General features: G+C 38.1%; 1 protein-coding gene and 1 long non-coding RNA gene across 2 annotated transcripts; both read right to left on the reverse strand.

The window, feature by feature from the left end:
* Positions 1-28,559: 28,559 nt before the first annotated feature.
* Positions 28,560-33,230, reverse strand: LOC147488235 (uncharacterized). The gene is made up of 4 exons (XR_015202156.1): positions 32,993-33,230; positions 31,990-32,444; positions 28,673-29,153; positions 28,560-28,591 (listed from the first exon to the last, which is right to left on the reverse strand). It is a non-coding gene; the product is annotated as an uncharacterized LOC147488235 (long non-coding RNA).
* A 1,218-nt stretch (positions 33,231-34,448) lies between these two features.
* LOC147488236 (uncharacterized) lies at positions 34,449-42,754 on the reverse strand. The gene is given in 4 exon segments (XM_086574315.1): positions 34,449-34,550; positions 39,649-40,389; positions 40,391-41,259; positions 41,292-42,754. Coding segments are annotated over 4 exon segments (2,898 nt in total). The 5' UTR covers positions 42,478-42,754.
* Positions 42,755-72,089: the final 29,335 nt, after the last annotated feature.

Here is a 72,089-nt window from a genome sequence, read left to right on the forward strand (position 1 = left end):
AGACATTAAGGTTTGGGGAATATCATAGAGTGTACGTCCCCTAACTAAAGCAAGGAAAATATCACAAGTTTCATCATTCACAGAAGAATAACGCCATTCCCCTCTAATGTTTAGCATAATCGAAAACATAACAGTGCCCACATTCATAGACAGGCTACCAAGGGCGACCTTATAATCCCCTTGGTCCTCTATCCTAAAGATTCCTGCCCCGTAATGCTCATGCAAATTATCATAGTTATACATGTACATATTATCTACCAAATAGGCCCATGAGTCTTGTATTTCAGCCGACATAGGAAGTCCAAGCACAAAGGCTATCAAGAACCTGGAAATTTCCATTGGTTCATCCCCGATGGTGATGGAGAACATTTGTTCGGGAGTGTTCTCCATCTGGTCTATCAAAGAACTTACAATTATCATAAAACTAAGATGTAAGTGCGGGAGAATAAAGTTTATCAGGACTTACTAATAGTGGCTCCCATCCTGCTAGAATGATCACTTCGCAAAACCACACACCATAGGTGTCACTTTGGAATAAGTCTTCAAAAGACTGTTCCGGTATGATACGAGGGAAAGTCATCCTCAATAAACTTGGTGGAATAGTTGCGAAAGATCCTGGAACAATCCTCGGAAAATTGGAAATTTTGGGTGCCCACAGGGGTCAGGGCGTAGGTGCGCTCAAGGTATGCTTGGGATGGGCGCGGGTTGCGCTCTATTAGATTTCGAGTTCGTGCACTTGGGCAATGTGGTGCACTCACTTTTTAGCCTGGATGGGCGGGTCATAGCTCGGATGAAAACCGGAATTCTAGTGTTTTTAGCACGGTGGCGTGATAAGAGCCCAAAACTGTAGTTTTAACCCCCTTAATAATCATCTTGTTAGACCAATTATGTGAATAATAAGTAAAGAGTTAATACTGATTAAGTGTTTTTATGCATTTCGGGCTTCAAAGTCCATTATGTGCAGAAATGTGCCACTTTAGCGAGATAAAGGAGCAAAAGTCAGCAGAACTTCCGAATGCCATATCTTTGGACTCAGACCTCGGATTGAGGCCTACCTTATGTCAAAACGACCGGCTCGGAAAGAGCTTTGCAATGGTCCAGACCTTGACCCAATCAGAGGAGCAGAAGTGGACGAAAAGTCTGTGGAAGCCAACTGCAGTTGAAGAGGCCTTTTGAATTTCGAAGAATTGGGTTTTGGGCCTGATTCTCTGGCCCAAACCATGGCTCCAAGCCCATGCATGATTTTTGGATCTGAATGTATAAAAACAAAAGCTTAATTCTTTGTTAAGGGTAGATTAAATAGTAGAGAATTAGGGTAGATAGCTTAGAATAGAAAGTAGCCATTAAAATAGCTTCTAGATCTAGATTTAATTGTTTTCTTTAATTAGTTTCAAATCCCTTTATTAGATTAAACCTTTGGATCTTGTTCTTCAAATTAATTAGATCAATAAAGTAGTATTTTTATCAATTTCGATTTTTGTCAAATCCAATTCTAGATCTAATTTCAATTCATGTCCTTATTTCAATTTAGTCATTAAATTAGATTTCATTATTGTTAAATTAAGTAAATTTCAATGCTTTATATTATGTTTAGTTTTAATCTAAATGGAAATGATTATGAATGATTCAAGGCTAAACCTCCATTAGAGGGGTTGTGAAACCTTGATGAAAGCTTGAGTCCGATTATCGTAGAGTCGCCAGATTTTCTATTCCACTCTAGAAATGATTAGTTCACCATGAGAATGGGTTTAATTGTTCACATGCTAGTTATGATTGGTAGAAATGCCATGTATAATTAGGGATTAGGAATAACCAATTGTTCTCACATGGGCGTTCAATTCGGATTACGATTAATTCGTCGTTAGTGGATTAAGTTGAGTTAAGGTGGAATCAATCCCCTCTAACTCCTTATCATAGAATCAACGTAGCCTTCCCATAATTATTTAGATAATCGACTAGTTGCATCTTGTGGGTAGTTGCATTGTAGTATAATTCCCTTCGTAAAACTCTCATAGACTTAAAACGACTAGTTAGATTAGAAAACATCCATGCTAGAGCACTAGGAGTGGAACTAACTTATCTACTCCACTATATCTCATAGGATTGAGAGTAGAAATCTTTGATAACTCAAACGTAAAAGTATAAGTTTAGTTTACTTACGTTGTGAATTCATAGTTCATTTCGTAGGTAGACTATTCATTTTATATTTATCAAATGTTATCAAAATGCCGCTGCCATCTTAGTTGCACTTTAGCATTGTTTTCATAATAGAATTAGTAATTTTAAGTCCCATTTCACCCACCCACCCTTGTTTGATTCATACCGTGGTTGCCGCTTTCAGTTTTGAAAAAATTCGAGAAAATACACCGAAGGCGCCAAGGCTTCAAAAGAGCCGACCCGCCGCTTATGTTACCGGAATTTGATCAATACACCGAAGCCGCCGCTTCAAAGAGAGCCGACCAGCTTAAGTTACTGGACTTTCGAATTTACATAGAGCGGCAGGCTACAAAAGATAGAAGAGCCACGCCTCGCCTTTAGCTGAAATTTCCGGATTTCCACAGCGGTTTGCTTCAACTTCGAAGTTGTCAAGTTTTTCAGTGTTTTATTCTCTTATATACACCGAACACGCTGCACACAAGACGCTATTCATAAGTTTAAGCAAGGGGATTAATCGTATTCCTTTCTTCCACACCTCGCATCTCCTCGTTAGAGGTTTATACTAGTACATCGAATTGTTTGGAGTGTTGCATGTTTAGTTAAGCTCGACTTAGCCTTGCATGAGATTAAGGTCCGGGCCGAACAAAACACCTAACGAAATACACAACAACATCAACAAACAAGTCTATCTAGTATACCACAAACTACACCTCTAGCTACTATATCACACACACCACCGATATAATGGGGAAGAAAGAGAGACTCCTCTCGGACTTCTACAAAGCCTTGAGCGATAGCCCCAAATCTTGCATCGTTTCTAGCAGATCCACCGGGATTTTCAGAATCCCTCCAAATATTTTAATTTGTTACCCGTGTTTCATGGTTTAGACCATGAAAACCTTACCAAAGACACGCGTAGGATTGAACAAGTCCTAACAACATTCCACCATCCTACGGTTGGTTCGAACAAATTAAATTAAGTGGTATTCCCTTTCACCTTAGCCGATAAGGCGCTCTTGGTTAACCGCCTGTTTCTTATTTCGTGGACTCGTGGGCTAAACTTGTTCAAATTGTTTATGGAACATTTTACCCACCCCTAAAGACGGATGAGATGCTTTCCAAGATTCATTTTTTCGACAAAATCCTCATGAATCATTTTCGAGGCTTGGAATCGCTTCACCGACCGCTTATAGAGTGTCCACACCATAACTTAGCAAAAGACACGTTAGTTCGTGCCTTTTTCAAAGGACTTCAACATCACCATAAAGAAGTCCTTGACATAATGAATGGGGGTAGTTTCTTAATAAAGGAGCCTCTGAGGCTTATAAATTTTAGAGGATCAAACTAAGTTTAAATAACAACTGGTGGGGTAGTGATGATATCCCCGCCCGCTTAGTTCTTCTTCCACGCTTAAGGCTACCAAGATGTTTGAGGTTAAATCAGATCCCGAGCTTAAAACTCGATTGAATCCCTCACTAAAAAGGTAGATGCCATTTTGTACAACAAAAGCCAATCCCCGTTATGAATGTAAATTCAAATCCATGTAGTTTCGGTTGAGTCCCGAAAGCATCCCGATTCCCATCGGGCCCTATAGCCTATGAACATGCTTGTTCCATTAATAGTGAACCTAACGCCTTGGAGACAAAATCCCAACTTCGGTTGGAGAAATAACCAACAAGTCACACCTCGCGGTACAATAATCAATATGTTAGGCCTACTTAAAGCTTTAACCAAGCCCCACCAAGACAAGGATGGTGGGGGTAATTTTAATAATTATAACAACCAAGTGCAACCTCGACAAGGTCAAGTACAAGGTCAAGGTAATTATAATAATTATAATGCTAATAGAGGTATCGTTCCGTAAATAATAACTATCAAAATCCATAATAAATAATTCACGGAAATAGTTCCAAAGAATAACACCGTGCGGAACACTACACCCACCCAACCGGATCGCCTTGACACCTTCATACAAGTGAGCCAAAAACTTTTCCAAACCATGGCTCAATCTAACCAACCAACAGCCTTCTACAATCCGCTAATAATTTAACCCAACAAAGTTGGCTCAAGATAAAGCCCAACCCAAAGGTGTGTTTCCAGTGTAACGCAATACCTAATCCTAAAACAACAAACACAGCCTTTGAGGTCACCGATAATACTAGTAATGAATATGAAAATGTAGGTGAGATAAATGCCATCACCACTCTCCGCTTCGGGCAGAAAGTGGTTGATAACAAGGTAACTATGCCTATAGTTACCCCACCAAGAGTCCCCTACACCGCTTCTTTTACTAGATATCAAATAGAAACCAAGAGCCTACCACCGTAGAGGTACCGGTTACAACACAACCTAAGAAACATAAAGCCACGCTTAAACATCCAGGTGATACCATTGCTAAATATAGACGTAAACCACCGTTTCCACAAAAATTAGCCATGTTAACTAGAGATACAACTTTACGAGGAGATTAGAGGACGTTTTCAAGAATCTAACTATAAACCTTCCTTTCCTCAAGCTATAAAAAGCTACCACACCATGCTAAGTTTCTTAAGGAATTGTGGTACTACTAGGCGTAAGACAAATATACTAAAAGACGCTTTTTAACGTAACAATTCCCAACCTTATCCGAACATAATGGAATTGTTAAGTACAAGGACTGGTCGCCCCATCGCATAATGCACCTTAGAGATTCCTATACCACCACCACGTTATTAGACACGGGGGCTAGTGTTAACTTACTCCCATTTTATTTGTATAGACAAATAGGTCTAGACAAGATGCAACCCACTAAAATGACGCTGCAATTAGTCGATCGGTCTATTAAGTATCCTAAGGGTGTAGTCGAAAATGTGTTGGTAAAAGTTCAGGATTTCTACTATCCGGGTTGATTTTTGTAGTCCTCGATACGTAAGTCGCTAACGACTGTGTCCGATTATTTTAGGGCGCCCTTTTCCCGGCAACCGCCAACGCTTCATTAATTGCCGCGGATGGTTCAATGTCCATGTCTTTTGGCCATCTTGTTGAAGTCAATGTTTTTAAAACAAGGACACAGCCATCCGATTCGATCTATGGATGGAGAGGTTAGCATGATCGAGCTTTGCTCGATTATTATTTCAACAACACGCTCCCCGATAGTCATATGTCCAAAATTCTTTTCCTTTGGAAAGTCGACTCCAATATTTCCATTCCTACACTAGTCGATACACATATTATTGATGAGGATCGGGATAGATGACTTTCTCAAAGATGTAGAGGACTACCATAGTAATGTGGATATGACCAATCTAGATGAGGAATTTGATGAGTTTTTTTCGAAAGTAGGTGAAATTTCACCCTATCAAGAACTAACTTGCACAACATCCACCTCGATTCCCCTCCTTCCACCCTTTCAAAGGAATCTCGAAGTTTGCACTCGATCCTTTTGTTTCTCCCCGTGCTTCATAATTTTTAAATCCTCCTAGCAAACAGATACTTCGAAGGACAAACTATTTGACACCTTCATTTTCAGAATTGAGACAGTCCCCTACACACACACAATGAATGAGTTCGCCAAAACCACATCCTCATTGTAATGTGTCTGTCTTTCTAAAACTTATCCATATCCACCATATCCTCCACAACCATTCACTTTTCCACACTTATTTACTAAAACACCCACGATTCAAAAATGAAAAAGAAGGTGCATGATAGGTTACACAATAGGGTTATCCGACTTCGTTTGGATTCCACTAGGGTCGGTCGTAGGAAATCTTGGTGCTTCATTGTGTTTGGATATGTTTTCTCGTGATATTTATTTATGGAATGATCCACAACTATTTCGGTTGTTGATATATGATCAACCGCATGTTCATACATATGTTTTAGATAAAGTCTTGAGTATCCGACTATAAACGACTCAAATTTCTGTGTTGGTGCATTTCCTTTCATTCCAATATATTGGTGAGTGCACCATTAAGGTAACCGGCCCTCCCTATGGAGTGTGTGGTGTGAAAGTACCGGATCCTAAGTCCACGGTTCACATAGTTCACGTTTTCCACTCTTGCATGTTTTTCTCGGATTTTGAGTCATGTTTTTCTATGGTGTGAATTATGTCTTTATTGCTTATTGTTTTTCCTTCTAAAACTAAAATAAAAAAAAAAAAATAAAATAAACATAGTAATCTATGAAGTCTCGAATCGACTTTAAAAGACCATCGCTAAAAACAAATTTTCTAAGCTTGTAAAAAATTTGTTTGGGGGGGGTGTTCGTGGTTTCCCATACTAAAATGTTTTATGTCCCATTAGAGTTGCTTAGGCCGCTTTTGTTGTATACGATTCGGATTGACATGATCTATTCATTTAGATTTCATTCGCTCGCGATAACTTACGCCATGCACGACTTCGAGGCGTTTTTCCACTATCTCGTATGTCATCCGAAGTCGGAATAGAGTGTTTTATGGATCATTGATAGGAAATTCTCTCCTGATCATTTCCATATCTCATTCGCAAAAATCGGACATGTAACGGTAAGGGAATTTTGATTTGAAATTCGAAAAAAAAAAAAAAAAAAAATAAAAATTTCGATTTTGGGCTTGGGTCAACCCAACCCGCCCATGGAGAGAAGGCCAAGGCGCCTTACCTTCTCACGAACAGTTCATCGCGTTCTTCATCTTCCACCGCCATTAACGCCAAGCTTAAAGTTCAAAACCCTAGCAAAAAATAAAATTTAAAAAGAAAATCCAATAACCCAATATCAAATCCTAACCCAAATCTTCTACAACCAAACCACCACAACCCCCACCGATTTTAAGCACTAAAACCACCGAAATTTATAAAATTGGTGCCGCTACCGCCACCACTCCATCACCACCATCTGTTCTTTAGGTCGGTCAAGCTTAATCCACCACCACCACATCATATTTAGACCCTCACTCCATTCCAAACACTAGATGGCTCAACACCGAATCATACCGAGCAAGTTTTTCGCCGACCATTTCGCTACCGCTTTTACGGTGACGAATGGCTAGTAGAGACGGAATAGTCTCGGTATTTCGACCAAGACTTCTACCACGAAGACTTGGTCCGACGATTCTACAACACTAGGGAGTTGGAGGGGAGTAGATTTTTGTGATGGTCGAGGAAGAAGAGAAGCGGAGTTGACTACGGGCCTGTTGGTCGAGATTCTAGGCATTCCGCCTAGAATCAATCTCGATGCCACTTTACAGATCCTCGGTTTGACGGGTAGAGCCGCTTGATGGGCGCATCGGCCATCAATGGGAGTTACAATCCAAACTCCCATCAGGTTCGCCAGCATCCTCGGGACCAACCAACCGCTTCCGGTGGATTGGTCGGAATGTCCTAGGCAAGGACAAGGTCATTGACATCGGTCCGACTCGCCTCCATCGCCCTATGGGTACTCCAGAGCAGAAGTATGATTTCTGCATCCCGAGTTTTTGGTGAACATTATTAGGGGTTCGGAAGGTCTTTGGCACCTCTCCCTCGGCTTATTACTAAGATCATGTCAAGATGAAAGCAACTCCCCGTGATCCGAGAGGATTTACATTACCCCGCACCGTGAACCCGCGTGATCTATAGGGAGTGTGCCCAACAAGTATGGAGGAGGGCTGAGGATAGAGAGGAAGAAGAAGAGGAGGCCGGGGACAGCCAGGATGATTCGGAGGAGGAGGATGAGGAGGATGGGACTTGCTTTGATACTGGATGCCTTCCAGAGGTGTTGGTTCGATGTCGAGCATGACTATGCTTCATAGGGGCACGCTGTTCACTCAACACTCTCAGTGCAGACCTCCGGACTCGGCTGGCCACCATTCATCACAACTTCGAGATCCGCACCCGCAGGGAGGATGAGAGATGGGGAGGGAGAGGGCTGAGATGGAAGCCCCCGCCAGTTTAGAGTGGATATACTAGCACGCTTCCCACCTCATACGACTCGGGGCCTCGAGGACACACAAATTTAGGCATGGCGCCGCCGATTTAAGGATCCATCGGCTCACTGGACCTTCTCGGAGCCGTGAGGAGCCACCACTAGAGATCGCGGCCCTCAGCCACCACCACCGGGCGAGGAGTTTAGAGAGGATGAGGAGTGATAGTGGTAGTTATTTTTGTTTTATAAGTTGTTGTTTTATTTATTTTGTTGTTTTTATTGTAATGTAATTTTTATTCTCGTAATTTGAATTTTGTAAGTGAAAGGACCTCCGAATGAAAATTTTAATATAAGGGGTTATTTTCAGTTTGTGTGCTTGTTTCATTTTGACCCCACCTTCCCAACTTGTTTTGGGGTGGTTTTATCATTTCAATTTTGTATTTTTTTTAAAAAAACCCTAGTGTTAGAATTTATCATGCGGAGTAAGGTGAAAAATATGGAGTTTAGGCATATCTATGATTGAGAATCATTGTAGGATGAAATCTACACTAAATAGGTACATTCAATCATAAAATCCAAATAAGAGATAATTGGGTTTGAATTAGAATCCGTGATATGAGTTGTTTCCGTTTTGAAGTTTGGAAAATTTAGGATTTCGAAAACCGCCAGAATTAGTTTTGGCAACTTTCCGATCCATTCTAGCAACTTTAAACCTATATAAACTTGATACAATCTATCCTCACAACTCACACTACACCTAAAATCCATCACTCACCCTTCACACCCGATTCCCACGTTTCGCCTCCATTTTCACAAAATCGCAACTTCGATGGCCACGCTTCTAGTTGAAGCGCCGCCACTCTACACTTCGGAAAAATTTGCTCGAGCACGCCAGCGCCAAGTCAAGTTTTTAATTCCCGCTAAGTTAATGGAATTCAAAATACAAAAGAGCGCCCGCTTCTAGTTTGGCGCCAGCCGACTTCTCGGGACCAGAAAAATTCCAGTTTTTTCGCAGTCAGTCCCGGTCGTTTTGCAACTATTCCCGAACGTAGTTTTGAGATGACATCTCCCATAATAATACCGAACAGTCTTTCAAGATTTGTTCCAAAGCACTACTTACGGTGCTTGGTTTCGCGAGGTGATCACATACGTTGGCCGGGAACCTCTTATGGTAAGACCGGTGAACTTTATTCTCCAAAGACTTGCATCTTATTTTTATAATAACTGCATTTTCTTTGAGAGACCGGATGGAGAACAAGTGTTCTCCATCACCATTGACGATGAACCAATGGAAATTACCGTGTTCTTGCTAGCATTTGTTCTTGGACTTGCTATGCCCCCGAGATACAAGACCCATGGTGCTATTGGGTCGATAATATGCATGTCTATACTTATGAGTCTTTGCACGAGGCTTATGGGGCGTGCATTTTCCAGATTGAGGACCAAGGGGACTATAACGCTGCCCCTTGGTAGCCCGGGTCCATGAACATAGGAACTGTTATGTTTTGGATTATGCTAAACATTTTAGGGAATGGCGCTTTTTTCCCGTGGAATGACGCCACTTGCGCGTTTTTTCCTTGCTTTAGCCAATGGACCGGTTCTATGACCTTCCCGTGACTTTGATGTCTAGTTTAGCACGAGCCCATACCATGAGGCATAAGTACCTTCTTATGCCCGTTCTAATTTCAATGATTATGCTATGTTTCTTTCCCCGCTTTTTTGTACACGTTTCATGGATTGGATTAAGGTAGACACGGGTGCGACCCACCAATAGTATTATTCGATCTTTCCGCGTGCAATGACTTGGCATGGGTGGCGGATACAACCTCACCAGTTGCACCCTACACCCCATCAGACCAAGTGGCACTTAATAGGTTAGCAACCATAGATGATAAATGGCGGAAGCCCGCAAATTATCATAGCATGGCAGATCGCTGAAGGAACCTCACTTCTTTATAGAAGTAGAGGATGACTAAGATGACTTAATAACAACGGAGTGGAGGTAAGTTTTAGTTCTGTTAGTGTCCGCTTATGTCCCAAGCAATTTAATTATGTTAACCCCATAATGGGTAGAACTCTTTATAGAGTTGTGTCGCTTTTATTTCCTATATTAAGACGCTCTAACTTTGTTTTGCAGATGTTCCCGAATTTCACGCGCTTCAATGGTATTTTTCCTACCCTCTTTATTTAAATGCTTTGAGGACAAAGCATGCTTTTGTTTGGGGCATAGAAACACGGTAATTAAGACATCCGTTATTTATATAGATAGACATAATATGCATTTGTTTTCTAGTTAAAATTTCAAAAATTTAAAAATATAAATAAATAAGTCATGCTATACACTTAGGAATATTGGTATTGTTTCTTTCTCCATGCTTTTAACAATCTAGAAGTCTCACATAGCATTTGCATCGTAATAATTGTTAGAAACTTAGGTTAATACGTAGGTAATAATCTTTGCATCTATCTATAAATATATTACATGAGTATCTATGATTGTTAGCAAAGAAGTTTTCAAATCTAGGATAGAGTACTTATTCTACAATCTGGAGAATATAGCCTAAAGCCTTATATGAATAAACATTTGAGAAATGACACAAGGGAGAAGTAAAACCGGATAGAGAAATCACACGCCCACTTGCTTGATCACTAAACCATATCCTAAGTGAGAATTTAGGCCGCTTCTTTGGATCGATATAGCCGTAAATTCAAACCTATGAATTATTTTCCGCTAGTCGCCACTCGAGCCTTTCATTAGCCCTTCCATAAACCACAATTCCTTTTACCCCTGCAAAACAAAAAAACAAAAAAAAAAAAAAAAAGAATAAATCAACCTACCCAATTTAGAATAAGTCCGAGAATAGAATGAGTGAAGAAAGAAGAAGAGAAAAACCCCGTAAACAAAAAAATTGTTAGTTGCTTCGTAAAATAAAGAAAAGAAGTTTCCATCCAAAGAAAAAGAAAAATAGAAATAAAATAAAAACTCCAAAAAATAGAATAAAAGGGAGTCAAAAGCCAAAGAAAAAAAAAAAAAAAATATGGCTAAGGATGGAAACAAAGTATAGAAGCAAAAAGAAAATAACAAGGTTTTTTCTAAGTTACATAATCTGAAGACTCTATTATCTCAGACTTGTCCTTTTGAATATCCATTTCCTTCTTCTTAAACCACCTCCTAATCCCGTGAACACCTAATAAAAGACTCTAGCTCAATTAGGAATAGGTTAGTGTGATAGTAAAGTGGCAGATGTGTTTGATCGACCCGGCTTCCTTGTTGTCATTGAGATTGTAAGGTAAAGTGTACCCAATCGCATTAATCGGAGTAGCTTAAACTTGAGTGGAAAAAATCGAGTGTTGTTTCTTGACTATTATTGTGAGAACCTACTTAAGGACGCTTATTCGAAGTTCTCTAAACAAACCCCGCTAAACATTTGATAGTACTACTCATTGTATATATGTTTATTGTAGATGATTGATTATTATGCATATATTAACTTAGGGTTTTGACTGGTTATTCTTATGTAATTGCTAGAGAGATGTATAGATAGTTGAGCATGAATAAGGAAACAATAGTTTTATTTTCTTAGTCGCCAGAATATAGATGAAGTTTGTGAGAGTACCTTCATCGAAAACTCTCACGAGGTTATAACTCGCCCACTAGGGAATTCCTAGTGGTTTAAGGCCTTGTTGCATATGGTCAATGCAATCGCGACTCAAATAAACGAGATTAGGTAGAACTCCATTTTTGGTCACTTATTCTAATTTCTCATCTTTGCTTGAGGACAAACAAAATGTCGTTTGGGGGTGGTTTGATAAGAGCCCAAAACTGTAGTTTTAACCCCTTAATAATCATACTTGTTAGACCAATTATGTGAATAATAAGTAAGAGTTAATACTGATTAAGTGTTTTTATGCATTTCGGGCTTCAAAGTCCATTATGTGCGTAAATGTGCCACTTTAGCGAGATAAAGGAGCAAAAGTCGCCAGAACTTCCGAATGCCATATCTTTGGACTCAGACCTCGGATTGAGGCCTACCTTATGTCAAAACGACCGGCTCGGAAAGAGTTTTGCAATGGTCCAAGCCTTGACCCAATCAGAGGAGCAAAAGTGGACTAAAAGTCTGTGGAAGCCAACTGCAGCTGAAGAGGCCTTTTGGATTTGAAAGATTGGGTTTGGGCCCGATTTCTCGGCCCAAACCATGGCTCCAAGCCCATGCACGATTTTGGATCTGAATGTATAAAACAAAAGCTTAATTCTTTGTTAAGGGTAGATTAAATAGTAGAGAATTAGGGTAGATAGCTTAGAATAGAAAGTAGCCATTAAAATAGCTTCTAGATCTAGATTTAATTGTTTTCTTTAATTAGTTTCAAATCCCTTTTATTAGATTAAACCTTTGGATCTTGTTCTTCAAATTAATTAGATCAATAAAGTAGTATTTCTTATCAATTTCGATTTTTGTCAAATCCAATTCTAGATCTAATTTCAATTCATGTCCTTATTTCAATTTAGTCATTAAATTAGATTTCATTATTGTTAAATTAAGTAAATTTCAATGCTTTATATTATGTTTAGTTTTAATCTAAATGGAAATGATTGGAATGATTCAAGGCTAAACCTCCATTAGAGGGGGTTGTGAAACCTTGATGAAAGCTTGAGTCCGATTATCGTAGAGTCGCCGATTTTCTATTCCACTCTAGAAATGATTAGTTCACCATGAGAATGGGTTTAATTGTTCACATGCTAGTTATGATTGGTAGAAATGCCATGTATAATTAGGGATTAGGAATAACCAATTTTCTCTGGGCAGTTCAATTCGGATTACTTACGATGCATTCGTCGTTAGTGGATTAAGTTGAGTTAAGGTGGAATCAATCCCCCTCTAACTCCTTATCATAGAATCAACGTAGCCTTCCCATAATTATTTAGATAATCGACTAGTTGCATCTTGTGGGTAGTTGCATCGTAGTATAATTCCCTTCGTAAAAACTCTCATAGACTTAAAACCACTAGTTAGATTAGAAAACATCCATGCTAGAGCACTAGGAGTGGAACGAACTTATCTACTCCACTATATCTCATAGGATTGAGAGTAGAAATCTTTGATAACTCAAGCACGTAAAAGTAGAAGTTTAGTTTACTTACGTTGTGAATTCATAGTTCATTTCGTAGGTAGACTATTCATTTTATATTTATCATGGCGCTCAGGTTTTGTTTGAGAGGCGATGTCGCTTCCGGGGTAGAATTTCTCTTTTCTTGACGGCGGCAGGTGGCTCCCTTTTCGAGGTTAAATTAAGCGCGAAGGAAAAATGGGAATGAAACGTGAGAGATGAATGTGAGATGTAGTTGGGGTTGTGAGTGTAGAATGAATGCAGTTTTTATAGGTTTTAAATTGCTAAACCGAATCGGGAATTTGCCAAAAAGCTTTAAGGCAATTTCCGGAAATAATAAAATTTCCAAAATCGAAAACGGAAACAACTCATATTCTTGATTCTAAAACAACCCTAATATCTTTTAGGTTGAATTTAGGATAGAAATTGTCTAACTCATCGAGATTTCATCCTACCACAATATCTATTCATAGTGATGCCTATATAGACAATATTCTCACCCCTTACTCCAACACAACTACTAAAATGGAGGATCCTATAACAAATCATGCTAGAATAAATAATACCACCCCCAAACAATTCGGGAAGGTGGAAGTAACGATAAACAATGCACACTTTGAAAAGAACCAAAGTATATTAAAATTGAAATTCAAATACAATTAACTGACAAATTTAAATTTAACTACTGAATGTAAACAACTTAATATCCGGACTAAGAAAAACAATAAAAACAACTAAATAACATCGAAACCACATATTTTTAGAAAACCTAGCCACGTGATGAAGATGGATCCTGAGATGGAGATTGGGCCTGGGATGAAGAAGGACCTGAGCCATCCGTTCTTTGGTGATGATGCTCATGCCGCTCAGACTCATATGAAACAGAACCCTCCAAGGGTGGCATGCATCATAGAATCTCTACTCGGAACAAGCGCTGTGCTTCCATCTCAGCCTTTATTACTGTATATTGGGCCTGGTGACGCTGGTGGATAGTTTCCATGTTACACAAGATATCTTCCTGACCCTTTTCGAGCACTTCTAAACTCGTCTGAAGGTTCGTTTGTTTATTTCGAACTATAATTTGCCTATCTCGTATATCTTCACAAATAGCGTAAATGCAACGCACGCTAGTGTGCAACAATGACATACGTTCTGAATCAGATGTACACCTCTCCAAGGCATCTTCATCCAAACATGTCATGTCCTCCATTTCCTCATCCGAATCTACCACCCTATCCTCCGGCAACATCCAAGTCTTTTGGATACACTCCTTATAACTGATTTCATTTGCATGAAATTTCAACATCCTCCGCTCAATTTTTGGTTTATTCCTCCAATATAACATTATCTTCGTAATTAAAACAAAAAATGGTGCGATATTCTTCCCAACTCCTTTAATCATATTTAGCAAAAACTCGAGGATACAGAATTCATACCTCTTCTCTTGCAATATCCAGAGAACGTGCAGACATGTGAACCCGATGTCACTCACTTTCTCTTTTCCAATGACGTTCTTACCAATCCACTGAGCTACACAAGTTGGTTGGTTCGCAGAGATGACTGTCGACAATGAGAAGTCGTATTATATTGACCCTCCATGAGGGTGTCGTTCATCAATGCAGGAACTCCAGTATACTGGGATTCCTGCATGGTGGCTTCTAGGTTGCGTCTAGGCGTAATGCCTAAAATTTCAGCCAACTTCTCTCTCGATAATTCTCTCCTAGTCCCAACCACTTTCATGAAAATTTTCTGACCGTCCAACTCTCTCTTCTTATAAAACTGTTCGACCAAATCAGAGTGGTAGAAATCATCTGTCGAGTACCACAACCGATTCCAACCCCTTCTAATCATCTCGTCACCGTAAAACGGCGCGAAGCGGTAGGCCGTAAACGCTTGTTCCGGCAATAATCTTTGTCTTTGAGCCATTGATATTTTAGAACGATTTGGGGTTTAAAAGGACTGTGGGAATGGAGTTTGAGACTCCCTTACTAACAAAATAGTAGTGGTGGCGCGACAGTTCGAGTTTCTTTGAGTTTTGGGTGTTTTTCGGTGGTGAATTTTTTGGGATTGGTGAAGGAGTGTTTTGGAGAAGATTTGAAGTTTGGAATTCTATTGTGGGCATGGGTGTATTGAGGCTTATTTTTATTTTTATTTTTGGTTAGGTTTTTGAATTTGGTAATGGCGGAATTGGAAAGAAATCGCGATTCTGTTTGTTTTGGAGGAAGGAGACGCACGCGCGTGCGTTGGGCCCAAGCCCAAAATGATTTTTCGATTTTTTGTCGATTTTAGCGCAACTTCAAACTAAAATTCCCGCTTCGTTACCAGTCTGATTTTTTCGAATGAGGTATGGAAATGATCAGGAGAGAATTTCCAATCCAATGACCCATAAAATGCTCTAGTCTGACCGTTGGTGACATGTAAGGAGATGGAAAATGCCTCAAAGTGCGTGCATGATGTAAGTTATGCGAACGAATGAAATCTAATTTTATAGATAATGTCAACCCGGATCGGAATACGATTAAACGGTCTAAACAACATAAATGGAAAGTTTGAACAATCCAGGATGGAAACTGGACACCCCATCCCCAAACAAATTTTAGACAACAGAGTTTAGAAAATTTGTTTTAACAATGGGTCTTTTAAAGTTAGATTCCCGAGACCTTTAACAATTAATTGGATATATTAATATATATACCATGCAGTTTTCCATATATTAACAGCCTAAAGAGTTGTGGGTCTTTCCATAAATAATTACCATGGAATGTACCCCTAAACAGAATCAAGTACCAAGATTCTTTACAACGCAACTTATTAAAATGAAAGCGAAGTCTGATGGATCTAGAATATAACCGCGCATGCACCTTCTTTCTCGCCTTTAAACGAGAGGGTTTCCAAGTGAATGATCGTGAGAAAATAGATGTTTGTGGAAGATATGGTGGATATGGATGAATTTTAGATGTAAGGAATTGAAGAATTGAGAATGTAGGTTTAGCACAAAACTCATTCATGGTGTAGGTGGGAACTGTCTCAATTTTGAAAATGAAGGTGTCAAGTGCCTTTCCCTTCGGAATTATTTCTGTACTAAGAGGAATTAGAAAATCATTAAGTACAGAAGAAACAAAAGGGTCAAGCGCAAACTCTAGGTTTCTTTGAAAGGGTGGAAGGTGGGGAATATTAGTGAGGGAAGATGAATGAGTGTCAGCTAGAGCTCTCAGGTCTAGATCATTAAAAGCCTTGAGATATGCCTGACATTCCTCAATAGGTGGGTCAAAAGAATCACTGGGATAGAGGGTGAAAAATTCATCTTCCGTCATAGCGTCAAGGGATAAAGGGATGTTGGCAGGGTGGGACTCGCGAGGTGGCAGGGAAGAGTTGCAAAAGAGTTAAAGGAAATCTTCCTCAATTTCCTCTACGTCCAAGGAGTATTTGTTGAAGTTGGAACTTCCAAAGGAAAAGAATTTGTGCCTCTGGTCATTCGGAAATGTGGTTTTGAAATAATCATGAGTTAAGCTCTCGATCATGCTAACCTCTCCATCAATATTTGTATAAGGCAACTGTTTGAACGTCTTAAAAACGTTAACCACAACAGAAAGATGGACAAAAGACAAGGACATCGAACCATCGCGGCAGTTTATAAGTGCGTTGGTAGTTGCCAAGAAAGGGCGCCCTAAAATGATCGGAACAGAATCGTTAGCGACTTCTGTATCGAGGATAACAAAATCCGCAGGATAGTAGAAATCCTGAACCTTAACCAGCACGTTTTCCACTACACCCTTAGGATACATGATAGACCAATCAGCTAGTTGCAATGTCATTGTTGTAGGTTGCATTTCATGTAGACCTATTTGTTTATATACATAATAAGGGAGTAAATTAACACTTGCCCCGAGGTCTAATAAGGTAGTGGTCGTGTGAGTATCCCCTAAGGTGCATTGTGCGATGGGACGACCTGTGGTCCTTGTACTTAACTATTCCATTGTGTTCTGTTAAAGTTGGAAACTGTTCCGTTAAAAAGGCGTCTTTAGGAATCTTTGTCTTACGCCTAGTAGTGCACAACTTTTCAAGAAACTTAGCATGGTGAGGTAACTTTTTAATAGCTTCAGGGAAGGGTAAGTTTATCGTTAGATTTTTAAAAACTTCCCTAATCTCGTCAAAATTTGTATCTTTGTTTAACATAGCTAATTTCTGAAGAAACGATGGTTTCTCTCTATATTTAGCGTATGAATCAACTAGATGTCTAACCTTTGCTTTATGTTTCTTAGGTTGTGGTTTAATTGGTACCTCTACAGGGGTAGGATCTTCAGTTCCTGTTTCGGTATCTAGTATAATATCTAGTGTAGGGACTATTGGTGGGGTAACTATAGACATAGTTACTTTGTTATCCACCACTCTACCTGAACGGAGAGTGGTGATGGATTTATCTCCCATACGTTTGCATTTTCGTTACTAGTATTACTATTTACCTCAAAGGCTGTGTTTGGTGTTTTCGGATTAGGTATCACTTGTCCTGGAAACACACCTTTGGGTTGCACTTTCTCTTGAGCTAACTGCTGTAAGGAAAGTTGGATGGCTTGTAAAATCTGTTGTTAAGATTGTATAAATGTATCAAAATGATCCGGTTGTGGAGTGGTATTTGCTACTGGTTGTGTGACCGGAACTATGTCATGTTGATTATTAATGGGTGGATTTTGGTAGTTATTATTTACCGGAACGATACCTCTATTAGTATTATAATTATTATAATTACCTTGACCTTGTCCTTGTCGTGGTTGAGCTTGGTTGTTATAATTATAATTACCCTGACCTTGTCCTTGCCTTGGTGGACCTTGGTTGTAATTGTTTGTTGGCCTAACATTTGGGTTAAACAACCTTGGAGGTTGTTGATTATTTTGCCAACCGAAGTTGGGGTTTTGTCGCCAAGCTACGTTAGGTTCGCTATTAATGGAACAAACATTATCTTGTTGTGATTGTTGTTGTTCATAGGCGAAAGGACAATAGGAGTCGGGATGCTCTAGACTCAAACATAAATTACATGGATTGGAGTTGACATTCATGACGGGGATCAGCGTTTGTTGAACAAAATAGCCTCTACCTTTTTAGTTAGAGATTCGCTTAAATTTTTCAGTTCCGGATCGGGTTTCATCTCAAACATACCGGCGACCTTTACTGTTGTAGAAGAACTAGCGTTGTGGGAAATATCGTCACTACCCCCCCAATTATTATTACGCTTAGTCTGATCTTCTAAAAATTTATAAGCCTATGAGGCTCCTTTACTTAAGAAACTACCCCCATTAATTATGTCAAGGACTTCTTTATGGTGGTGTAGAAGTCCCTTGAAAAAGGCACGAACTAACGTGTCTTTCGCGAGGTTATGATGTGGACACTCTATAAGTAGATCGGTGAAACGATTCCAAGCCTCTGAAAATGATTCATGAGGATTCGCCGAAAGAAATGAATCTTGGAAAGCATTTCATCTGCCTTGATGGTGGGTAAAAATATTCCATGAATAGTTGAACAAGTTTAGCCCACGAGTCCACGAGAATTTTGGCCAAGGCGATTAACCAAGACGCCTTTATCGCCTAAAGTGAAAGGAAATACCCTTAGTTTAATTTGTTCAGCACCAACCGTAGGATGGTGAAATGTAGTAAGGACTTGGTCAATCCTACGCATATGCTGATAAGGCTTTTCATGGTCTAACCCATGAAAAAAGGGTAACAAATTAAATATATTCGGGGGAATTCGGAAATCCCCCACTGGGTCTGATAGAATGATGCAAAATTTAGGGCTATCATTCAAGGCTTTGTAAAAGTCAGAGAGAGGACACTCTCTTTCTTCAGCCATTGCTTCAGGTGGTGTGTGTGGTATATTAGTTAGAGGTGTAGTCGATGGTATACTAGAAAGGCGTGTTTGTTGTCGTTGTTTGTTAATTACGTTAGACGTTTTTCTTCGGCCTGACCTTAATCTTATGCAAGGCTAAGACCAATCTGAATGAAACACAACAACACTCCAAACAATCCTGATATGCTAGTATGAACCTCTAACAGAAGATGCGAGGTGTTGAAGAAAAGAGTACCTGAAAGCTTCCTTGGTTCGCTTATGAATAACGTCTTGTTTATGCGTGCTCAGTGTATAGAACAAGTTAGAACACTGAAAATCTTGAAGAAATGGAAGTTTGAATCAAACTTGTGGAAATTAGGCGGTTTATTGAGAGAGGGCACCATCGCGAATAGGCCTAGGTTAGGAGCAGTGTCGCTCGAGTCAAGGTTGAGAGCGCAGGGGTGCAGGTCGCTCCAAGTTAGCCTTGGGAGGGCATAGGTCGCACTCAGGCTTGAAGTGGAATTCAGTGTGGCGGTGGTGCGCTCCCAAGTTAGCTTGCCCAGTATGGTCGCGTTAGAGTAATTTTCCGAGGAAAATTTCAGTGCTAAAATGGACAACCACAGTGAGAATCAAACAAGGGTGGGTGGGTTATGGGACTTTGAAAAACTATCAATTCTAAAGAAAACAATACTAAAGAGTACTAAGATGGCAGCGTTGCTATTTGATAATCGTAAAAAAGATAGTTTTACTAATGAATAAAGCGATGAACTCTAAACAAAAGTAAAACTATAAACTATTGCTTATACTAGACTTATCAAATATATTTGTTTTTTACTCTCGAATCTATTGTCGTAGAGTTGGAATAGAAGATTCGTTCTACTCCTAGTCCTTTAGCATTCAAGTTTTCTATAATTGATAGTTTTTCCAAGTTCAATGAAGAGATTTACGAAGGGAATTTATACTACGATGTGAATTCAAATAATAAGATACAAATAACGGAATGACAGAATGCTAAGAGTTGAATCTAGATAAAGAATTAGGGGAATTTGATTCCACCTTGAATCCAACTTAATAAACTAGCATAGATTTGTTGTAAACCAATTCTTACGTTAAGAACGTAAGAATTGGCCGTTCTAATCCCTAATTATACATGACATTTTTACCAATTCATAACTAGCAGAGGTCGTCCACCCATTCTCATGGCGAATCAGCGACCTTCTAGAGTGGAATATATTCTTACAACGATTCTATACTACAAAATCAAGTTTTCATCAAGGCTTCATCAAACCCCTCTAATGGAGGTTTAACCTTGATTCATCAAACTATCATTTCCAATTGAATTAAAACTAGACATAATATAATGATTTGAACTTTGCTAATTTAACTACTTAAGAATTCAATTCAAAATTAAACAACTAAGGAATGAATAACAACTAAGAATTGAAATAAGATATAAACAAATGTAAATGACAAAATCGAAATGATCAAGAATAAACTATTTTATTTATCTAATGAAGGATAATGATTCAAATAATTAATCTAAAACAAGGAATGAAACTAATTAATTAACTAATTCCAATTCAAAAACTAGATCTACAAGCTATTCTAATGGCTACTTTCTATTCTAAGCTATCTAACTATATCTTTCTTAAGAGCTAAGTCTTGTTTTATGTAAAGCAGGAGACCATATCCACAATTTCGTGCATGGGCTGAGGAGCCATGTTTTGGGCCGAAAAATCAAGCACAAAGCCCACTTTCTTCAGTCCACAGAGCCCGTTTCAGCTGGCTTTGACTTCAGTAGACTTTTCGTCAACTTTTGCTCCTTTGATTGGGTCAAGTCTTGAACTATTGGAAAGCTCTTTCCGAGCTGGTCGTTTTGACATAATGTAGGCCCAAATCCGAGGCCTGAGTCCAAAGATATGGTCTTCGGAAGTTCTGCTGACTTGTGCATTGTTTCTGCCCGTGTTGACTTTTCAGCTTTTGACCGGGCTTCATAAAGGCCTTGTCTCCTTGAATCTTGGCCTTTATCACAGAACTTATTAGCAACCAACCCTTTGCTCCTTTATATCGCCAAAGTGGCATATTTCTGCACATAATTGAGTTTCATGCCTGAAATACATAAAAACACGTAATTAGGATTAACTCTTATTTATTACTCGCATAATTGGTCTAAAAGTAGTATTATTAAGGGGTTAAAACTACAGTTTTGGGCTCTTATCAAAATTCATCGTACATGGCGAGCTCCCAACAGAGGCAAAGAGTGCCTGTGCAATATAATTTTGAGCTCCCAGATACACCGTGATCAACAAACGATTGTTCTGTAAATCCGTTGGAGGACCCACCTATGATACATAACTCCACGCGAAGACCAGCTCATCTTTGAAGAAATTCACAAAGGTGAGTGTGGTAACCATGTAAGATCACTGGCTCACAAAGTAATCACCCAGGGATATTATTGGCCAAGCATGCACATCGAAGCAAAGAAGTATGTTCTCAAATGCCACCAATGTCAAACATTTGGCCATAACCATTTAAGCCCAGCACGAAAGTTGATCAACATAGCAAGCCCATGGCCTTTTCATATGTGGGGGTTAGACATCATGGGACCATTCATCCCACAAAAGAAAACAGGACTCAGATACGTCCTAGCAGCCACATATTATTTCACCAAATGGGTAGAAGCCATCCCACTGGGCCAAGTCAAGGAAGTCCACGTCATCAACTTCATATGGACCAATATCATCACAAGATTTGGTCTACCACACACCCTTTGTCATGGACAACGGGACACAATTTACTGGCATACAAGTTAAGGCATTTCTACAAAAATGGCGCATCACTCAAGCATTTTCTACACCTAGATATGCACAAAGCAATGGCTAAGCAGAGGCCACGAACAAATCCATCAAAGAAAATCTCCAAAAGAAGTTGGGGAGCAAGAAAAGCCAATGGTCAGAACAACTCGAGAACATTTTATGGGCATACAGAACAACAGCCAGAGCCAGCACCAATGAATCTCCATTCACACTTTACTTAAGAATAGAGGCAGTCATACCATCAGAGCTCACAATCACAACAACACGATCCGACATCGTTGAATCAGGAGAAAATGACAACATCTTAGCCAAAGAAATCGATCTCCTAGAAGAGCGAAGGGAAACAGCTACAATAACCCTAGCTCGGTATCACCAAATAATCTAATGATCTTGCAACAAGAAGGTCATCCCAAGATCTTTCCAAGCTGGCGACCTAGTCCTCAAAAAGTCGTTAGCACCAGCCAAGCTTGACCCAACATAGGAAGGCTCATACATAATTCACAAAGTCGTTGGAATTGGAGCATACTGGATCAAAACTCAGTTCGGTGATGTGCTTCCATGACTTTGGAACACAGCTCTACTCAAGCGTTTTTTCGAGTAATTTGTTTCCAGATGTATCAATCAAGTGAATAAAATTTGATCAGCATTTTGTGTATGAATCTTTGCATTTCATGAATACCGCACATCTTGCACACGCTAACCGATATGGGATATCACAATATCCGACCTGGCACCAATGCCAGAATGAAGCACAACTTAGCTATAATCACCACGCAGTGGTTAATTGTAAGTCAAATTCAATCTACGGTCCCCCAAAAGGACTGCAATCAACTTAACACCAACGCCATGGTTAATCATGATTCAATTGTAATTGCCACAAAAAGGACAATTAACAGACAAATACAATCCAGGGGATCCTTAACAGGACCCCAAGTCAACTTAAGGCTTTGAAAAGGCTTAAGTTAGACTCAACTATATTGGCCACTCAAAGGCTAATTACTTGTCAAAAATCAATAAAAGGTTCCCCGAGAAGGAACGACTCAATCACTACATACCTAATGACACAAGGAATCCTAGGTGCAAACTAAGTGCATATATCAGGTTGTACACAAACACTAACAACCTACAATCGCCAGACGATCTAACAAAGTTCAACAGGACGTCGAGTCTATTACCGTACAACACAGGTTGTCAAACAACAAATAAAAACAATAAAAGCAATCACAGGCATGCAAACCTCAAACATAATCTCAACAAGTAAGTAATTTAAATATTTCTACTTAAATACAAATTTAGTTAGATACTAGAGGCCCCCAGGTTATCCTGGGAAAACGACCTTAGCATCCCCATCAAAAAATATAAGTATCAGTATCAATCACAAAAGAAAATATTGTTTAAACACTTCATCCACCATCACTCAAATCACAAAGAAGAGCCTATCAGAGGACACAAGGAAGATTCTCCCACATTTAAAGGATCCAGAAGGCCACCCTCTTCCCCAACAGGACCGCTACCTGGATCACCAATCACATTCAATACTTCTGTGGAAACATCTTCAGTTGGCTGAGCAGCTGGAGCAACACCCTAGTCGGGCAGATTAGGTCGTCTACTAGCATCTGCAACAGTACTTTCCACAGCTACTCCTGCAGCCCCACTTTCGACCAACCACTTGAGGGTTTTGTACTTATGTTCTAGCTCCATGTAATCATCCACCAGAACGTAGACATCACCATTCTCTACCAGGTCGACCAGGTCATTGTATTCATTTTGAGCTCGCTCAACAGCAGCCTGCGCATTTTTGCATTCTACAACCCAATGCCCGACTTCCACCCTGGAAGCGTCAAGAGACGGCTGCAACAAGGCAACTTTACCAGCCAACTCCCCGACCTGAGCCCTCAGCCCCCCAACTTCAGCACGCTCCACCTCTTGCACCGCCACCAGCTTGTCATAGGCATCCTTGGCAGCATCCAGCTCCTTGTACAGGCCAGAGATAGTTGTCATCTCTTTCAGCTTTCTATACATAGCTAGGACTTGACAACAGCAAAATAAGTCACAAAGCAATAAATCAAAGTACAAAACAAAAACTCAAATCAGAGGAACACTTACAAAGCAGAGGGAGCAATCCATATCTTTCAGGTTCGCCTCCAAGTCCTTCCCCGTCTCTAGTTGGTGTGTATCTCCATCCAAGGAAATACTCTCCAACATCACTCCAACAACTAGTGAAGACTTGAAGTTGTAGTCCCTATTATTGACCAGCTTTCTCAAACCACTCACTGAGTAGTAATAGCTTACCACCCTATCCAGGATGGCAGAATCAGCAGCCTTGTCACCTGGGGCTGCACTCCCCGACCCCTTGCACTTCTGGGCAGCTGGCTCAGTCTCACTAGCCTTTTTTTTGCCCCGGGCATCAGCAACCCCCACATCAACAGCCAACTCCCTCAGATTCATCTTTTTCAAAGGAGCCCGATCTGAAGAAGTACGACCTTCCACCGTACTAGGTTGTTCCTCAGACTCAGTTCGGGTCCTCTTTACCCCCTTAGGCTCAACCACCTTAGAGCGCCTTTTCAGCTGAGGCCTCTGGAAAGGAGCAGGAGCATCACCACTCCCCCCCAACACTTCCACCTACACCACGACTAGCTCGGTCACCATCACCCCCCTCAGAAAGTCTTGAAGTAGAACGACTATCAGTAGCTCCTCCAGCTGTTCTCACTCCAGAAATAGGTTGCCTCCTTTGGCTCTCCCTCTCCATTCCAGTATCCGAGCTAGAATTAGGGATATCAAGAACAAGCTTACGAGCCCTCTTCTTCTTCGCATCGCCTCATCTCTTGAAGTAGTGCACAACTTCCCCTAACAAATACGCCTTCTCTTCCAAAGTCAGCCTAGCAAACTCTTCAATCGCCCCCGAGGACGTACGATTCCGAACTACGACCTCTGCAAAAATAACAAACATCAGACCGTCATCATATCAAACTTATAACCAAAACAAACGACCTACAACCTACACCTTACAACATAAAAATTACCCACATCAAATAAACAACCTACCATCAGTCCTCACACTACAATTATGCACTTCACACCCAGGAGGACAATAATTCCCCACAATCAACAGAGGCTTATGCCACCACTCCTCTTTACTCACACCAACAATCACTGGGGACTTACCCCTCATCACTAGAAAACCAAAATTCAAAGCAAAAGATATTTTTATAGCGAAATGCTCCAGCACGTCAGACAAACAGATGTTATAACCTCTGAGTCTTAACAAATCCAGCACGTGCAGCACCCTCCAACTATTTCCCACAAATTGCAAGGGTGGCTTACCACAGAAGTTTAGAACATCCAAGGTTAGACGTCAGAACGACAACCTCAACCCCGCCTTCAGTTGGCCATACATAATTACAACCCCACCGTCTCGAGGCACATAATCACAACCAAACACATTCTGCTCACCGCTCAAGTCATATATCATCAGGTTGGGGCTATCAATCCCAAATTCCCTTCTCAAATCCCCAAAGTTATCCCACACCGACCTAGACACCGCCACGTCAGTCGTCGTCTCTAATAAAGAGGACGATGACGCCTCACCTCCACTACGTGCCCTAACAACATCATGATCCTCACTCAAAGTTTTCTTTCTCCACTGATCAACCTAAACTTCCCCACTCAAGCTATCCCTAGTGATCGACATTACTAAAACAGAAACGAAATAAAAGATCAAGTTTTTGAGATAGAAAGACGAACCTGAGAACAAAGGGTGGAAAGGTTTTTTTTTTTTCTTTTCTTTCTTTCTTTCGCTCTACTTTTCCTTTGTTGGTAGAATGAAGAGATGAAAAACCTTTCGCAAACCAAAACCCCTTAGCCGCACAAACCTCGAAAACTGACAAAACCTTTTAGTATTCCCATGAAAGCAATCATAACTCGCCCACAAACCGCCGCAATTTTGGGCCCATGGGTCAGATCCAATAGTTCCTGCACATTTTTTAAACCAAGCAAAGCCAACTGTGCAACACGTGTTGAACGCTTTATTCTAATTTTTTCCTTTTTCACAATACAGCTGTCCAAAGAACAAATAAAATAAAGCGGGCTGTGTAAGTACCCTTCGTTCTGTGCTCATATCACTACAACACACGTGTTCACACCAGGTCGTATCTCTACCAGCTCGTACCACTTTACCAGCACGTCATAACGACCCAAACTCAGGTCGTCCCGATTCTCAATTATAGTCATATATGGAAGCAAATCATCTAGCGCAATCTGGGAGTTCAGTTAACGCACCAATCAAGGAGGCATTTACTTTGTAACATCAGGAGTAATGACGAATCATCAAGATAGCACATAATGTGGATCTACCCTTGACAACGGCCTGGAGCAAATAAGGAAGATCAGCTTAAACATTTATAAGTAGAGAGAGATGAACTACGTAAGACTTGATTCAAGTTTACCCCAAGAAACTTGATACATAGGCAACTCTTGTCCCAAGAAAGAGTGCAGCCATTCCCTATCAAACAATTGCTATCCAATGAGCTTTACATTGTATACTACAAAAATACCGACTAGAGCAATAGGAGAATGTCTTTGCGTCCTCAGTCTCCGAAAGAGAAAAGGGAGGTAGCTGGGTGATGCTTTGTTGGTAATTGGACATTTGAAGCCAATGTATTGGCATGACTAATTGGTAACCTATAAAATAGAGACTATATTTTAAACGAGTCGATCTTTATGGTATAATAATCTACATGTCATTCATACATCATCTGCAGGAAGCACGCCTAATTTCATCTCTTTAATTTATGAATAGAAGACAGTAAATAAAACCATAGTTATCAGACCTAGCTCGAGCACTGACTCGGTGAAGGTATTGGGTCACTGGTCCAACCAGTGGGTCATTAGTTATAATACATATTAATTTTTGTAAATTGAAAGTCATTCTGGTGTGATGGAAACTATGTCTCTTGAAGTTTTTGAGAACCCATGTTCGAACCCACACACAAACAATTTGACCTTACAAAGAAATTCACTTGACTGTTTCATTATTAAATACTATCAAATATAGAATTAGTTAAATAAAAATTAAGTTCCTAACAAAAACATTCTAGTGCCATACTTGTAAGGCCCTACTTAAATTTGATTGTTGGTTCCAGGTTCGACTCTACACCCGCAAAGTTAATTTTTCCAAATTTAAAATGTGTTATGTATTGGGTCCGATAAAACCGTCCGAGTCAAGTTGGGTTGGTAAGAAATCGGCCTGGTTTAGCAAGGTTTGTACCGGGTGTAATGCATAAATGATCTAAACTGTGACCCAAACCGTTCGAGTCAAGCCGGTTTGATAAGAAATCGGCCGGTTTAGCTAGGTTTGTACCGGGTGTAATGCATAAACGATCTAAACTGTGACCTAACCTGGTTTGAAGACCGGGTCAAATTGCCTGGCCGGGGCGGTTCTGATAACACTGAATAAAACACACTTGGTAGGAAACATCAAGAGGACCAAGCTTATAAATTGGAAATATAAGGTTGATAACTTGGATTATATGAATTTGTCTAAGCAAGCATATTTACAAGTTCATTACACAAACTAGCAAAATGCACGTGCTCTGCACAAAAAAATGTGAAACATGAACCCTTTTTCGGCAAGTTTAAACAAATGAATATCAGAGAATATGTTGAATAAGTTCATGGAAGTACTAAAGATGGAGATGGACGGTATCCATAGGTAGTAGATACATTAATTTGACGCTACATAGTCATGTATCTTTCCTTCAAACTACAAGAGCTAACAAAGTTGTAGCCGTAATCAGCTTGCCACATCTCTGAAATGTGATTAGTGTATCTAATTTCATGATTCCTCACATTTCTTGAATCAATAGAAAATTTTAAATTTTGCCCAAATCTATCACTAAAAATGACATTATATCTTAGCTTAGATCATATTTAACATAAGACAATTGGTGCCTTCTATTCTTTTGACATTTCTAAACAAATTGGTCTATGCAAATCCATTTGGTACTACTTATTAGAAAGTACAAACAAAGTGGGACATTGTTCGGCCATGATCTAATACATTGAAGAATCACTTTGTCACGTATCCAAAATCAGTTCAAGACAATCTTCTCATTAGAGAAATAAGATTTCAGTAATAAAATGAGAAAGATACAAAGTTGAATTGGAGCTCATTGGGATGGTAATTCCCATAAAAATATGATGCACAACCGTGTACATACAAACAGAAAGACCAATACAAATTTAAGGGTTTTGTTTCTTCTTCTTCTTATTATTAAGCAACTCATTAAACAAGTAGTTAATGAGAAATACAAAAAATCAGAACCATTTTATATAGTATGAGCCTTTGAAGAGCTCAATTGTTTGAAGCATTTTCCATTCACAAATTTTCGCAAGTTGGATTGGGTCTGTCTTGGAAGAAAAAGAATTTTAATAATCACCAGAGGAAGGCAATCATAGATGATAACATAACAAAAACGGTGCTAAATGAGTTTCTATCGTGCCATTATGTTCTATAATGTTTTTTTTTTCTATATTTTACCATGATTTGCAGTGTTAGTTGATTACACAACAGGGAGAGAAAGACTAATTTCACCTAGTAATCTTCTTTCCTTTGAGCTAACTTTTTTGTGCTCAAAATGTGGAATATATATTCACCAACTATTCAATATTCAAATTCAATTGTATATGCTGATCGAACAGGTGCCAAAAGTAGTCTTTTCTTGTAAAGCACCGTATATTCTGTTTTTTCTCTTTTGGTCTTGCTGAATTTTTTTATCCTTGTAGAAAATAGAAGTCCAAAAGCAGGCAGATTACACGTTCATTTTCAGGGTAAAGTTCTGTTAAAATGTTGTTAATTTTTTTCTAATTAGCAAGAAACCTGAAAAATACCAGCAAGGTGATAGACTATTAGCATCTACCTCTTGGAGTTCAGCTTCATTTAGGTTTTGTCATAAAGATCTCATAACAATACCCAACTTAGCGTGCGCCTACACATAAGATTGAAAATGAATAATTACATATAATAGTAGAGACTAACACCATAGCAGAATCTTCCAAAGCAGATCTTTCTTTTCAAGGGCCACAACTATAATAGGAGTTACCAGAGTCGACTTTCAGTGTGTCTGAGCTAGCATACTGTAGGGCTGAGTTGATCTTAGTTTCGCACATTCTCGAGTTGATCTGACCTCGAGGTGACATTATAAGTATAGAAAATTTTAGTGATGGAAAAACCAATAGTTATTGCGCAATGATCAAATACTTTGAACTACCATGACTTTAAAAGTGCCTTTATTTGCTCAGTTCACCGACCCTTAGTAACGGAGAGCCGAAGCTCGTTACCAAGATTTAGAATTCTCAAGGACTCAAAGTATGTTTGCTCCATGAATGAATGATTATTACCTACAAAACAATTTGGCGCAAAAAAATAGATGAGAAACAACTTGAAATTCAAGAAATATGCAGTCATGCACTACACCATATATGATATGGTAATGGAATAAATGTTTTAATACTTGAAAATATTATGAAAATGTGTGCATAACACATTCAGATTTCTAAGATCCTAAATAGTATGCATGCCTTCAAGTGTTATATTGCTACACACACACACACACAAAATATACAACTTTATTGAAGCAAATATCATTTTCTACTCACTTAATCGATTGTGCTTCTTCCGGTCATGTGCATAAAGTAAATGACTAAATTTATGGGATATCTCAATAGCTTTGACCAAAGTATGTAAGGCTTCATCATCGGTTCCCAAGGAGAGATGAGCCGTAAGGGTTGATGAAATGACTATGTACTATGTGACTATTTACCAAAGCATGAATCATCTTGGTTGACAAAGAAAATACCAAACTCCGACAACATTTACATTAAGTGCAAATTAATATTCCATTGCAATTTTTTGGGTGTGCCAATTAAATTGGTATACCCAATTGTCATACTCCAACACCAATGTTAATGGCCAACAGACCAAGTACTCAATTACTATAGACCTTAAGCTTCTCTCAATGGGCTTCCCACATTATTCTTGCAAACTTGCCAAGGATTGATTAACACGATTTAAAGTTGTGAATTAATAGTGAGACACTAAATCATTGTACTAAGCATTCAATTTAGCCAAAATAAAAAATAAAGCGTACTCTCTGATAAATGAATGGCTATTCTTGCACAAATCCACTCAGTCCAGATTTGCATTATGATATAACCAACTGCAACGATTCTACAAATATCAAAAACCCATCTCAATAAAACCAAATATCCAATATAATAAGACAGAAAGGGGGGGGGGGGTGAAATAAATCAGAAATGGTAACTACATGCCTTCAAGTGTTATATTGCTACTTGTAGGTCATTTTTTCATGATTGAGGAGTATGTTGTACTCCAACCTATGCAACGCCATCGCACAAGCCCTTATAAAGTTATAGGTATGTATTTCATGGCTAGTGACACTATCCTTTCCCCCAAGCCCATTCTTGTAAAATGCATAGTATGAATGTGTCAGTGCAGCAAAGGCAACAACTATTCTTTTGTTCTATATATTCGTCATTAACAACCTATGGTAATTAAACTGAGTCCCTCATGTCACCGCAGATCTAGGGGCTGCTGGAACTCTGCATACTGGATATTCAAGAGGGGTTCATGGAGTAGACTCTATTAGTTCACATGGTTATGAAATGCTCAATGCTCCATAACCTATTTAGACCCCCATTAAGAAATAAAGGCCATGTTTTATAGTCTAACCTATGTAGATATCAAACCTATTTAGACTCCCATTTAGATTTGATGCACGAGCAAGCATAAGATATTAAATGTATTTCAAAAATAGATATTAAATGTATTTGAAAGTAGTTTCCATTACAAATAGCAAGCATAGATCAATATGGGATAGGATGCTATAAAGTAGAACGTTGTGTAAAAAAAAAACAATAGTGAAGCTTACAAAAATAGTACCCATAATAGCGCAAAATCTGTTGCCTCCAAATGGAAGGAAACCTACAAGGCTGCAATAAAAGTATATTGAATCCGGTAAAGAATCAACATGATCACCACCAAAAGGATAGTGTTTATTGCAAGCTCAAAAGAGAACTCTGTGAAATTTGAAGGAAAAATGAATGAAACATTCCATCCACATTCCAACAATATTAGAAACTTAATAACATTTTTCGGTAAGTAAATATTGTTTTTAGTTACTGGTTTACTATCAACAACACAAACAACAACCATCATATTCCATGGCCAGGAAAATAATTCCTAATCAAGAAATGAGAAGCGAACGGTCAAATCAGATAGAAAACATGAAAAATATTTCATAATATAATTCAAAAATATAAAGTCTAGGGAAAAAAAAATCTGAAAACCACTTTAGTTCCTACTTCTTAATTCAATCCCAAAACCCAATTTCAAAAACTGCATGTTGTAAACAATACCCACAACTCAATTTCAAAAATAAACTAAACGTATAAAGCAAATCCCAATTTCAAAAAGAATCTCATCAAATCCCCAAATCGACTTCTTTAAAAAGAATACCAACACTAAGTTAACTGAAACATTGAAAATTCAAGTCAAAGGGATTAAAATCCTCATTTATTCATATAATTGGTACAATTATTTGGGAAAGTCTCCAAATGGTGCATCTATTATTTGATTGGAAATTCGTAATGCATCACTTGAATACAATTCTAGTTCTTCCCTATCTCTACTTATCCAAAAAAAGGTCCGCTCTATCTCTCTCCCTATTACTCAAGCCTTAGTTTATATGAAAGGAAAGTGCGAAAAAACTAGAGTCAAAGCAAGAAGCTGATTATAAGCACAAAAACTCCCAAAGGACAAATTTTTAGTGTCCTAGGCATCATATAAAGAATCCTTTTAAAACCATCATTATCCAAATGATTATGAGGGTTCAGTCTATTGAAATGTCCTATATGACTGAAGGCATTAGCATTCTTACTGAACTATCATCAAAAGGTACATAGTTTGCTAATCCTTATAACCTCTTTTTCTTATGAAATTCTCTACAATAAAAATCCAAATAAGAAATCCTTGATGGTCCAGGCATTGCTTGCACACACATATAAACATGTTGACAAAATCTTGTAATGGTACTCACACATGTAGAATTTTTTTCCCGATGGAGTTTTTATTTAATGTGATACACGTATATATCTCAAGCCATGTGATCAGTACCATTTCTATTGCTTTAGGAGCTAAGTAGGCATAAGTACTTACAGTTATAGGGCTTGGATTCAAAATTCTGCTTGACAGTTTCATTCCGTTAAAAGAGAGCCAAGGAGGGCAAGTAAACTCAGCCATCGAAATATGCAGGCAAGAAGAATCAACTATTAAACAAAAATGGAAATAAAATAGGAAAATGATCTTCTAAAGTCTATAAAGTGCTCACTTTTTTGTACAGGTTCATAAGATTAGAATCCTCGAAAGGCAAGTAACCTGCAAGTAATACAAATAGGATAACACCACATGACCACAACTCTGCCATTGCCCCATCATAGCCTCTATCATTGAGGACCTACCCAATTGAATAGACAAGATATTCCCAGGTTATTTACAACTAAAGAAAATAAAGAGAACTACAACAGAGAAATTTGATATGATATGGGAACCAATAGTAACTCTGGAGCAACATAATTTGGAGTACCACAGGTAGTGTGAAGTAGGCTATCGTCCTACCACAAAAACGTTTATAGTTAGAATCAAATCTAGATCTATGAAGAACATCTGGAAAAAAAAAGTTCAAAAAAATTAGAGTCCACAAGACCCTCACTCCCCACAAGACCAAACTTTAACAGATAGAATATTGGGAAAAACGTATACGAACAAATATAAACAGACAAAGACGAAATACAAAAAATTGTCAATAATTTTCATTATTTAGAATTGAAATTATCCTGACTTGTTGAGACAGTGAGCTTAATCTAAAATCAGAAACTTTGAGCTTCCCACACATGTCGAGGAGTAAAATTTATGGCTGAGCACATGCAAAGTTGAGGAAATGAAGCCTTGTTTCAACAAAATCAACATAAAATGAATTTGAGACATGCAAAAGTAATGGATTTATCTTCAAGTCTCTGTGGTAAACACCTTAATCAACAACATTAATAGCAAAAGGAAACAATAAAAATGAACACGATAAAAGCAACACCATTTAAAACCATAAATCCAGCTAAACAAATAGAAAAACTTCAAAAGAAAAAATCCATATAAAATTGGTTACCTTATAAAAGGCGAAATTCAACTGGATTGATGCACGTGTTGTTGCAAGAGATAGAGGAGAGCAAAAAAGGAGGGGAAAATGAAGGAAAATTGAAGGAGGGATTTGATTTGAAGGGAGATAGAGAGAATGACGGTTGGTTGGGAAGAAAGATCTGATAGTTGTTACGTTTTTTTTGTTTTTTTTAACTTTCAATTTGTTGCGTAATGTTGTCGACAGAGATAGAGAGAAGAGAGAGAGATAGTGGGATACAAAGGGTTTTTGGGCATGTTATTATGTTTGGGAAGAGAAAACGATTAGGGTTATTAAATTCAGTATTAAAGTGAGTATTTATGGTGTGTACAATTCAAATGATGCGTGGATTTTGTATTTTAATTCATTGACACATGAAATTACCAATTACTCTTATTTAAAGTGTTAAGCAATATTTTAATTTAAGGTCAATATGGGTACTAAGAATTTACAATGGCGTAAAAAGACTAAGTACTCCTTTTTAATAGTATTTGGGTGTTTTGATTTATTTATTCATTAGGGGTATTATGCGTAAGAAAAATACCTGGATGAATTTAAGAGTCTAGGTTAGTTATAAGAAAATTTATTTCTAGAGGTAGAAAATAGTCTAAAAGCAACAATGACTTCAAAAGTGACTCTTAACTTCATGGATTCCTTGAAAATCAGTGGCTTTAGAAATCAATTTTTTTTTTTAAATTTTCTCATCATAGAAAATCACCATTAATCATACCATGTTGGACATTTATTTTTCGCTAAACAAACATTTTGTTCCCACCCCCAAACTTCTTATAGACATTGTCCTCAATGTTAACATAGATACGGAATTTAAAAGATAGACAAGTAAAAGTATATAAGGAAAGAGGTTACCAAGAGCTTCCAAAAACGAAAAATAATATCTTTAAGTCACCTGTAGAAATTAGTACCTCACAAAAGATATAACAATGATAATATAAAAGAGGACCCAGTTACTACAATGACTAAAATGTGTCACGTGTCTCATCCCATAGAGTTACACGTCTCCAAAAAGGCAGAGAAAAGGTGCTAGAGTGGAATGCATGATACACGTGCACAAAAGACTCAACAAAAATAAAAACATGGGTTGCCTCCCATAAGCGCTTCTGATTAACGTCTCTCTAGTGCATTTAATGCTTCAAGACACCCAATTCTTAGATTAGCATTTTGTCTACCAACTAAACACAAAATGAACTCCCCAAAATTGAAAAAATTTCGACAGAGTCTCCTTTGTATTTTCGACATTTCATAAATACAAAACCTGTCATAACCTGAAAATCACAATAATATGTTTCTCATTGGTTAACCCAAATGGAGACTAGGGCTGGAATGAAATATTTGGGAGCAATAATGGTGACTCTTACAAAAGAAAAGTAAAACCTAAAAACAACGAAAAACAAAACCTAAACTACTAAAATACAATAAGCATACTCCTTTAGTCATGATAAACAGGATCAATAAGATCCACTTCTTCCACATCCTTATTAGCAAAACCATCAAGATATGGTTTCAACCTGTTCACGCATTCATACCATTTCTGCAAAAACCAAGGAAACACGATAATCAATACGAAATTATATAAAATAACTGGACTAACTCATATAAAATTGGCGTGAATATGTAATAATTCTGCACTTATCAAATACCCCCGAACTTACATTTTGCTAGTCCTCGAGCAAAACTAAAACTAAACTAATGACAAAACAAAAATTCTAACTCACTTTCAGAGGAATCACGATTACACTTAGCATGTGTAACAAGCCTTTAAACCTCTAGGTTACCCCTAGTGGACGAGTTTAGTCTCGCGGAGGGTTTTCTAAACGGTACCCACAAACATTAACATAGCATAACCAATGGTGAAATAATTTTCTCGGAGATAAAATCTTTTTAAGCCCACTACTAAACAAGTTCAAAAATCAGCAATTGTCACAGTTTACATCATCATTACCAAGACTCATCACTACTTCCAAAGATAGAAATCATTGATTACTACTCCAAACCAAAGCGTGTGTGTGTGTTTAGCCAAACTAATACAATCTCTTATCCAAGTAACGGAATTCCTAACTTACTATCCAAAGAACATATCAACCTCAATCCTCACCATTCATACACTCACAAGAAAGTCTCTCTCTTAGATAAGTTTTCAATTTTACCTCGTATGTGGAAATGAGTAAAATAATAGAACATCCCACATACTTAGCCAGAAAGACGGACTTATGAAATTTCAAAAACAAATTAGTCTCATGGAAAGAACATCAATCACATGTGAAGTGTCGGGTCCTTCACTTTAGCATCCTCTCACCTATTCTACACTTCATATCATACTTTTGTGATAAGTCTGGGTATTAAGGCGGGGGCTTAGGATAGGTTGACAAGAAAATGGTAAAAAGGAATCAAAAATTTCTGAGAATAAACTAAAGACCATCTTGTACTTGACCTTCATGGAAAATTTCTTCACTTTGTAGATCACATTACTTGACTTTCTCACTACTTCTGCTCAATGATTTCTCTTTTTTTAAAAAATCACTTTGAGCAAAAGGAATGATTTTCTTCATTTGATTTTGGTAAATTTTCCTTCCGAATCTTCTTTCTTCTAGCTTTCTCCTTAGTCTTTTAGAAATTCTCAGAAATATGGGTAAGGCCAATAATATGGGTTTACACTCCATATCTGGAGTTGGGTTAAGTATAGTTGGTTTGAGAAGAAAAGGCTTAATATATAAGGCTCAAAAAGGGTTAACATGATGATCTTACTAGGTGGTATAGATAAAGGCTAATTGGCTTACTACTTGACTTATCAGTATGATATTCCGCTTCGAATAGACTACAAGACCTAATGGCTATCTCCCCAGTTGATGTCACTTCGTGATCGACCAAAATAAGAAAAAAATGAGACCATATCTGGCTAATTTAAGCCACAGAATAATGATTGAGTCAACTTGGACTCTGAATTTACGTAAAAACTCTCCAAGAAATTCAAAGGCTCAAATCTCACGGGTTAAGTCTCTATATTCCTCTTCTAGTTCACTAGGAGATTAAATTACTCTTCAATTTGACATGTATCAGGTGGCTAATAGTGCATATTCCACTTTGGCTTAGACTTTCATCAACAAAATTTATTTCTAGAGGTAGAAAATAGTCTAAAAGCAACAATGACTTCAAAAGTGACTCTTAACTTCATGGATTCCTTGAAAATCAGTGGCTTTAGAAATCAATTTTTTTTTTTAAATTTTCTCATCATAGAAAATCACCATTAATCATACCATGTTGGACATTTATTTTTCGCTAAACAAACATTTTGTTCCCACCCCCAAACTTCTTATAGACATTGTCCTCAATGTTAACATAGATACGGAATTTAAAAGATAGACAAGTAAAAGTATATAAGGAAAGAGGTTACCAAGAGCTTCCAAAAACGAAAAATAATATCTTTAAGTCACCTGTAGAAATTAGTACCTCACAAAAGATATAACAATGATAATATAAAAGAGGACCCAGCCATTACAATGACTAAAATGTGTCCGTGTCTCATCCCATAGAGTTACACGCCTCCAAAAAGGCAGAGAAAAGGTGCTAGAGTGGAATGCATGATACACGCACAAAAGACTCAACAAAATAAAAACATGGGTTGCCTCCCATAAGCGCTTACATTAAACGCTCTCTAGCGCATTTAATGCTTCGACACCCAATTCTTAGATTAGCATTTTGTCTACCAACTAAACACAAAATGAACTCCCCAAAATTGAAAAAATTTCGACAGAGTCTCCTTTGTATTTTCGACATTTCATAAATACAAAACCGTCATAACCTGAAAATCACAATAATATGTTTCTCATTGGTTAACCCAAATGGAGACTAGGGGCTGGAATGAAATATTTGGGAGCAATAAAGTGACTCTTACAAAAGAAAAGTAAAACCTAAAACAACGAAAAACAAAACCTAAACTACTAAAATACAATAAGCATACTCCTTTAGTCATGATAAAGCGGGATCAATAAGATCCACTTCTTCCACATCCTTATTAGCAAAACCATCAAGATATGGTTTCAAGCGCGTCACCATTAACCTTAAACATACGACCATCCGTAGGATCCTCTATCTCAACAGCTCCATAAGGAAAAACAGTTTTAACAATGAAAGGACCAGTCCACCTAGAACGTAACTTACCAGGAAAAAGACGCAAACGAGAATTATATAGCAAAACTTTTTGATTAGGTTCAAAGGACTTGCGAAGAATAGATTTATCATGAAAAATCTTAGTCCGCTCCTTGTAAATCTTGGCATTCTCATATGCCTCATTCCTTAACTCAGCTAACTCATTTAATTGAAGCTTACGTTGTGAACCTGCTCTACGCATGTCAAAGTTAAAAGTTTTAATGGCCCAGAAAGCACGATGTTCTAATTCCACAGGCAAATGACATGCCTTCCCAAACACAAGCCTATAAGGAGACATACCAATGGGAGTCTTATAAGCAGTCCTATAAGCCCAAAGGGAATCATTAAGACGTTGAGACCAATCCTTACGGTCAGGTCGTACCGTCTTTTCTAAAATCCGTTTAATTTCCCTATTAGATACTTCAACTTGGCCACTAGTTTGGGGATGGTAAGGGGTAGCAAGTTTATGAGTAATAGAGTACTTTTTCATTAAAGATTCAAACGCACGATTTGTAAAATGAGTACCATTATCACTTATAATTGCACGAGGAGTACCAAAACGAGAAAATATATTATATTTCAAAAAGTTAACTACAACCTTGTGATCATTCGTTTTACATGGCAATCGCCTCAACCCACTTAGAAACATAATCTACCGCGACGAGGATATAAAGATAACCAAAGGAAGGTGGAAAAGGACCCATGAAGTCTATACCCCACACACATCAAAAGTTCAACAACCAAAATAGGGAAAGAGGCATCATGTTCCTATGGGAAATATTACCCCGTCTGTTGACATCGATCACATCCTAAACAAAACTCATGTGCATCTCTAAATAGAGTAGGCCAATAAAAAACCACATCGCAAAACCTTAGCAGCCGCCTTCTTAGGACCAAAGTGACCACCACATGCATGGTCATGGCAAAAGGAGAGAATACTCTAAACTCACTCTCCCGAACACATCTCCTAATAATATTATCAGGGCATGATTTAAACAAGTATGGGTCATCCTAAAAAAATACTTAACCTCGAAGAAACTTAGATTTATCTTGTTTTTCCAATGAGAAGGAAACTGACCTATAACAAGATAATTAACAATATCCGCATACCAAGGCAACCGGGAGACATCAAAAAGTTGCTCATCGGGGAAGGACTCATTCAAAGGCAAAAGACTAGTAGAAGACTCTACTATAAGCCTAGACAAGTGGTGGTGTCGACCACGCTCTTCTCGCACTTTTATCCCTAATCTCAATGTCAAACTCTTGTAATAAGAGGACCCAACGAATAAGACGCTTTAGCATCCTTTTTAGAAAGAAGATACTTCAAAGCCTAATGATCAATAAAACATGACAACCTTAGACCCTATGAGATAAGACCTAAACTTGTCTAAAGCAAACACAACAGCTAACAACTCCTTTTCGGTTGTAGTGTAATTCATTTGGGCATCATTAAGAGTTCGACTCGCATAATAAATTACATGGGGCAATTTATCAAACCGTTGACCTAAAACAGCCCCAATAGCATAATCCGACGCATCACACATTAACTCAAAAGGCACACTCCAATCAGGTGGTTGTATGATAGGAGCGGTAGTCAATAAATGCTTAAGCTTCTCAAAAGCTTTCAAACAATCGTCATCAAAGACAAAATCGACGTCCTTACCAAGTAAATTGCATAAGGGACGAGAAATCTTGCTAAAGTCCTTAATGAATCGCCTATAAAATCCAAAGATGACCTAAAAGACCTAATATCTTTCCACAGTCTTAGGTGGTGGAAGACTAGAAATGACATCAATTTTTGCCTTATCAACCTCAATGCCTTTACTAGAAACGATATGACCAAGAACAATACCTGTTGAACCATAAAATGACATTTCTCCCAATTCAACACCGATTCTTCTCCTTGCACCTAATTAATACTAATTCCAAATGGTGCAAACCCTCATCAAAAGAATCACCAAATACGAGAAGTCATCCATAAACACCTCAAGAAACCTCTCTACCATGTCGGAAAAATGCTAAGCATGCATCTCTCGAAGGTACCAGTGCATTACATAACCCAAATGGCATAATGACGGTAGGCAAAAGTTCCAAAAGGACAAGTAAAAGTAGTCTTTTCTTGATCCTCGGTGTAATACATATTTGGTAATAACCGAATAACCATCGAGAAAACAATAATCGGGATGACCGGCTAACCGCTCGAGCATCCGGTCAATAAAAGGAAGAGGAAAGTGATCTTTCCTAGTGGCTAGATTCAACTTACGATAGTCAATACAAAATGCCACCCAAGAGTCATACGGTAGGAACTAACTCGCCATTCACATTCTTAACTACCGTAATACCGGACTTTTAGGTACAACCCTGAACCGGACTCACCCATTGACTATCGGAGATGGGATAAATGATACCGTGATCTAACAACTTAAGAACCTCGGCTCTCACTACCTCTCTCATGTTAGGATTAAGCCGCCTCTCGAACTCACGCGGGTTGGTTTAGCATTATCCTCTAGATGAATATGATGCATACAATCAGTGGGGCTGATCCCGTTAATATCAGCAATAGTCCACCCTAGAGCTGTTTTATGGTCTCTAAGAACCCTAATCAACTTATCCTCTTGTTCACTATCGAGATTAGACGCAATAATAACAGGCAAGGTCTCAACAGGCCCCAAAAAGACATATTTAAGAGTATCTGGTAATGGTTTCAACTCAAGCTTAGGAGGACTATCTATGGAAGAAACTGGTTTAGACTCAGAAGGAGAAAGAGGTTCTACCTTGGTTTTCCACTTATTAGTATCTAAGATCGGGGTAGCATCAAGCAAAGCATTAACTTCACAAATAGAACTATCCACATCAAAATTACCACCAAAATGAGCTAAACAAGACTCAAGAGGGTCATCGGAATAACTCTCTAAGAAAGTCTTATGGACCACAGACTCAATAAGATTAACTTCCCAAAAATCATCAGGCTCAGGGAGTTGTTGACCCACATTAAACACGTTAAGCTCGGTAGTCATATTACCAAAAGAAAGTTTCAACACTCCATTACGGCAGTTAATGATAGCATTAGATGTGGCCAAGAATGGACGACCTAAGATAACAGGAATGTGGTGCTTAGGGTCCTGAACAGGCTGTGTATCTAGAACAATAAAATCAACAGGGAAATAAAACTTGTCAACCTGAATCAAAACATCCTCAATAATACCCCGTGGAACTCTCACGGAGACTATCCGCTAATTGAAGAGTAATGGTGGTGGGTTTTAACTTACCAAGACCAAGCTGTAAATAAACCGAATAGGGTAACAAATTAACACTAGCCCCTAAATCTAGCAATGCCTTCTCAATCATATGATCACCAATTACGCAAGAAATAGTAGGGCATCCAGGATCTCTAAACTTAGGCGGGGTTTGGTTTTGGATAATGGAGCTCACTTGCTCGGTAAGGAAGGCTTTCTTGTGCACATTCAACTTACGTTTCTGTGTGCACAAATCCTTAAGAAACTTGGCATAAGAAGGAACTTGTTTTATGGCATCAAGTAATGGAATGTTGATTTGAACTTGTTTAAACAGCTCCATCATCTCACTCAAATTAGAACCTTTCTTAGCCTGATCTAACCGTTGGGGAAAAGGAGCTTTTGGTATATAAGAAGGTATAGGACTAGTCTGCACAGGAGTAGGAGGTTCTAAGCTCTCCTTGGAAGTATTACGACTAGTAGTCCCACTTACGTCATTCTCCTCCCTTACAATCTCTATAGGATCAGGTCCAACCTCACCATCCTTAGGTACCTCAACCCTATTATCAACCTGTTTTACCACTCCTAAGAATAGTAATAGACTTGGCTTGCTCCCCGGTGGTTCCCTTTGGTTCAAGTTAGAACTTATTTCAAATTGTCCCCTAGGATTAGCTCTTGGTTGACTAGGAAACTTACCCTTGTCCCTCTCATTCAAAGTATTAGCAATTTGACCAATTTGAACTTCCAACTTCCTAAGGGCTTGAGCATTCTCCTGAGTAGCCGTTTGACTGGCTTGCATAAACTGTTGGGTTGTTTCCTGGAATTTCATGGTGGTCTGTGCTAATTGAGCCATAGTTTCTTCTAAAGGTGACAGCTTAGGTGGTTGGGGTGTATATTGTTGCACCGGGTTTGTATTACTAACTGGACCACCCTGATGTATACCCTTGGACCAAGATAGGTTGGGGTGGTTACGCCACCCAGGTTATAATTATAGAAAAACGGATTATTGCCTGGCTTTTGGTGTGAATTAAAAGCATTAACTTGCGCATTGACGCCAGGGCAATTATCAATCACGTGATCAAGACTATCGCACAACAAACAACCAGGGGTCTCAACATTATTAACTTGAGCTGGAGATTTTGTCTCCTTTTCTACCTCAAGAGCCTCAACTCTTCTAACTAAGGCAGCTATTTTGGCATTCGAGTCAAAATCTTTATCAACGTGAAACATAACATTCTTTGTAGTACTACTAGCCACCTTCTTAGGCTCACGACTAGTTTCCCATTGTTGGACCTTTTCAGCAACGTCTTCTAAAAACGACCATGCATCATCCACAGTCTTATCACAGAAATCTCCAGTACTCATGGTCTCAATCATAGCCTTAGAGCTAAAATCAAGACCCTCATAGAGAATCTGTATAAGTCTACCCTTCTCTAGGCCATGGTTAGGACACTGCAAGAGCAGGTCCTTGAACCTCTCCATACACTTCCATAATGACTCTCCATCAGCTTGGCAAAAAGATGATAAATTTTTTCTAAAAGCAGTTGCCTTATGATTAGGGAAAAAATTCTTTAAGAACACAATGCATAATCTTTCCCATGTAGTTATGGAATTAGATGGAAGGGTGTGAAACCAACTTTTCGCTTTCTCCTTAAGGGAAAAAGGGAATAACTTCAGCTTTATAGCCTCATCGCTAAACTGTTGAAGTTTCACAGTCCCACAAATATCTTCAAACTCTCTTACATGAAGATATGGATCTTCCTCATCCGTACCCTTAAACTTAGGAAGTAGCCCAAGTAGATTGGGCTTTAACTCGAAATTATTAGCATTGGTCGGTGGAGGAACGATGCAAGACGGTCGAGTTGTCCTAGTAGGATATATGAATTCCTTAATGGACCTAGGTACTTGGACAACAATGTCATTATTATTGTCAGCCATGTCAGCAAAAATTGATGTATTTCCGACAAAGGTTATAGGTATTTCTAACTCGGCAAGATTTCTAATCCTTTTATGAAGTGTCCGTTCAATTTCTGAATCAAACAGTGCTAACTCTGGATTATTGGATCGAGTCTCAATCATAAACCACTTCTAAAACCTAAGACTCTAATAAATGATGCAAACGATGCTCACACAAACAATACCAAACAAATATTTCAACCCAGATTGAATTTTAAATATTGTTTAATATATTTGCTCCTAAACCCAAATAACACGATTCCCAGTTCTTGTGCAAAAGCACCGTCACTCGATCCACGTGTCAAAAGAGTTTTCCTAGTGAGCGGGCTAAAACCTGTCCTAATGCAAGATGCCTAAGGCTGGTCAAAGGTGACTTAACCAATCCTAAATGCAAGAAACAATAAAACAAACAAAACACAATTTAAACAAACAAAATTCAACCCACAAAGGAAAGAGACATTACCTCGCGTGAGCCTTCGAGGGCTACTTATGATTTTTAGGGTGACGACAAGCAAGAAACTTCACAAAGTCCACAACAAAATCCGACTATCAACCTTGTAAGAAGAAATCTTTGCTTAACTATCTGCAAAAAATAACTAAAATTAAACACGTAAACTACTTAATTAATATAACTACGACTAAACTTAAACTACTTAATCACGATAAATAAGACTTTAAAACTCAATTGTGCCACTACAATCCCGGCAAATGGCGCCAAAAACTTGATAGAAAATTAGTCAGTCTAATTAAATAGACTAATCTAACCCTAGTTAAACCCGCAGCCACGCCTATCGTTGAATATAGTTTTTTAACGGTCGATCCCACAGGGATTGCTTTCGTGACAATTGAATACTAAAATATTACCTAACCTAATTCGAACAATATTTGTTTTATGGAAGTTTGAGTTACTATTAACTAAAATTAACTAATTACTACTAAAGCAATAAATTAAATGGATTAACTATTAACTAAGAAAACACTAAGGCATTGAATCCACCCTAGACCGTTGTAGATTATTTTAGTTTAATTAATTTTAAAGTTCTCTTTTAATTACGAGTAGCACGAGGAAAAGAAATCCCTAGCTTTTCGAAGATGTGAACGTTGAGCTCTTATATAAATCTATATATTGGTTTGATCAATTTCAACAAAGCGAGAATATAAACTCCTAGCAAAAAAATCGTCTTCTTACAAGACGACTTCTCACAAGTTTACGTAAACGATAAAACGATGCTTTGATAAGAACGGAATATGTATCTAACGATTAACTAGTCAAGTCATGCAAGATATAATTAATGAAAGTATACCACTAATATCAATAATTTGAAAATGATCAATGAATCTTTAACTTCCGAGAACAGTAAATCACTTAAACAAGATAAACCCACGCGAAGTCTAGGGCTTCCCTAAGCCCCCAGCTTATAGTTTAGCTACACATAATAACCGGAACCATAAAACGTAAGAGATAAAACTCCCTTTAACAGATCCATAGCCTCTTTGTGAAGTCCTCTCTTGTTGTTGCCTTGGTTCCAACAATCGTCTTCCTCGCAGAACGGCCACCGAGCCTCTCTTCATGCTGTGTTAGACCCACTTTCAGCCAAGAGACGACTTGTTCTTGTTCATCATTCGCGTTCCTCTCTTGTTCCAGCCAAGAACGCCTTCTTTCCCCGTGTGTAGTCTCTCTCCTGCTGCTTGTTGCCTCTTTTCCAAAGAAAGAAACGCGACCTTCCTCGGTTGCTTTTTCCAGCCAAGAAACGCACCTTCTGGGCTGCTAGCGTTTGGTCCCAGCCTCTGATCCTCGTTTCATCGCTTTTCTCCTCTCTCGCTCGGTCCTAGCTTTGTTTTCCTTTCTCCGGTTCTCTCTGCTTTTATTTTCCAGCCAAGACCGACCCTTTTCTCTTCATCGCTTTCGCTTGTATATATAGAGGTTTGGTTTTTAGCGGTGTTTGATTTGGAATGGAACTAGGAGTATCTAATTTGGTAGCGAGATTTTGAATTCGATCGCTTTTATTTGAATAAGGACTTTCGGCCTTTTGTTCTCTGTTCATGAGCGAAGGGTGGAGAAACATAAGGTCTGATTCGGTGCTCTCATGTGGACATGAATCGGTATGGCCATTAGTTGTTAACTGGTTCGGTCCAACCTTTTAACTCTCGGTTCTGGGCTTTGGTCACTTGGGCTTAGTCAAGCGCTAGGAAATAGAGGCCCTCTCTATAGCACAATTAGTCAACTTCCAGCACTTTTCAACCTGTTCACGCATTCATACCATTTCTGCAAAAACCAAGGAAACACGATAATCAATACGAAATTATATAAAATAACTGGACTAACTCATATAAAATTCAAGTGAATATGTAATAATCGCGACTTATCAAGATACTACTACTAGAGATAACAAATTCATCATACAAAATTGCTCAAACTATCTAAATATGGGAAATATCTTTACTATATAGAAAAATGTGGGGGTCGAGGAACAGTGATTTTAGTGTACGTCCTAGGGGCATTTCGGTAATTTCTCAGTTTAGCACAAGGCAGAAATGTTATTTGCTCATAATAGAGAATTCTCTATGCTTCTCGATTTTTCCTCTCTCTCTCCGTTCAGTCTATCTTCGTCTCCCCTCTTTCTCTCCTGTCCTGTTGAAGCTTCGAACTCTCCTCGCCATCGCTATCAATCTGTTCTAATAACTAGTATTTGATTATGGAAACTTGGTGAATTTGATTGCGGTAAGAAACTCTCCAACTCAGAATTATTATTTTTTGGACATTTTCCTTCATGTTTTATTGTGATTAGACAATTTCCTTCATGTGTTATTGTAATGTAAATCGAAAATGTAAAACCATCTCAATCAACAATAGTCGTGAGTCAACTTTCACATTAAATATCCTCAACAGTAGAAGCGCAATTCAATTTGGGCCAAAGTCGTTCAAAAATTGCTACCAAGTGGTACGGTGTCGAAATCACACAAATAAAATTTTTTCGAGGGAATAAAAATAATTTACTTGATACAGGGCGTCCTACTCTTTGGATTAGTCTGTTTTTTTCATAGTACTTCTTACTAAAGCAATAAATATCTGCAATATTGTGACAGAGTTCTGCATTATTGATTGAAACGTTATCTATTGCTACACTTACATTGATGAATTTTGTTCAATATGTTCAGTTTTAAAATTTGTTTGTGCGTTCTTTTCGGTGAAAAGACGAAGCAAAGGGATGACATATAAATAAAACTTTTCGATAGTTGGATTATTGACCATTGTCATTAGCAGCAAGTACACCATTCAACTCCATTGTTTAACTTATTTTTTTGATAATTTGTTTGATTATAATTTTAGCGTTGCTTATATTTGTTGTTATGGGTTGGACTCATTATTTTTAAAGTTTATTTATGCATTTTTGATAAATTAGAGAGAGAGAGATTTGAGAATATTTACTTGATTAATTTCTAAGAAGATTACAAAAGTTTATATAGAGATTTACAAGTTTCTAAAATAGGAACTAAAACTAAAATGGTGCGGTGGAAATCTAAATAATACGTGAAGCGCGGGGTGCGCTCTGGTTAAGCTTTGGTTGAGCGCAGGGTGCGCTATATCTACTGGACTCTTGTCAAGCACAAGGCGCAGGGCGCGCTCTAATCATGTTTTGAATAGGCACATGGCGCGTGATAAGAGCCCAAAACTGTAGTTTTAACCCTGTAACAGGCATACTTTTAGACCAATTATGTGAGTAATAATTAAGAGTTAACACTGATTACGTGTTTTTATGCATTTCAGGTTTCAAAGTCCATTATGTGCAGAAATGTGCCACTTTAGCGAGATAAAGGAGCTAAGGTCGGTTACTAAGGAGTTCCGTGATTAAAGGCCAAGATTCAAGAAGACAAAGCCTTTCTAAAGCCCGGTCAAAAGCTGAAAAGTCGACGCGGGCTGAAACAACACACACAAGTCAGGAGAACTTCCGAAGGCCGTATCTTTGGACTCAGACCTCGTGAATGGGGCCTACCTTATGTCAAAAACGACCGGCTCGAAAAATCTTTCCAATGGTTTAAGCCTTGATCCAATCAGAGGAGCAGAAGTGGACGAAAAGTCTGTTGAAGCCAACTGCAGCTGAAGAGGCCTTTTTGGACTGAAAGAATTGGGTTTTGGGCCTGATTCTCTGGCCCAAAACATGGCTCCAAGCCCATGCACGATTTTTGGATCTGGACATATAAAAACAAAAGCTTAGCTCTTTGTTAATGGTAGCTAGTTAGACCTAAAACCATATAGATAATTCTAGATCTAGTTTTCAGTAGATTAATTAAGTTTTAGTTCCATTTTCAATTCTTGTTTTAGATTAAGTCTTTGAATCATTGTTCTTGATTGATTAGATAAATAAAATAGTTATTTTGTCAATTTCGATTTTTGTCATCTCAATTTATAGATCTAGTTTTAATTCTTGTTGATTATCATTTCGTAGTTTAAGTAGATTGAAACATTGTTAGTTAATTTAGTTAAGTTAGAATTTTAATATGATGAGTAGTTATAATTCAATGGGAAATGATGGTTTGATGACTCAAGGCTAAAACCTCCATTAGAGGGGTTGATGAAGCCTTGATGAAAACTTAGTGGTATAGTGTAGAAGCATTATAGAATCTATTCCACTCTAGAAGGTCGTGATTCGCCATGAGAATGGGTGGACGACCTCACATGCTAGTTAGTATTCGGTAGAAATGCCATGAACACTAGGGATTAGAACTCGAATTTCTTGCCGTAAGAATGTAAGAATCGAGATACAAGAATCTATGCTAGGTTGTTAAGTTGGATTCGAGGTGGATTCAATTCCCCTCTAATCCTTTATCTAGATTAAAAAACAATCATATTTCCATAGCATTCGTAGTTAAATTCAACATAATCAATTTCATATAGGTATCGTAGTATAACACCCTTCGTAAAGCTCTCATTAGACTTAAGACTGACAAATTAGACTATAAAACATTCCATGCTAGAAAACTAGGAGTGGAACGAATTTGTTACTCCACTTTATTTCGATAGACCTGAGAGTAGAAACTTTGATAAACATAGGCTCATAATATAGTTTAGTTTACTTACGTTTTAAGTTCATCGTTCATTTCGTAGGTAAACTATTCAATTTTATGTTTTATCAAATGGCGCTGCTACCATCTTAGTTGCACTTTAGCATTGTTTTTATAGTAGAATAAGTCATTTTTCAGTCCCATTAAACCCACCCACCCTTGTTTGATTCATACTGTGGTTATCCGTTTCAGCGTTGAAAAATTCCGCGACAAAATTCCATCGAAGCGCCGATCGCGCTTATAAGGAAGAGCGCACTGCGCCTCTATAGCACGGAACACGAAGCCGACCGCCCCATACCGAAGCGACCGACCCGCACTAAGTTACTAGAACACGAAGCGCGACCGCGCCCTAAGTGAGTGCACCCGCGCCCTAAGCCAAATTTTCCGGATTTCTACAGGTTTGTTTCGAACTTTCATTTTTAAGTTTTTCAGTGTTCTAACTTGTTATTTACACTGAACACGCGTAAACAAGACACTATTCATAAGCGAAGCAAGGACGCTATCAGGTATTCCTTTCTTCCATACCTCGCATCTCCAGTTAGAGGTTTATACTAAAATATCAAGATTGTTTGGAGTGTTGTCGTGTTTAGACTTAGACTTGCATGAGATTAAGGTCTGGTCGGAGAAAAACACCGAACGTAATTAACCGTCAGCGTCAACAAGCAAATCTATTGAGTATACCAATCACTACACCTCTAGCTACTATTCCACCAACCACACCGGACATAATGGCTGAAGAAAGAGAGACTCCTCTCTCCGACTTTTACAAAGCCTCGAGCGATAGCCCTAAATCTTGCATCGTTCTAGCGGATAAATTGGGGATTTTGAATTCCCCAAACATATTTAATTTGTTACCCGCTTTCCATGGTTTAGACCATGAAAACCTTATCAACACACGCGTGTAGGATTGAACAAGTCCTTACAACATTCCATCATCCTACGGTTGGTACGGAACAAATTAAACTGAGGGTATTTCCCTTCACCTTAGCCGATAAGGGCGTCTTGGTTAAGCGCCCAAGCCTAACTTAACGCGGGACTCGTGGGCTAAACTTGTTCAGCTGTTTATGGAACATTTTTACCCACCCCTAAAGACGGATGAGATGCTTTCCAAGATTCATTTTTTCGACAAAATCCTCATGAATCATTTTCGGAGGCTTGGAATCGTTTCACCGATCTGCTTATAGAGTGTCCACACCATAACCTAGCAAACGACACGTTAGTACGTGCCTTTTTCAAAGGACTTCAACATCACCATAAAGAAGTCCTTGACATAATGAATGGGGGTAGTTTCCTAAGTAAAGGAGCCTCGGAGGCTTACAAATTTTTAGAAGATCAAACTAAACGTAATAACAATTGGGGGGGTAGTGATGATATCCCCCGCGCGGTTATATCTTCTTCAACAGTTAAGGCCACCGGTATGTTTGAGATGAAACCCGATCTAGAACTAAAAAATTTAATCGAATCTCTAACTAAAAAGGTTGAGGCTATTTTCTCAGGCAACAAAAGCCTATCCCGTCATGAATGTTAACTCCAACCCATGTAATGTCCGTTTTGAGTCATGAGCACCCTGAATCCTATTGTCCTCTAAGCCTATGAACAACAACAATTAGAGCAAGACAATGTTTGCTCCATTAATAGCTATCCTATTCCTAATGCCCCATGGAGACAACATCCCAACTTTAGTTGGCTTAAACAACCAACAAGTTTCACCTCCAAGGTTAATAACCAAAATGTTAGGCAAGTTTAACAACTATAATCAAGCTCCACCTAGGCAAGGATTGGGACAAAGTCGTGGAAATTATAATAATTATAACAACCAAGCGCAACCACGCACAAGGTTTAGCACAAGGTCGGGTAATTATAATAGTTATAATACCAATAGAGGTATCGTTCGATTAACAATAGTAACTATCACAACCCACCCATAAATAATCAACGTGGAGATAGTTCCGGTCGCACCACACTGTGACTACTACACAATCACATCCGGATCGTGATAGACGCCTTTATACAAAGTTACCCTAACAACTTTTCCAATCAATGACTCAATCAAACCAACAGATCTTACAATCCATAAATCAGGGCATACAACAGTTAGCCCAAGAGAAAGCCCAACCAAAAGGCGTGTTTCCAGGACAAGCTATACCAAACCCTAAAACAGCAAACACAGCCTTTGAGGTAAACGGTAATACTAGCACGGAAACTACAATCGTAGGTGATCTAAATGCCATCACCACCCTCCGTTCTGGAAGAGTGGTTGATAACAAAGTAACTATGCCTATAGTTACCCCATCAGTACTCCCTACACCGGATATCGAACTAGATACCGAAATAGAAACTGAAGAGCCTACCACTGTAGAGGTACCAGTTAAACCACAACCTAAGAAACACAGAAAGCCAAGGTTACACATCAAGTCGAGCCATACGCTAAAATATAGAGCTTTAAACCACCATTCCTCAAAAAATTAGCCATGCTAACAGGGGATACCAACTTTGAGGAGATTAGGAACGTTTTCAAAAATCTAACGATAAACCTTCCTTTTCTCGAAGCTATTAAAAAGCTACCTAATCACGCTAAGTTTCTTAAAGAGTTGTGCACTACTAGGCATAAGACCAACATACCTAAAGACGCCTTTCTAACTAAATAGTTCCCAACTTTATCCGAAAATAATGGAATTGTTAAGTACAAGGACCCTGGTCGTCCTACTGTAAAATGTACCTTAGGAGATTCTCACACGACGATCGCTTTATTAGACCTGGGGGCGAGTGTTAACTTACTCCCGTATTACTTGTATAAACAAATAGGTCTACAGAAATGCAACCTACAAAAATAACATTGCAATTAGCGGGGGTCAATTAAGTATCCTAAGGGTGTAGTGGAAAACGTGCTTGTTAAGGTTCAGGATTTCTACTATCCTGCTGATTTTGTTATCCTCGATACAGAAGTCACTAACGACTCTGTACCAATCATCTTAGGGCTTCTTCTTCTTAACCGCCAACGACTTATAAATTGCCGCGATGGTAAGATGTCCTTATCTTTTGGCCATCTTACGGTTGAGGTAAATGTTTTAAAATGATGAAACAATTACCGATTCGCCTATAGATGGGGGTTAGCATGACCGAGAGCTTAGCCCAAAATTATTTTAACAACACGTTTCATGAAAACAATATGTACAAATTCCTTTCTTTTGGAACTTCAGATTTTGTAAATGACTCCTACTTAGAAGAAGTCAACACCATCCTGGAGTCCATACCAATTGTAGACCCTTCGGTTGCTCCACATATTGAGTATGAAGACTTGCTACCTAAGCAAGTATTCATTATGCAAAATGAAGACCCCGACGAAACATCTATTGATTTTCCTTCTACCCCAGTGCTTAAACCTCTTCCCCGTAATTAAAATATATTCAACTTGATCCGGATGGTAGTCATCCGGTAATTTATCTTCTCTGGTTTCCTAGAAAGAAGAGACACGTTTAATTCGGGTGATTTGGGAACCACCGGTCTGCGATTGGTTGGTCCCAAGCCTACATTAAGGAATTGACCCTAATATTTGCACTCATCGATCCATTTGGAGGATAACGCGAAGACTTTCGCTTAACCTCGCCACGCTTTTGAACCCCGCCATGAAAGAGGTGGTTAGGGAAGAAGTTTTACGCTTTACTCGACGCGGGTATCATATACCCAATCTCGATAGCGAATGGGTAAGCCCCATTCATGTAGTTCCTAAGAAATCGGGAGTTACCATGGTTCAGTGAACGGAAAGGGTGACTATGTTGTCACACAAGGTCCTATGAAATGGAGGATCTGTATTGATTACAGACGTTTAAATGCTATGACACGAAAGGATCACTTTCCTTTACCTTTTATAGCTCAAATGCTCGAACGCCTAGCTGGTCATGCTTTTTATTGTTTTCTGGATGGGTACTCAGGCTATTTTCAGATTATTATTGATATTGATGACCAAGAAAAGACTACCTTCACATGTCCCTTTGGAACGTATGCCTATAAAATGAATGCCTTTTGGCCTTTGTAATCCTCCTAGTACCTTCCAAATGTGTGTATGCTTCATATATTTAGTGACATGGTAGAGCTTTATGGAAGTTTTCATGGATGATTTTTCTATCTATGGAGACTCCCTTCACGCATCGTTTGTCTAACTCGTCTAAGGTTTTGACACGGTGTGAAAGAAAAGAGCCTCGCTTTTAAACTGGAAAAGTGTCATTTCATGGTGAAAAAGGGCATAGTACTAGGTCACATCAGATCTAGTGATGGCATCGAAGTAGATAAAGCCAAACTAGATAAGATAGCGACCCTACCTAAAACCACGGACTGTCCGTGATATTAGAGCCTTTTAGGCCATGTGTTTTATAGGCGGTTTATTAAAGACTTCGAAAAATAGCTAGGCCCTTAACTAATCTGCTTTTGAAAGATGCAATCTTTGATTTTAATTTTAACTCAGACGTTGGGCTTTTGAAACTTTAAAAGTCGCCTCTAACCTCTCGCACCAATTATACAGCCTCCCGATTGGTCTAAACCTTTCGAACTCATGTGTGATGCTAGTGACTATGCAGTTGGTGCAGTCTTGGGACAAAAACTAGATAATAAGTCCACTGTCATTTATTATGCTAGTAAAACCTTAAACGATGCTCAACGGAATTATTCAACTACCGAAAAAGAATTCTTAGCTGTCATTTATGCTTTAGATAAGTTTCGTCCTTATTTGGTTGGTTCTAAAACTTTAGTTTACACGGACCATGCAGCCCTTAAGTACCTTCTTGCAAAGAAGGATGCTAAGCAGAGATTAATCCGATGGATCCTTCTCCTACAAGAGTTCACATTAGAAATAAAGGACAAAAGAGGGGTCGAAAACGTAGTTGCCGACCACTTATCTAGACTCACAAACGACGATCAAAGTGATTCTGAGTCCATACCGGACTCTTTTCCTGATAAGCATCTGTATGCGATTTTTTCATCACCATGGTATGCTGACATTGTAAATTATTTAGCGGCCGATGTTATGCCTTATAATTGGTCAAGAAATGAACGTAAGAAGTTCTTGGCCAGAGTTAAGTTATACTACTAGGATGAGCCATACCTTTTTAAGTATTGTGCGGATCAGATTATTCGTCGTTGTATTCCCCAGTGGGAATATAATGAAGTCCTATCATTCTGCCATGACAAAGAATGTGGTGGCTATTTTAGTGGGATGAAAACAGCCGCTAAAGTTCTTCAATGTGGATTTTATTGGCCTACCCTTTTTAAGGATGCCCAAGTGCATTGCAAGACGTGTATTCGTTGCCAACAACTTGGGCTTAATCACTTAAACGTAATATGATGCCATTAAATCCAATCTTGATAGTAGAAATTTTTGACGTTTGGGGCATTGATTTCATGGGTCCTTTCCCCTCGTTTCCCATGGTTTCATTTATATTCTAGTTGCCGTGGACTACGCGGTCTAAATGGATAGAGGCCCTAGCTTGCCGTAGCAATGACCATAAGACCGTTGTATTTTTATTAAAGAATATATTTTCTGTCGGTTTGGCATTCCTAAAGCCATCATTAGTGATGGTGGAACACATTTTGCAAAATGAGTTGTTGCATCCCTAGTGAAAAAGTATGGAGTTACACACAAAGTAGCAACTCCTTATCATCCACAAACTAGCGGACAAGTAGAAGTTTCTAATAGGGAAATCAAAAAGATTTTAGAAACAACTGTAAACCCCGATAGGAAAGATTGGTCAAGCGCCTATCGGATGCCTTTATGGTATAGAACTGCTTTCAAAACTCCTATAGGTATGTCTTCCTTTAGACTTGTATTTCGGAAACCATGTCATTTGCCCGTTGAATTAGAGCACCGTGCTCTATGGGCTATACAAAGCCTTAACTTCAATATTGATGAGGCAGGTGTCAAACGCAAGTTGCAATTGAATGAGCTTGAAGAAATCCGTGAGCGATTTTACGATCTGAAGGATTATAAAGCTAACATGAAACGTGTTCATGATAAGCAAATCTTGCGCAAAGAGTTTGTGGTCGGTCAAAAGGTCTTGCTTTACAACTCCCATCTACATATTTTCCCAGGGAAACTAAAAACCCATTGGTCTGGTCCTTTTCTGGTTACTGAAGTCACCCCTTACGGGGCAATCACCTTGGTAAATCCCAATGACAAAAAAGCATTTTCAAGTTAATGGTCAACGGTTAAAACATTTTCATGAACTTCGTCCCCCGATGTAGGAAGTCTTTTTACGGGACCTCGTCTATGAGGATTGACCTTTGTCATTGGTGTACTTCCTCTCACTTCCATATAGTGGTAAGTGCACCATTCAGGTAACCGGGCCCTCCCTATGGAGTGTGTGGCTATAAGTACCGGATCCTAAGTCCACAGTTAACATAATTCACGTTTTCCACTTTTGCATGTTTTCTCGGTTTTTTAGTCATGTTCCTCTATGGGGTGAATTATGTATTTATTGTTTTTCGTTTTTCTTATAATAAACTAATAAAAAAAAATAATAATAATAAAAAATTCTTAATCAAAGAAATAGCAATCCAACAAGTCTTGGGAATCTGACTTTAAACGACCTGCATTAGAACAAATTTTGTGTTTAAAAATTTGTTTGGGGGTGGGCAATCGGTCTTTCCATCTGGATTGCTCAAACTTTCCATTTGTGTTGCTTAGGCCCATTACTTGTAGTTCAGTTGGGTTGACGTAATCTAAACTTTGATTTCCTTCGTTCGCATAACTTACGTCACACACGCACTTCGAGTCGTTTTTTCCACCTTCTTATACGTCACCCATGGCTGAAATTGAGTGTTTTATGGATCATTGGATTGGAAATTCTCTACTGATCATTTCCATAACTCATTCGCCAAAATCGGGCCAGTAACGAAGCGGCAAATTCAATTTGAAATTGCGCGAAAACTCGGAAAATTTCGGAATTCAAGTTGGGCTTGGGCCCAAACCGGACGCACGTCTGTGCGTCTCCTTCCTTCCCAAAATGCACACTTCTTTCCTTTTCAACCCGCCGGTTACCAAGGTTTAAAACAAACCTTAAACACCAAAATAAAAAAAAAAAAAATAAAAAAAAAAAAAAAAATAAAAAAAAAAGAGAGAGAAAAGGAAACCTAACTACACCCACGCCAAGAAATTCAAATCCAACTAAAATCTTCTCCAAACCATTACCACCACCAACCTAACTCCGAAAAACAGCCACCAATTCAAGTAACCACCGCCACCACCGTTGTTTTTAGTAGTTTTTCTTCAAACTCGCCTCCCCCACAGTCTACAAAACCATTAGTTGTCTCAGAAACTTCAATGGCGCTACGACGAAGAATTTTGCCGGAGCACGCGTTTGCTTCCGACAGCTTCGCGCCATTTTACGACGCGGAGATGATTAGGAGGCATTGGAACGGACTGTGGTACTCGACTGAGGAGTTCTATCACTATGATTTGGTAGAACAGTTTTATAAGAAGCGAGAATTGGAGGGGGATAGGATTTTCATAAAGGTAGCAGGAACGAGGAAGGAAGTAACGAGACAGTTGTTGGCTGAACTGTTAGGAATTATGCTTGAAAACAACCTGGTAACGACAATTCAAGAATCCCAGTATACTGGAGTTCCTGCTTTGATGAAGGATACTGTCATGGAGGGTGAATACAATCCGACATCTCATTCGATCCCGCCAATAACCTCGAGAACCAATCAACCGGGTCAGAACTCGGTGGATTGGTAGGAACGCCCCTCGGGAAAGACAAAGTCAGTGATATCGGCCTGCAATGTCTGCACGTTCTCTGGATTTTGCAAACAAATAAGTATAATTTATGCATCCTCGATTTAATGTTTAATGTGATTCGAGGAGTGGGGAAGAGCTTGGCGCCTCTTCCCGTATTGATCACTAAGATCATGCTCTCCTTTAGAGTTGTCGCAAGATCTGCTCCTATTAAGATCAAATTGCATTCTAATGCAAGTATCTATACGGATTGCATCCAAGAGACTTGGCCGTTGTCTGAAGAAAAAATGGTTGAGTCGGAGGATGAAAGGGAGGATATGACATGTCTGGATGACGATGCATTAGATAAATGTAGTTCTAATTTAGAACGATGCAAGTGTTGCAAAACTGCCTTAGCGTTGCGTTTATGGTATTTGTGAAGATATCCGAGATAGACAAATTGTAGTTCGAAGAAGCAAACGAACCTTCGACGAGATTTGAAATGCTCGAAGGGGTTCGAGGACGATATCTTGTCTAACATGGAGACTATCCACCAAAGATCAACAAGCCCAAGATGTCGAATCGATGAGATGGAAGCACATCGCTTGTTCGAATAGAGATGCTACGACGCATGCCACCCGTGGAGGACTCTATTTCAGCCGAAGTCCCGACAGCATGAGCGCCGTCGCCAAGGACAAATGGTTCAAGCCAATCTCCATCTCAGGGGTCCATCTTCATCACATAACTAGGTGTTCACCATCGCCAGGTTATTTGTTATTTCATGGTTTTGATTGTTTTATTAGTTGGATTTTAATTAAGTAGTTAAATTTAAATATTAATGTGTTTGTTTTATGTTGTTTGGATTTAAATTTTATTTTTAATATAATTGGTTAATTTCGAAAGTCGCTTGTTTTTATCATTAATCCCACCTTCCGAATTTGTTTGGGGTGGTAATAGTTATACCGAGCATAATTCGCTATATGATCATCTCGGTAAAGTTGTCTTGGAGGAAAGGTTGAGAATTTGGCCGATATCGGCATATCTATGATTTGGGTGGTGGTAGCATGAAATCTAGGAGAGTTTAGAAGTTACTATTCTAAATCCAAAGATAAAAGATACCAGATTTTAGAAAATCAAGAAGATGGGTTGTTTCCGTTTTGGTTTGGAATCTTTCTATTTCCTCGAAATTGCCTTTAAACAATTTGGCAACTTGCCGATTCGTTTTAGAAGCACAGAACCTATTTAAACCCCCTTCATTCTACACTAACAAACCACACTACACCCCACCATCATCCCTCACCTTTCACTCCAAGTTTTTCCTTCTTTTTCCTCCAAATTTCTATTTCAAAGACTTACGAAGGCCGGCGCTTCGTCCGAGCTACTGCAGCGCCATTATACACGCCCGAAAGTTTACTTTCGAGCGACGACCGTGCCTGCTGGAGCGAACACGTTATTCTAAGCGAAGCGCACCAGCCGCCTTCTCAGTGAACGCGGAAAATTCAAATTTTCAGAGGATCATTCCAGGATTTATTTTTTTTGGAACTGTTCAAAGAGTAGTTGAGATGACATCTCCTATAGTCATATACGAACAGTCTTTTCAAGATGTGTGGGCATCGGAGACCTATGGACATTGGTTCCGGCTACAGGATCCTGATTAGGATGGCGCCATCTACCGGTAAGTGATGACGATTCATATTCACCACAACTTATCGCTTATTTCTACAACCACGTTAAATTCTATTGTAATCGGGATGGAGAACAAGAATTCTCCGTCAGAGTCGATGACAAGACACATCAATTCAATAAAAATGTGGTCGCTTTAGTTTCGTGGATTACCAATATCTGATCCTCGTTCACACATGGGCATATATGACCGATAATGCATACCTTTATGATTATACATATTTCCATGAGTATTATGGGGAGGCGATTTCGAGTAATGGACCCGGGCTTATATAGCATTACCCTTGGTAGCCTTTCCCTAAACGTAGGCACCACCATGTTATTCATCCCGATGAATATTTTGGGGAATGGCGTTCATTTATGCAAACAAGATCTTGCAGGTGACATTTTCCTCGCTTTAGGGAGGGACGCCGCCGATATGACATTCCCCGAGTTTTAGTCGCTAGTCTTAAGAGAGCCCAAAGCATGAGGCGTAAGTATCTTCTTATGCCTATTTTAGTAAGCCGCATCATGCGTAGTTGTTTACCTGTATTCTGTGAAAAATTCACAGATTGGAAAAGGGTTGAAGTCATGAGACCCACCAATTGGGTGGTTCGCTCATTGCGAATAATGACTTGGCCGGGATGGCAGGTGCAGCCTCATTTGGTCGCCCCGTACATCCCATCAGACATAATAACACTTAACATGTTAGCATTAGTAGATGATAAATGGCGGCAAGCTTGGCAAGTTATAATGGACTGGCAGGATGCGAAGGAACCTCATCTCTTTAAGGAGGAGGAGGATGCTAAAAGCGGGGAGATAAGGTAAGTTTTTAGTTTTGTTATTGTCCGCTTATGTCCTAAGCAAATTTAATTTGTTAACCCCATAATGGGTGGAACTCTTATAGTCAAGCGCCAAGTATTTTATTTCCTATATTAGTATGTTCTAACCTTGTTTTGCGGATGTCCGAATTTCATGCGTTTCCATGGTATTTTTTCTACCCTCTTTATTTAAATGCTTTTGAGGACAAAGCATGTTTCTTGTTTGGGGGGCATAGAAACATGTGTAATTAAGGCATCTGTTAGGATATAGAAATGTATAATATGCATTTGTTTTCAAGTTAAAATTTTTCAAAAACATAAATAAATAAGTTTATACTATACACTTAGGAATATTGGTATTGTTTTTCTTTCTATGCTCTTAACAATCTAGAAGTCTCAATGTAGCTTTTGCATCAGAATAATTGTTAGAAACGTAGGTTAATATGTAGGTAATAATCTTTGCATCTATCTATAAATATATTACATGAGTATCTATGATTGTTAGCGATGAAGAAGTTTCAAAGCTAGGCTAGAGTACTTATTTTACAAATCCTGTGAGAATATAACCTAAAGCCTTATATGAAAGCCGAAACATTTGAGAAATGACACAAGGGAGAAGTAAAATCTGGATAGAGAAATCACACGTCCACTTGCTTGATCACTATGCCATATCCTAAGCGAGAATTTAGGCCCCTCTTTGGATCGATATAGCCAGAAATTCAAACCTATGAATTATTTTCCGCTAGTCGCCCCTCTGAGCCTTTCTTTAGCCTTTCATAACCCACAAATCCTTTACCCTGTTACAAAAACAAAACAAAATAAAAATGAAATCAACCTACCCAATCTAGAATAAGTCTAAGAATAGAATGAGGAAGAAAGAAGAAGAGAAAAACAGGTGTAAACAAAAGTTAGTTAATTGCTTCAGAAAATAAAGAAAAAAGTTTCCATCCAAAGAAAAGAAAAATAAAAATAGAAATAAAATAAAAACTCCGAAAAAATAGAATAAAAGGAGTTAAAAGCCAAAGAAAAAGAAAAAAAAAATATGGCTAAGGATGGAAACAAAGTGTAGAAGCAAAAGTAAATAACAAGGTTTTCTCTAAGTTACATAATATGAAGACTCTACTATCTCAGACTTGTCCTTTTGAATATCCATTTCTTTCCTTCTTAAACCATCTCCTAATCCCCGCAACACCTAATAAAGACCTCTAGCTCAATTAGGAATAAGTTAGTGTGATAGTAAGTGGCAGATGTGTTTGATCGACTCCTCGCTTCCCTTGTTGTCATTGAGATTGTAAGGTAAAGTGTGCCCACCGCATTAATCTGAGTATAAACTTGAGCAGAAAAATCAGAGTGGTTTTCGCCTTGACATTTATGTGAGGACCTACTTAAGGACGCTTATTCGAAGTTTTCAAAACAAACCCGCTAGGCATTTCATAGTATTACTCATAGTATTTATATTCAGATAATAAATGATTGATTATTATGCATACATTAGCTTAGGTTTTGACTTGGTTATTCTTATTCATTTGCTAGTGAGATATATAGATAGTTGGGACATAAATGAGGAAACAATAGTTTTATTTCTTAGTCGTTGTAGTATAGTTGAAGTTTGTGAGTACCTTCATCGAAAACTCTTACGAGGGTTATAACTCGTCCACTAGGAATTCCTAGTGGTTTAAGGCCTTGTTGATATGGTCAATGCAATCGCACTCAAGTAAACGAGAGTAGTTAGAACTCCATTTTTGGTCACTTATTCTAATTTCTCATCTTTGCTTGAGGACAAGCAAAATGCTGTTTGGGGTGGTTTGATAAGAGCCCAAAACTGTAGTTTTAACCTCAGAATGCACATACTTTTAGACCAATTATGTGAGTAATAATTAAGAGTTAACACTGATTACGTGTTTTTATGCATTTCAGGTTTCAAAGTTCATTATGTGCAGAAATGTGCCACTTTAGCGAGATAAAGGAGCTAAGGTCAGTTACTAAGGAGTTCCGTGATTAAAGGCCAAGATTCAAGAAGACAAAGCCTTTCTAAAGCCCGGTCAAAAGCTGAAAAGTCGACACGGGCTGAAACAGACACAAGTCAGCAGAACTTCAAAAGGCCGTATCTTTGGACTCAGACCTCGAAATAGGGCCTACCTTATGTCAAAACGACCGGTTCGGAAAGAGCTTTCCAATGGTTTAAGCCTTGATCCAATCAGAGGAGAAAAAGTGGACGAAAAGTCTGTTGAAGCGAACTGCAGCTGAAGAGGCCTTTGTGGACTGAAAGAATTGGGTTTTGGGCCTGATTCTCTGGCCCAAAACATGGCTCCAATCCCATGCACGATTTTTGGATCTGGACATATAAAAACAAAAGCTTAGCTCTTTGTTAATGGTAGCTAGTTAGACCTAAAACCATATAGATAATTCTAGATCTAGTTTTCAGTAGATTAATTAAGTTTTAGTTCCATTTTTAATTCTTGTTTTAGATTAAGTCTTTGAATCATTGTTCTTGATTGATTAGATAAATAAAATAGTTATTTTGTCAATTTTGATTTTTGTCATCTCAATTTATAGATCTAGTTTTAATTCTTGTTGATTATCATTTCATAGTTTAAGTAGATTGAAACATTGTTAGTTAATTTAGTTAAGTTAGAATTTTAATATGATGAGTAGTTATAATTCAATGGGAAATGATGGTTTGATGACTCAAGGCTAAAACCTCCATTAGAAGGGTTGATGAAGCCTTGATGAAAACTTAGTGGTATAGTGTAGAAGCATTGTAGAATCTATTCCACTCTAGAAGGTCGTGATTCGCCATGAGAATGGGTGGACGACCTCACATGCTAGTTAGTATTCGGTAGAAATGCCATGAACACTAGGAATTAGAACTCGAATTTCTTACCGTAAGAACGTAAGAATCGAGATACAAGAATCTATGCTAGGTTGTTAAATTGGATTCAAGGTGGATTCAATTCCCCTCTAATCCTTTATCTAGATTCAAAAACAATCATATTTCCATAGCATTCGTAGTTAAATTCAACCTAATCAATTTCATATAGGCATCGTAGTATAACACCCTTCGTAAAGCTCTCATTAGACTTAAGACCGACAAATTAGACTATAAAACATTCCATGCTAGAGAACTAGGAGTGGAACGAATTTGTTACTCCACTTTATTTCGATAGACCTGAGAGTAGAAACTTTGATAAACATAGGCTCATAATATAGTTTAGTTTACTTACGTTTTGAGTTCATCGTTCATTTTGTAGGTAAACTATTCAATTTTATGTTTTATCAGCGCGCTCAGCACTATGACATGAAGAATAACTTCTAATACTCCCCCTCAAGTTGGAGAGTGAATGTCAAGAACTCCCAACTTGCGAATTAATCTCATAAAGGTGTCCTTGCCGAGAGGTTTAGTGAAGGCATCAACCACATGATCTGAGGATGGAACCAACATAGGAGATAGAAACTTGGCCTGTATCTTGTCACGTAAGAAATGACAGTCCAATTCTATGTGCTTCGTTCGTTCATGAAAAACTGGATTTTGAGAGAGATGAAGGGTGACTTGATTGTCACAGAACATGTTCATCGGAGAAGGATGAGAAATGCCTAAGTCAGAGAGAATATACTTTAACCATTGAAGTTCACACGCCAGGGTAGCCATGGAACGATATTCGGCTTCAGCAAAAGAACGGGATACCGTGCTCTATTTCTTTGTTTTCTAGGATATAAGGCTAGAACCAAGAAAAGTGCAATAACCACTAGTAGAAGGACGAGTGACAGGGCAGCTAGCCCAATCAGAGTCACAGAAACCAGAGATGTGTAAAGAACTACTAGCGGATAAGAGAATCCCTTTATTGATCGAACCTTTAAGATAGCGAAGTATATGATGAGCATCATCTAGATATGGAGTCCGTGGGGACTGCATGAAATGGCTGAGGTAATTTACAGAATAAGTGATATCTGGACGTGTAACTGTGAGATATAAGAGACGCCCAATCAAGCGACGATAGACGGTAGGATCCTGAAGTAATGTGCCATCATCGGTATGGAGGTTGATATTTTGTTCCATAGGGAACTCAGAAATACGACCACCAGTGGTACCACAATCAGACAGAATGTCCAAAAGACATTTACACTGTGTAAGAAATAATCCTTCTTTGGAACGAGCAACCTCGATACCCAAGAAATATTTTAGACGTCCCAAGTCCTTGATATAGAATTTTGCTTCTAAAAATTGCTTCAAGTTCTGAATGAGAGATGGATTGTTGCTTGTTATCAAAATGTCATCCACATACACAAGGACAAATGTAGAATCAGAACCACAAATATTTGTGAATAGAGAATAATCTGACTTAGACTGAGTGAAGCCGGCAGTGATAAGAGTGTTAGAAAGTTTGGCAAACCATTTCCAAGAAGCCTGCTTGAGTCCATATAAAGACTTATTGAGGCGACATATCCTGTGCTCCCCCTGTTTGGCGAATCCAGGAGGTAATGTCATATAAATAGTTTCATCCAAATCGCCTTGGAGAAAGGCATTGTGGACATCCAACTGATGAAGAGTCCAATGTCTGATAGCAACAATGGAGAGAAGTAAGTGAACAGTGACTAATTTAGCAACAGGTGCAAAAGTGTCATGATAGTCTTGGCCTTCAATCTGATTCTAACCCTTGGCAACAAGATAAACCAATAGGCTTATGATGAGAGGATGACAGAACAAGAGTCCATGTGTTATTCTATTCCAAGGCTGCAATTTCAGCAGCCATAGCAGCTCTCCATTCTGGAATTTTGACAGCTTGAGAAAAAGATGTAGGAACAATTGAAGAAGACACTTTAGACAAATTTTTTTTATGACAAGTAGAAAAGTTAGTGTCAGAAACATAAAAAGTCATAGGATATGGAGTGGAAGACCGTGTTACCTTAGAGTCTGAGTGGATGAGGTTGGCCGAACGAGGGACTGTAGGTGCCTTGGTGGGAGTAGGACAATGATAATCTTTGATGAGAAGTGGTGGGGGGTTTCATGCTCTAGTAGAACGAGGTGAGGTAGGATGGTTGAGTTGTGGTGGCTGAGGGAGTTCCAAAATTGCAGGGGCCGAAGCTGTCTGAGTGGGAAGAGTATCTACTGGAGGGACATGAGATGATTGAAGGTTGAATGTCTCATTATCGGAGATGGATAAGGGATAAACTGACAGATGTGATGGTGGGGAAGATAAATTTTGATAGGAGAAGACATTCTTATGGAAAATCACGTCACGGGAAGTATATATTTTCTTGGAAGATAAATCATAAATGCGATAGCCTTTCTGAATATAAGGATAACCAATGAAGATGCCAGGTTTTTCGCGGTGATCAAACTTATTTTTAATGTAAGTGTAGTGAGAAAAACATAAACAACCAAAACGAGAAGATGGGCAAGAGTGGGAGGTGTTGTAAATAAAAGCTCATGAGGTGATTTGTCATTTAACAAGGTGCTAGGGATTTTGTTAATGAGATAGCCTGCGGTGAGAATGCATTCACCCCAGAAGGATAATGGGAGATGAGCTTGAAAATATAATGCTCAGGCAATGTTGAGTAAGTGACGATGTTTTCTTTCAACAACTGCATTTTGTTGGGGAGTAGCAACACAACTACGCTGGTGGATTACCCAATATTTTGAAAAAAATTGTTGCATGATATGGGATATAAATTCAGATCCATTGTCGGATCGAAGGACTTGGATTTCATGAAAATGGTCATCAATGTTGCTATGGCCAGATCTGAGTGAATGTATTGTAGAATGAAATTGAGTATGAACCATATTTGACAGTCATAAGATAAATCCATGTATCACGACTAAAATCATCAACAATAGTTAAGAAAAAATGAGCATTGGAATAAGATGGTAAATGAAAAGGACCCCAAATGTCAAAATGAATCATTTAGAAAGGTCTAATAGTTTTTATTGAACTATGAGAAAAAGATAAATGTGGTTGCTTAGCTTGCAGACATATAATGCAAGTAGCATTATGGGAACTAGAAATGAAAGGAAATTGCTTAGCTAAAATCTACAAAAGCGTAGAAGAGAGATGTCCTAAGAGATAATGCCATAAATTATTGGTGGTGGAGTTGTGGGATGAGCAAATGGAAGCTAGTTAGAGATGGTAGAGTCCCCCATTAAGCCGTCCCAATCCAATCTTCTTCTTTAATAATTGGTCCTGAAAAAGGCAAGAATCATTAGTGAACGTGACAGAGATAGGGTGAGATTTGACTAGTTCACTAATGGAAATCAAGTTAAAATGAAAAGTGGAAACAAACAAAACATTGTCAAGACGCAATAGAGGAGAGAGAATAACACTACCAACATGAGTAATTAAATGGTCTGTGACATCCGGAAATTTAATAGTAGAATGTGTTAAACAAGTATGATAATGGGAAAATAGATGTATTGATGAACATACATGATTTGTAGCACCAGAGTCAATGATCCATACAGATTTAGAAAAACACGAGAGAGAGAGATATACCTGTCAGATTTGCTTGTGAAGTGGTACTACCTTAATCAAGCAAACTGAGAAGTTGGTTGTCTTGTTCTGTGGAAAAAACATGAAAAGTGGAGCCTGTAGCAACCGAATTGGCTTGAGCAGGCTTGGGTGGATAACTATGTAGTTTGTAACATGTACCAATATGATGTCCAACTCGGTTATAGTGGTTTTGAGAATGGAAGAAGCTGGCGTCCGTCCGTTGCCTCGTGATCGAGAGGGTGTGCATGCTCTTGGCTGAGGCGAACCATTGTTGTGCTGTGGAGGTTTAGACGGGCCTGATTTCGAAGAAGAAACCCAGTTGGTCTTTTGAAAGTGAGTACTGTGGCAACTTGCAATGCGGAGCGTAAGGAAGAGAGTGCTTGAATCTCTTGTTGCTTCTCCTCCTATCGGATTAAAGAATAAATCTTGGACATACGAGGAAAAGGATCCATTAAGAGAATTTGATTGCGGATGGATTGAAAACGAGCATCTAGGCCTTGCATGAATTTCATAGAACGACTATCTTCAACCTCTTTGGCAAAAATAGATGCATGACCACAAGTACAAGTAGGCATAGTAGATAAAGAACTTAATTCATCCCAGAAAGATTTAAGCAAAGTGAAATAAATAGATATTGGACGATTTTCTTACTTGAGAAGAGTGACGGAATCCTTCAGTTGAAAAACCTTAGGTGCATTAGTTTGTGAAAAACGATCACCTAGATCTTTCCAGATTTCATATGCAGAGTCGGCATAGAGGATGCTGCCACGGATATCTGGAGTAACAGAATTGAGAATTCATGAAGCAACAAGGTCATCACATCGCGACCACTTGGATTTTTCTTTGGGAGTGATAGGAGGTGTGATAGAGCTATCGACAAAACCAAACTTATTCTTTTCTCGAAGGGCCCTAGAGATAGACCATAACCAAGTCGGATAATTGTCCCCTAATAACAGAGGAGATACGAGGATAGCCGTGGGGCTATCTGAGTGGTGGACAAAGAAAGGATCATCAGAATCTGGAGGAGAGTCATTATTGGGATTGGAGGCGTCGGCCATTGAGAATTGAGAGGAGGCAGAAGTTGATAGAGGTTAGGGTTAGGGTTTGGATCAAAATTAGGCTGATACCATGATAAATTAGAGAGAGAGAGAGATTTGAGAATATTTACTTGATTAATTTCTAAGAAGATTACAAAAGTTTATATAGAGATTTACAAGTTTCTAAAATAGGAACTAAAACTAAAACGGTGCGGTGGAAATCTAAATAATATGCGAGGCGCGGGGTGCGCTCGGTTTGGCGCCAGGCGCTATATATCTTGGACTCTTGTCAAGCACGAGGGTGCGGTAGCTCTAATCATGTTTTGAATAGGCGCATGGCGCGCTCAGCACTATGACATGAAGAATAACTTCTAATAATTTTTTTCGGTGTTTTTATGTGTATGATTCTTGCACCCGTAATTGGCATGAGCAGCAAGAACACCATTCAACTTCATTATTTTATTTATTTATTTCATTGATAATTTGTGTAATTATAATTTTTTACTTACCCGAACATGTTTTCATTCATGGCCAACTCTACGTGGCCCTCTCAAGAGGCGTATCAATACACATTGCTAAGGTGTTAGTTAAAAAAGGATATCAACAAGGTCACACGGGCACTTTCACTAGAAATGTGGTTTACACTGATATGTTCAGTTCAATTAACTCCCAATCGCAATAATGCTTCTCCAGAATCGTCATTTTTTATGGTGTAAGTAAATCCAATTCCTCTTTAATTCTATCTTTCTTTCTCATTGTTTGTCGGTTACATGTCCCTTTCCAAGTGTCACTGTTGGATGTAAACTACCATTTCTCTTATTAATAACTGTCTACCTTTTTTATTGCCAATTTTATTATCTCATTGAGTTTAACACCTACGTATTGGATCCTATGTGCAACTAGTTGCTATTCATAGAGCAATACTTTAAGTGTGGTATTCATTTGAAATCACAACTTCGTGCCAAGCACTTCTGATATGCAGTGCATTCTATGATTGAACCTTTGTCCGTGAGATATGCATCTTTTAATTTATTGCCCCTTACCTCAGTGAATACAATAAGTCCTACTAGCTAAACTGTGCAGGAACTATTTTTCTTCCTGTTCTTTTTCTTATTAATTATCTATTGTTAGTGCTCCATTCACTAATGATCAGTGTTACTAATTACTGAACTCTACAGGAAATGGACAGTTTGCACTCAGTTGTTATCTATTCGATCTTTAACTGTTCTCAGGATTCCACTTCTATACAACGGTGAGATTTCATTTTATTTCTAATCATTAATTGATTTAATTGTTCATTGTTTTGGTGTTATTTATAATTGTTCTTATTTTCATTTTTTTTTATTCATTCATTTGTTTAAGTGTATAATTGATTGCTTAATCATTTAATTGTTCAATTGCTTTAGTATTTTTTGTAACTGTTCTAATTGGATGCATTCACATGCCCACCATTAATTTCAAGACATCCATTTTTACATGCCATTGTTAATCTCTACATAGGTTTGAAAGTTAAGAACACCTTGGAATTTTGAAAATGAACAAGAAGAAACATTATAGGCAATAACAATTTTCATATTCAGCCCCACACTTTCCCCACCTTATCCTACCACAACTGCATTTGTTGGCTCTCTTTTAAATTTACCTTAAAAAGCTTTACATCGACAATTTTACATACAAAGTCATTGTCACTCCAATAAAAGTATACTAATTTAGTCGATCACAGCTTTAGTTTTCTGCATAACTACCTTTTTGTCATTATGCTCCCATTACTCCAAATTTGTAACTTGCACTATTGGTTTGCCTTTGAGTTATATTATATAGCCGATTTAAATATGTTTTATTCCTATTTGATAATTAGTAGTGAAGGACACTTTTCTGTTATATGGTGTCGACTGACTACATTGTTAGAATTTCACCTAAAGATGGGATTGTACTTGGATGGATTCTCCTACCTAGTCTAAGGTTTCTTATGATTGGTTTTCTCTTCAAAGTCTATTATTCTTTGAGTTTTATAGTATGGGGTCTTTTTGATTTTTTAAGAAACTTTCTCCATATACTTTATAGAAGTTTACCGACCTGTTTGTTTATTCTATGGTTTTAAAACCGAGTAAGTATCATGCAATTTTAAAAACTTTCATAAAACTAATATGATTAGAATTTAACATAAAATAAATCAATTTTTATTCTCTGTTGCTTCTATGTTAACATTGGAAAAATTCATGCATACCAGGAGATTGATGTTTTAAATGGAATAACATAGGACAGTGAGAAGAACCGCCTTTTTTGTCTATCAGGTGTGAGTCAGGTGCATCTAGAAACCATGTTTGAAAAAAATCCACCCTGCTTGGCTTTTGGCTTACCGGGTTGCTGCATTCTTTTTACTTCTAGTGTTACTAATTGCCAATGTTGTTGTTGATGGTGGTGGCATTTCTTACTTCTACACTCAGTAAGAAAACTATGTCTTCACATTTGTTTTGATAAAATGTATGTTAATTGGAGAGCAACATACCTTTTTAGTTCCAATTCTATAATCTCTTTTGAACATCACAATTTTATTATTATGTGAAGTGTAGAAAATATGTTCTATATAGTATATAGTATGGAGCTTTGTACGTACACTGTCATCTTTCAGGATAATTATAAACAAACTTTCTAATTGTTTTGTAATTTCTGGTTCAATCTTGACACACACACACACTCATATAGTAATTTCCGGTTATAAACACACACACACACAGAGTAAATGTTTTGAATGTAATTGTCTATCTGTGCTCATAGTATTATTTTCTTGGAATATTCGTAATGTCTTGAATTACTTCATGCACTTTAGTTTTACTGTTGTTTATGTATCTCATGTATATTATTTATATCGTTTTATCATCCTAGCTCCTAGCTTGGGTCTTTGCTCTTTGTGTATGGATGCTACGAATATCACAATAAATTTAGTGGTGTCTGAATGGGTTCAGATGCAGAGCAAGGCATGTTTGGTTCTCCAACGCACGACAAAAATACAAATGCATGTAACTCAGAAAAGACACTGTTCGTCAAACAGCTAGGGGTACTTGGGGTTACATCTTCAAAGTTATTTTCCAGGTAAGTGCTTGAACATCGGGATTGAAAGTTGTTTTCAAATAACTATTCCATAAGTAGAAAACCCAAATGAATTGCTTTGTACTATGAATTTTCTAACTCTTGCCACACTAGCTCTATCGTCTTGCTTGCCTTTGCATCTTCTATACATATTACCTAGAAACAATGGGGAAAATACTTCTGATGATGTAATATAAGATATATTCAATATATTGTAAGCAATAAATCAAGAGCTAGCCCTTTGTGCATTTATAGGTTCAGAGATTTTTTTTGTTGGTTTGAAGTTTATGCTCCCATTGATCCAAATTCAGAACTTGCACTATTGGTTTGCCTTTGAGTTATATTATATAGGCGATTTAAATATGTTTTATTCCTATATGATAATTAGTCCTTAAGGACACCTTTATGTTATATGGTGTCGACTGACTGAATTGCTAGAATATCACCTAAAGATGGGACTGTACTTGGATGGATTCTTCTACCCAGTCTAAGGTTTGTTATGATTGGTTTTCTCTTCAAAGTCTATTATTCTTTGAGTTTTATAGTGGGGTCTTTTTGATTTTTTGAGAAACTTTCTCCATATACTTTATAGAAGTTTACCGACCTGTTTGTTTATTTTATGGTATTAAAACCGAGTAAGTATCATGCAATTTTAAAAACTTTCATAAAACTAATATGATTAGAATTTAGCATAAAATAAATCAATTTTTATGCTCTACTTCTACCTGTGTTGACTTTGACTATTCAGTTTTGACTGGGCTTTAAAAAGGCTTTTTTCTGCTTGAAACTTGGGCTTTAATTATATAACTTCCTAGCAACCAACCTTTGCTCCTTTCTCTTGCAAAAGTGACATATTTCTTCACATAGTTGACTCCAAGACTTGAAATACACAAAAGTACGTAAACAGTACTAACTCTTATTTATTATAAACATAATTTGTCTAAATGTAATATTATTAAGGGGTTAAAACTATAGTTTTGGGCTCTTATCACACTAACCTATTCCTAATTGAGCTAGAGGTCTTTATTAGGTGTTGTAGGGATTAGGTGATGGTTTTCAGAAGGAAAGAAATGGATATTCAAAAGAATAAGTTTGAGATAGTAGGATCTTCAAAATATGTAACTAGAGAAAACCTTGTTCTTACTTTACTTCTACACTTTGTTTCCATCCTTAGCCATTTTTTTCTTTTTCTTTTGGCTTTTGACTCATTTGATTTTGTTTTTGGAGTTCTAATTTTTTATTTTATTTATTTATTTATTTTTCTTTTCTTTCGATGGAAACTTTCTTTTCTTTTGTTATTTGAAGTAACTAACAAATTCTTGGTTTTCCATAGGTCTTTCTCTTTTCTTCATTTCATTTCTATTCTCAGACTCATTCAAAAATGGGTAGGCCGATTTTATTTTTATTTTGTTTTTGTAAAAGAGTAAAAGATTTGTGGTTTATGAAAAGGCTAAAGAAAGGCTCAGAGGGGCGACTAGCGGAAAATAATTTCATATAGGTTTAAATTTCTAGCTATATCGATCCAAAAAGGTCCTAAATTCTCGCTTAGGATATGGTATAGTGACCAAGCAAGTGGACGTGTGATTTCTCTATTCAGAATTTACTTCTCCCTTGTATCATTACTCAGATATTTCACTCATATAAGACTTTTAGGCTATATTCTTACAGGATTTGTATAATAAGTATACTAGCCTAGATTTCAAAAACTTACTGTCAATACAAACATAGATGCTCATGCAATATATTTATTACCTATATATTAACCTAAGTTTTTAAAAACTATTCTAATTTAAGAGCTAACGTGAAACTTCTAGACTACTATCATCACATAAAAAGAAACAATACCAATATTCCTAAGTGCATAATATAAATACTTATTATTTATATATTTTTTACTAGAAAACAAGTGCATATTATACATATATATATATATATATATCCTAATAGGTGCCTTAAATTATGTGTGTTTCTATGCCACCCCCAAACAAAAACATGCTTTGTCCTCAAAGTATAGAAATAAGAAGGATAGAAAATACCATGGAAACGCATGAAAATTTTAGAACATCTGCAAAACAAATTTAGAACATACTAATATAGATAAAGAAAAACAGACGCAACTCCTATAAGAGTTCCACCCGTTATGGGAATAACAAAAATTAAATTGCTTGGGACATAAGCAGACATTAATAGAAAGTAAAACTTACCTCATATCCAGCATTAAGCGTTGTCCTCCTCTTCTATAAAGAAATGAGGTTCCTTTGCATCCTACCAAGCCATGATAATTTGCCAGGCCTCACGCCATTTATCATCAACCCGTGCTAACTTGTTAAGCGTTACTCGGTCTAATGTGGTGTACGGGATAACCCAATGAGGTTGTAGCCTCCATCCCGGCCAAGTCATAGCACGAAAAGAGCGTACAATGCAATTGGTGGGTCGTATAATGTCAACCCCAACCCAATCCGTGTAGCGGGTATAGAAATTAGGAAAGAAACATAGCATGATGCGGCAAACTAAGACAGACATAAGAAGGTATTTATGCTTCATACTATGGGCTCGTGCTAAACTTGACACTAAGGTCTGGGGAAGGTCATAGAGCATACGTCCCTCAGCTAGAGCAAGGAAGATGTCACAAGTAGCGATATTCGCAGAAGAAAAACGTCATTCCCCTAAGATATTCAGCATGATAAAGAACATAATAGTGCCCATATTAAGGGACAAGTTACCAAGGGCTACGTTATATTGCCCTTGGTCCTCTACACGAAAAATCCCCGCCCCATAAGTCTCATGGAAATACTCATAGTTATAGAGGTATATATTATCAGACATATAGCACCATGAGTTTTGGGGAGCAGGCATAGCCATTCCAACAACAAAGGCTACCAAAAACTTGTTGAAATCCATTGTCTTATCTTTAATGGTGACAGAGAACACTTGTTCCCCATCTGGTCGATAAAAGAACTTACAATTATCATAGAAATAAGTAGTAAGTTTAGGAGAATAAGAGTCATTAGCACTTTCTAGTAGATTCTACCATCTTGACTGCATAATCCTGTCGCGAAACCAATATCCATAGGTGTCACTCTTGAGCAATTCTTCAAAGGAATGCTTCGGTATGATTATAGGAGATTTCATATCAAACAATCATAGTACTGAACTCCTTGAAGTGCCTGCAGAAAACCCCAGAAAAAAGAACTGGAGGTCTGTTGAGGTCAGGGCACGGGCGAGCTCAGAATGGCTTATGTCAGAGGGCGGGCGCGCTCAACTATGACAATAGGAAATTGTAAGACCCCAATTATTTTTCCATTATTTCGTAACAATATTTAGCATTTTGGAATTTGATATTTATTTCTTGGTCAACGTGCTAGTAAATGTGGGCTTGACTTTTGATAGAAAGAGAAAGGAGGGAAAATTAGTATTTTGAATTTTGAATTTTTGTGTAGAGATTTTTAATATTTGGAAAGTTTTTAAAAGATATATTAATATAAGGTATATAATAAATATAATACTTATAATAGAGAAAAATATTCTATAGTTAGGAATAGAGATATTTGGTAAAATAGGAAGTTTCTAAAAGGTTAAGCTTAATATATGGTAGGTAATATTATTTAGAAAAGTCTCCCAAAAAAAAGAAGGTTTTCTTAAAAAAAAAAAAAAAAAAACACACGAGCTAAACACAAAGAAGAACGAAGACAGAGCGGATTGTGCATCTTGTAGCTAGCTTAGGATCGGATTATCTGCGCTATTTTTCTATATACTCTTTGCGGGAATACGAGAGGTGAGTAGTTATGTTTTTCTATTTCACCGAACCTAGAGTTTTATGGTATGAAGAAAAAGCTTTACTGTCAAAGTTTTCCACTCAGTTTTTGTTCAC

Source organism: Coptis chinensis, chromosome 7 (genome assembly GCF_015680905.1).
Source record: "Coptis chinensis isolate HL-2020 chromosome 7, ASM1568090v1, whole genome shotgun sequence".
Lineage (NCBI taxonomy): Eukaryota > Viridiplantae > Streptophyta > Magnoliopsida > Ranunculales > Ranunculaceae > Coptis > Coptis chinensis.